Below are 72,089 nucleotides of genomic sequence, written 5' to 3'. Positions count from 1 at the left end.
AAGAAGAAGCAAACTTTGTCAAGAACCTTCAACAGGGTTCCAGAAGATTTAGAGGTAAACTACCTTTCAAATGCTTTGCTTGTGGAAGAGTCAGTCATTATGCTACCAAATGTCCTCATAAAGATAAGTTTGATAAAGGTAAGGAATCTGCAAAATGGAATAGAAAACAAAGTGTAAGTAAGAAGAGCTACTATACACATGAAGATAGCGATGGTTTATCAATTAGTGATGAAGATGAAAATAGTAATGACTATAGACTCCTTATGGCTTTTGAAGATGATGATTTCTTGGATGCTTTAGATGAAGATGACCTTTATGAAGAAATATCTAAACTCAAAATTTGTTTAGAAGAAAAGAATATGATTATAGATAATTTGACATTCCAACTTGCTGAAAGAGAAAAACACAATGAAAAACTAGAATGTGAAATTGTGGGTCTAAGAAAGGATATTGAGACAAAAAAAGTTGTCAATCTTAGATTTGCTAAAGGATCATAAAACTTAAATGAAGTTATCAAAGTGAAATGTTCTCCTCTGATAAAGACAGGTCTTGGATATACTGAAGAAGCATATCAAGCACAAAGTTGTCAACCTCCACTAAAAGATATCTTGATGCAGCAAAGAGCAGTGAACAGTTTGACAATCGTCAGCAAAGGCACAAAGAAAATCACCAGGTAAATCAGGCTCAATTTACTTCAAGGATGAACAGAAGCTACAACCAACCTCAGGTAAATCATACTCAATTTGCTTCAAGAATGAATATCAATAGAAACTACAATCACCAGGTCAGTAGATTCGATAATCGCAGGAAATCCTTTAATGGCCAATGTTTTTCATGTCATAACTTTGGACACAAAGCTGCTTAATGTGTTGCTTACAAGACCATCATGATTAGACAAGTACGAAATCAAAGGAATGTGACAGGGATCATGAAAAGGACCTACAATAACTTTTCTCTTCTTGAGAATGAAATAGAATTCTCTATCTGCAACAACTTCAGTCATGAATAATCTGTATGCAGGAGTAAATTTTTACAAACATCTTAAAAGGAGCAAACTCCATTAAATCCCAAAGTATGGAGAAAGAGAGAACCGCAAACAAAAAGATGTGGTATAGCCTTGTATGCAAAAGGACAATAAAATCAGTGGTACATCGATAGTGGATGCACAAAACACATGAAAGGTGACAAAGAAAAACTTCATTCATATAATGCCTTAGAAAAGGAAAAGAAGGTCTCATTTGGAAATGACACTCCTCCTGTCATAAAAGGTAAAGGCTCTATTCTCTTAAAATAAAAATTTAAAGCTAGGAATGTTATGTATGTTGATGGTCTAAAGCATAACCTATTGAGTGTCATTCAAATGTGTGATCAAGGAAATGAAGTAGTATTTTAATCAAATGGACGTGTTGTTCGTGAGCTTGATACAGGAGAAATCGTGATCAAAGGTATAAGAACTCCAAACAGCTTATACATACTCAAGGGAGGACAACAATAGTGCTATCTAAGCAAAAACGATGAACACTGGCTATGGCACAGAAGATTGGGGCATCTAAGCTTCTCTCAAATAAGAAAAGCATGCAGATTCCAGGTTTTCTGTGATCTTCCTGATATCAGCATTCCAGAAAATAAAATATGCAAATCATGTCAATTTGGTAAGAAAACCAGATCACACTTCCCTAAAAAGGAAGGTTCCTCTAGTAAGCCTCTTGAACTTGTTCATACTGATTTATGTGGACAATCAAGGAAAAAGTCACCTCATGGAGAAGAATACTTTATATTATTCATTGATGATTTTTCCAGAATGTGTTGGATAGGACTTATAAAGCATAAAGATGAAGCATTTGAAAAGTTCAAAGCCTTCAAAGCTTTGGTTGAAAATGAATCAGATCGCAAAATCAAATGCCTCAGATCTAATCGAGGAGGGGAAATTACCTCGGATGAATTCTTTGACTTTTGTGAAGAAAATTGAATAAAAAGGCAATTCTCCACTGCAAGGACTCCTCATTAAAATGAAGTGGTAGAAAGGATGAATAGAACTGTTTAACAAATGGCTCGTGCTATGCTAGGTGAGTTTGGAACTCCTGCAACCTTCTGGGGAGAAGTTGCCTTCATTGTTGTCACTATTCTCAACCAATCAAATGTTCAGGTAAACAGTACTCAAACTCCACATGAACTTTGGTATGGTAAGACTCCTACTGTAAAATACTTCAAAGTTTTTGGAAGCAAATGTTACATCAAAAGGGCTGATGAAAATCTTGGTAAGTTTGAACCCAGAGCAGATGAAGGTATTCTCCTTGGTTACTCTTCCCGAAGTAAAGGATATAAATGTTATAATAAAAGACTTGGGAAAATTATTGAAAGTATTGATGTTGTGGTTGATGAAGCATGCGAAAATCAAAAACAAATAAAAACCGAAGATTATGAAGAAGATGAGGATTATCCTCCCACATCAAATCAGACAAATTCTGAAGAAGAAACCAATGAAGCACCAGAAGGAGAGATAACGCTAGAAGAAAATACGTTGTCCAGGTATGTTCAGAAAAATCATCCAGAGACTCAAATTTTGGGGCAGAAAGAGGTAGGTGTGCAGACAAGAAGAACTACTACAGAAGCTTCAAGCTATCTAGCATTGCTATCCTCCACCAAACCTCAAAATGTAAATGACACATGCAAAGATGAATGTTGCGTCAAGGCCATGAATGAAGAACTTGAGAAAATTGAAAAGAATAATACTTGGGAATTAGTTCCTAGACGTCATGATAAGAATATCATAGGAACTAAATGGATATTCAAAAACAAGCTGAATGAAAATGGAGAAGTTATTAGAAACAAGGCCAAACTTGTTTGTAAAGGATATGCTCAACAAGAAGGTATAGATTATGAAGAAACTTTTGCACCTGTTGCTAGACTTGAAGCCATAAGAATGTTCCTTGCTCTTTCTAGTTTTCAGAAATTCAAAGTATACCAAATGGATGTAAAATCTGCCTGTCTTAATGGAGACTAGGAAGAAGAAGTCTATATTGAGAAACCAGATGGATTCATTCTTGGAAATGATGCAAAACTTGTATGCAGACTCAAAAAAGCTCTCTATGGTCTAAAAAAAGCTCCAAGGGCCTGGTATTACCATCTTGACAAATATCTCCATCAACAAGGTTCTCAAAGGGATCAGCTGATAACAATCTATATACAAATATTGACAATAATAAATTGCTAATACTTGTTGTGTATGTTGATGATATCATTTTTGGTAGCAATGAAGAAGCCATGAGTCAAAATTTTGCTTCAATAATGCAGCAAGAATTTGAAATGTCCCTGCTTGGTGAGCTTACATATTTTCCTTGTCTACAAGTCCAACAATCGAAATATCTCAAACAGATCTTGAAAAATATGGCATGGAAGATTCTAAACCAGTATGTACCCCAATGGTAATAGGATGCAGTCTCAGCTCAAATGATGAATCAGCAGCAGCACATCAACCAACTTACAGATCCATGATTGGCAGTTTGCTTTATCTAATAGGTACCTCACCAGACATCATGCATGCAGTAGGAATAGTTGGAATATTTCAAGCAAATCCAAAGGAATCTCACCTTCAGGCAGTCAAAAGGATTATCAAATATCTTCAAGGAACACAGAATTTTGGTTTATGGTATCCTAGAGAGATAGATCTTACACTTCATGCATATATAGATATAGAATGGGCAGGAAGCGTTGATGACAGAAAAAGCACTAGTGGTGGTGCATTCTATATGGGTTCCAGATTAGTGTCTTGGTTCAGCAAGAAACAAAGTTCAATTGCATTATCTACTATGAAAGCAGAATATGTGGTTGTTGCATCTTGCTGCACACAACTCCTTTGGATGATGCAAACATTGCAAGACATTCAGATCACATGTAATCCACCCATATTCATTCTATGTGATAATACAAGTGCCATCAGTATTTCAAAGAAACCAGTCATGCATTCCAAGACCAAGCACATACCCATCAAATATCATTTTCTACATGAACAAGTGCTTGAACAAAAGGTCAAATTGGAGTATGCTCCATCCAAAGAACATGTTGTTTATATATTCACCAAACCACTGCCTAGAGAGACATTTGAATATCTCAGATAGAAGTTGGGAGTAGTTAATGCATCATCCTGTTGTTAAAACTTATCTGGTTCAAAGAAAGGTGGTTATATGCGAGTTTCATGAAGCGTAGTCACGTACATACACTGATTTCTATGGATACAGTCACATATTTGTTGGTTTGAGGAAAAGCAGTGGGCTAGACTCAGGATGAAAGGAGTCTGATATGGTTAAGTGAATTAACTGATCTGCTTGATGATGGTTACATTCTGTGGATGACATGTGGAAATATGTTGGCTCTCATAAGTTGTTGATAACTTGATGTATATCTTATTGATGTTGATGCCTTGATAACTCTTCTACTATATGAAATTATCAAATCTGATAGTGATCATCTGGCACAGGTTCAGGGGGAGCATATACTTCTAATAATGCATTGTTGGCATTATCTTAGAAGATCTTGGTACAAATTCACACAGTTGTTTTTGATTCAGGTGGAACGGGTGCAGGGGGAGAACATGGTTGTTGGTCTAGATGTTGATTGACAGATGCTGCTGATGAAAGTTGTTGCTTTGGTCTCTGTTATTTATGTCATGTATATCTTTTAATGTAAAGGTCATGAAAAGACCTATTTTGTTACCCCACTATGCATGGGATGGATGATGTAATGTTCTTGTTTTGACATGTATAAACAATTGGTATATCCCCACTTGGTTGGGTGGATGAGTCAAACTTGGTATATCCCCACTTGGTTGGGAGATGGATGTATGTATGAGTCATTGGTGATAGGAAGGTCATTTATGATGTATGTATAGAGTCATGTTCTTCTTTTAGAACATCTTTTTGCAAACCTTTCTTATATTCAGGGGGAGCATGGGATTGATCATGAAGCTCAATCAACACACTTTAGCATATCAGAGAATTCAGCATGTACTTAGGGGGAGCATAACCCTTTTCCCTTGATGACAAAGGGGGAGAGTGACTTGAGGTTGCCATCAAGTCCAAAGAGGGAGATTTTTTGCATTATGACATAGATTTGGCACTATGACACAAGTGTTGTCCTTGATGGCAACTCACTGAGATGATAGATCATTGTTCAAACTCACAGAATGAAGAAAGAGAGGTATACGCAGGTTCCCCACTGACCAAGCCACGTGTACACGCGGGTTAGCAGACCAAAAGGAGAGTATAGTGTACACATGCACTTTCACAGAAGGAAAGGCACATACATGTCAAAAAACTAAGTTTTCGTTCATGGTATTTGGTCCATGGTATTTTGATCCATGGTATTTGTCCAAGATATCTGGTCCGAAATGTTGACCCTAGGTATTTGGTCCAAGGTATTCGTCCTAAGTGGTTTTGGTCCATGGTATTGAGTAAGGCCTAAGACTATAAAAGGAGGAGAAGATCATTAGGCAAATGTACTCAAGTATTGAATATCTGGTGAAGAGCAAGATCTAGTATACAGGTTATTGGGTTATGGTGTAGAGCTGGCTATGAACGAAGGATGAACCTTAGCACTTGATGAAGGATAAGATCTAATGATGGGTCAAGATCTTAAGGCTTGAAGTGAAGTATCTTTGTGTGGTTTTGATCATTTATCTGAATAACTGGCGCATGTTGTAGTCTGTGAATATGATGATCTGGGTATAACTGAAGTCTGGAATTGTTGTAAAGTTTAAATCATCATTTATAGATCTATACGTAGGTTCACGTTAGAAAAGGCGCGTATACACGTTGGTTCTGCATATCAAAGAAGCGTATACATCTTAAATTTGATTTTCAGATCTGTACGCAGGTTCACCTTGAGAAAAGAGCGTATGCCTCATAAAATATGTTTTAGTTGCTTCTGTTTGCTATTGCAATGTTTTGGGTTCTGGATTGGGTTCTAGTTACTGTATTCTAGTGAAAACATTCTGAAAAGTGATTGATTGATTCAGTTGTGGTTGGTTCAAAGGAGATTGGTTGATGTAGATATATTTGATGATTAAATGATGTTATTAATGGATCCAGTATGAAAATTTATGAAATGTGGTCCCTGGAAGAAAAGACAAGGTTGTAGCCTTCTGTAGGTTAGCACCTACGTACTAGTAAACATATCAGCTAGTACAAGAGCTAGGAGGTTGTAGCTCCCTTCCAAGAGAAGTTGGATAATGAGATAAGGTTGTAGCCTTCTGCAGGTAGAAGCCCACGTATTGGTATAAGACTGCACTAGTACAAAAATTGTAAAAAGAAGTTTCTTATTAAAAATAATATAGAGATGATTGCAGCAAGTGGTTTTCACCCACATTGGGTTTCCACCTTATATATCGTGTTCATGTGTGTGATTGTCTGTTCTGTTTTTACTACACCTGGTTACTGTTTATATGGTTCTGATGTATTGATTAAAGATCAACATAAGATGAATTAACTGAATCATAAGTTTGCAGGATATACGCTAGTTGCCTTAAACACAGTTGTGTATACATGCAAGTTCCATTAACTGAAGTAGCGTATATGAATCTGATTATGGAAATGAAAAATTATTGACTTGATAATATTGATTCACCCCCCCTCTCAGTATTATTTCCAACATACATTACACTTATTCTTTTGACATATTATGCAGGCACTGCAAGTTTGGCTAAATTTCTACTAGGTGAATGTTCAATGCACAATTTATCTTCTTAAATTGATTCTCTACCAAGACATTTTTAATGTTTCACTCTTATGGACTTTAAAGTAGAAGAGAATATGCAAGAAAAACTTGCTATTTAATGTCAACTTCCCAACCAAGGTTGCTATAAAATTCATAATGTAGCGAGTTTGTCCTCATGATGTTGCCACTCCCCCTGTGGTTTTGACATTGCTATTTATTTAATTTTTGTCTATGCATATATATGATTTGTTTTCTTCACATTCCCCATGCCAGTATGATTTCATTGATAAATGAACATCTTATCTATAAAATATCCAGCTTTAGTTCTTTTCAAGTACTCCAAATTAGAAAGTAACTTTTTCTCATTATTATTCTAACCCACAAAGAAATCATCTATGTCGTGCTTCATACACAAATTTGATCTCACCATATCCATTATCTTTTCAGGACATTTTATGGGTTTCTCTCCCCCGAGGATGTTGCAACTCTTCTATCATTGACTGGATGGCTGCTTTAATGCTTAGAGAAGCTCCCCCTAAAACCTTGATGACTTCATTATGTCATTTATTTAACAAGTTGCTCTTCTCTCTTCCTCTTCCACACTTTATTAGGTTTCTTTCTATTGTCTACATTTTGTTTTTATTCAAAGTTCAGTATGCTTTGATAGGCTTCCATCATCTATCTAGTGTTCTTTAGGGTATATGGAAGTTTGCATTCTTTGGCTTTGTGCCCAAGGTTATCACACACATAATATTTTGTATGTCCAAGAAATGGAGAAAATGGTGTATTTCTTCGTGATTTAATGTTCTTCTTTGCATACATTTTGCATTCAACAAATTTATGACCAAATTCATTGCAAAAATAAGAGTATCCATAGAAATTATTTGCGTACTTGGTAGCAAGTTGTCTTCTCTGTTTGGTTGCTTAAGGGAAAACTCTTGTTTGCGTCTTCTCCTGATTTATTTTGATTTGATTTATCTTACATTTTGTTGCCACATGGCTCTCGAGGGTTGGTCCTTCTTGTTAGTTTCAGTCAGTTTAGCCTGTCATGAGTGATCAAATATGCTATTACAAGGTGTTGTTAAGGCGTCAAGTCAAATTTTTGTCATTTCAGTGAATCTTCAAATAAAAATATGGTGACTGGTTGTTGTGTCTAGGTCACTGTTGCTCCCTTCACTTACTCATGGTATTCATCACTCATCATGGTCATTGTCTTCTTCGAGGTATCATATTTTCATTTAAGTGTCTTGAGTCATGAAATGGTTAAATTTTAGGTCATGATCTAGGGTTTCACTCCATGTGTCATCATGATACCATATGTCAAAACAAAAACATTTCCATCATGTGATTCAGTGGGTAAACGGAGTTAGTAGCTTAGGGAAAGCAAAATAAAGGTAAAGGTAATGTTTTATTTCAAATAAGACAATGTTGCAGTACACTACCTCGTCTGATCATTTCTCAAAGGGACATATGATGTCATGCCACTACCAAAGAAAAAATGAACTTTCAAGCTACAAAGGACCATCCAAAGCATCAAAAGGGTTTCATTTCATCATTCAAAAGTTTAATCATCTCCTTGGAAATTAAATAAACATCTGGCACCTCTTATGCATCCTTCATTTTGAAGAACCCAATGAAAATCCCTCTCCTAAGGTTTCGTTGTGCTTTTGGTCTCCAAATGCTTTGCTTCATTGCAGTGAGAAAAATCTTGGTTTTTATGTTCCATAACCCCAAAAAATACCTTACATAAAGCTCCCAACCATTTCCCATGCCCATTCCCTTCATTTCCCCTCATTTTCCCTAAACCCTAGCTCAATGCTACATTTTTGCAAATTTCTAGGTTAGGATTGTGTTTTGGACTTTTTCACACCTTTCCCTCACTCTTTTCAAGAAATTACACCTCCTTACACTCCCTAACATCTATCCCTACCACCCAAATTTTTCCCAAGAATTTAGAAATCCCCTAACCCCTTCATTCCCCTCCATCTACAAGACTATCTCAAATCCCCTATTTTCCTAAAACTAAACCCTAATTCTTCCTCCTAGTGAGCTAGGGTTTCACCTTGGAAGAAAAGGCCACACACACTAAAAAGAAGAAGTACAATAATGGAGGACATGTCTGAAGAGTTGAGCCATCTAACATCAAAGAGATCAGTGCCTCACAAACTCATCAAGAGGTCATTTGCAACACATAGGGACGATTTTTCTTCAAAGTGTGTTTCTGACTAAATGGAGATGAAATTTACAACAATGGAAGAGGTTTTTGTCAATCATATACCAAGGGAAAAAAACCTCCTTCATGTTTTAAACAGGTATCATATATTGGTAAATATGAAACTTTCTTGGAGACCTATGTCAAAAAATCAAAACTTTTCAAGTTAATTTCCTGTTTTAGCCATGATTGTTTGGCACGGATTCCGAGCAAATGAAAATGCATTTTCAGAAACTAAGGGAGGTTTGTCGTAAAACCATCCTTATATACAAAAACCTCTCTCAGTTTTCTAAAACTTCTTATGGTTATAGAGATATCACTCCATCGTGGAGCCATATTTGTGCAAAAAAACCCAAAAGTTTGACCCTGCCAAAAGCGCGGGCCTCCTTTTGAGGAAATGTCTACATTTTCAGAAATCTCTTGCCATCCTCTAAAAATGAGTTTTCTAATATTTTGCAGAGGTGGCTTACTTTTGGAGAAAAATGAAAAAAAGTGGCAAAAACTAGCATTATGGACCCTTTTTTGATAGGCGCTGCGCTTCTGGAGCGACCTCGGGCGAATGGATTTTTGAATGCCTTCCCATACTCCAAATTCATATATTTAAATTGTTCAGGAAGCTAGAATTGAAGGGATAGTTGACCGTTCTCTCCATTTTTCATTTTGACCCATGGAAGGCACTTGAAAATCATCTCAAAGCAGGTGCTTCACTTCTACACTTTCTTGTGTTTTAATTTGTAAATTTCACTATGTAAAATTTCTAGTTTCTAGTTTGACTCAGTCAAAGTCAAGATTCTCTATGTAATGGCTCTAATTTCAAGGCTAGGTGATGTATGCATGAATAAATGTACACCATAGGTTGTTTTTTATGTTTATTAGACCTCATAAAAGAAGCAAACTCCTAAACAAACTCTCCATGAAGTGTTTGAGTTTCACCTTCTCACTCTCACCTGTTGGTTGAGAGAATCTTGGAGTCAGTTCCTCCACCAAGGAATTTGACTCCTGAAGGTGGGAAAGGGGTCTAGGATAGTCTATATGTATCATTTATCTTCAGGAGAAGAAGGTTGAACGTTTTGTGAAGGAAGCTTGCATGTAATCATCTTTCGGCTAATATAGATACAGGTTGCAGCAATTTTCAAGGAACTCTAGCCCAGTGAGTTCATGGTGCTTGTACTTCATTCTTTTTGTTTTCTCATGGTCTAAACATATTTATATACATTATATCTCTTTTTTCTATGAATTCCTTGTGACAAAATACTTAGAATTCTTATTTTTCAAGCTCTGTTATATGGTTTTAATAGTTATGTGTTTTGTCTTCCTAAGCTAATGAAATCATGTTTATTTATGCTCCTTAGTTTCTTCCACACTATATCCTATATACTACACTGCAAAAGACTCAAATTACACCATGGATTCTGAATATCTAGCTCCTTATTATGTTTTCTCCTGCATTCCCACAACCTAGACCTACTTGTGGCTCCAAACCCTAAGTTCAGCAAATCCTTAAAAACCAAATTTTCACAAACAAACAAACAAATACTCATATCTAGTCTAAAATCCATTTTCTTTAAAGTAATATCACTAATAAGAGACTTAGAGGGATCCCTCTCATGCTTAGTAGGGCTAGCTACTGAGCTGAAGTGGTTTGAGGTTACCCTTCTCGATTTCCTTTTCAGCCTAGGAGATTGTAAGGACTAACATTTTTGGTGTCGTTTCCTGGGAATGAAAGATCATATTTCCCTGGGAAAGAACGACAAGGATCACATCTGATTGTTGATGGTGAACAGTGATCAAGAAAAAGAAAGGCTTTGCATATTTCACCTGGTGAATCCAATCTCGAAGAATCCAAAGGTTCAGAATTTTCATGGCAACTCCACTGTTCAAAAACCAATAGTTTAAATAAATTCTTGGTGACTTAATTGTTTTCAAAATAGATTCAACTGCTCAAAGGTATGCTCCTATGAATCGACCTCATATTCCTGGTTTTCCGAATCGAATTCCTTGTATAGATTGGCAAACAAGGGTACCAAAGTTTAAATGCCAGGATGGCCAAGATGAGGCTATTATGTATCTAATCAAATTTCATTGGCATATACATAAGCTCAAGATCAGGTTTCATGAGGATTGTTTGATGCAGATGTTTATGGCTACCCTGGAGGGGAAAGAAAGATCATTGCATGAAGGGTTAAAACCAGGTAGCTTATATTCTCTTAAAGATTTCCACAGAGTGTTCTCCGAGCATTATGGGAAATATCTTTTACAAAGTTGTTTTGATTATTGTGAAATTTTTATTGCATATCTTAAAAATATTGATGATATTGAATGTATGGATGATGAAGAGATCATTGGAGCCTTCTATGATTTTTCCTTCCAACAACAACCTGAAGAAGCTAATCACTTTGATACACAAGATCATGCTCAACACACAGTAGAATCCTCATTGATTAATGAAGAAACAGGTGATGAATATTATCAAGATGCTCATAAATATTCCCCATAAGAAACAATTCTAGAAGCAACATAACACACTAATCAGCGAGAGGTGAAGGAAGAAATTCAATAGCCTGAAACTAATCAAGAAAAGGAGAATAATGAAAAAGAACTAGTTATTTTAGATCCTGTGGGTGTATACCTTGGCACTGTGGCTGTTGAACAAAGTTCTCTTTCCAATCATCAGGAAAAAGTAATTAAGCATATCATTGAAGAATCATTTGTTGATTTGCAACAATCATATGATCCACAAGAACATCTCCAACAATTTCTGCAGTCGAAAATGAAACTGATCAGATTGTCAAGGATCAAGAAAAGAGTAGTGAAAGAGAAGAGTTTGTTCTAAAGCATATTGCAGAAGAGAATTATATTCAAGAAAACTTCCAGCAAACAATGTCTTCTTTGGCTGAAGATAATATTGATCTGCAATTATTTGATGAAGGTCACATTCATTCCCTCGAATTATATAAGGTATTCAGTAGTGTTCAAGAGACCAAGACATTGATGAGGAGTGACAATTAGATTTCTCTTCAAATATTTCATTTCTTGAATTTTTATTTCAAGATGAAACTTGTCCATCTATATGTTCAAAATTTTTTGAAGACCAAGAGCACACTCTTCCCAAAATTCATCATGAAGAGTGACTGGTTGCAATAGAAGGATGTTTCTTGATTCCTCCAAATCAGAAACAACCAATTTTTCATGATTTTCAGGATCCTATGGCTAATTCGTTACAGCCAGTAATGAAGGTCAATGTTGCAGCATTCATTGATGAAGGTGATCAGTTTCAGCACATAGACAAATCAACAGTTTGGAATGAGGTTTGCTTTCCTATTTTAAATCATCCAGAAAATCATATGTTGCATTCTTTCCATGATCCTCTAGTGAGTTTATTGCAGTCATCAGTAGAGGAGGAATTTTTCAAGTTTTTCAATACAGGTGTTGACTCCATATGGAAGTTGGAGTTGCCTAGCTTTTGTTTGTTCTGCCTGCTCAAGGAAAGTGTGAGTAGGATTCAAGTAAGTAGCCATTTGCTGGATTGGTTACACTGGAGGGATCATTACACATGATTGTATATACATCTTCAATAGGTGGGCGGTTATCATCAGGATTTGAAGCCCGAGGTGAAGGCCCTAAGATCCCGATGGTTTGCTGCCATAAGTAAGTTCAGTTAGTATGTTTTTTATAGTCAAGTCAGTTAGTTAGTCAGTTAGTTTTCAGTTTGAGTTTAGTCTTTGCATTTTGACTCCATGCCCAATGGATAAGGCTACTTGGTCTACGGTGTTCTTGACACCTCCAAGGAGCTACCATCCCCAGATGGAGCCAATGTTAGTTTCAGTCATTTCAGCTTGTCACCAGTGATAAAATATGCTCTTACAAGGTGTTGTTAAGGTGTCAAGTCAAATTTTTGTCATTTCAGTGAATCTTCAAATAAAAATTTGGTCACTGGTTGTTTTGTCTAGGTCACTGCTGCTCCCTTCACTTACTCATGGTCTTCATCACTCATCATGGTCATTTTCTTCTTCAAGGTATCAGATCTTCATTTAAATGTCTTGGGTCATGAAATGGTTAAATTCCTCATTTTAAGTCATGGTCTAGGGTTTCACTCCATGTGTCATCATGATACTATATGTAAAAAAAAAAACATGTCCATCATGTGATTTAGTGGGTAAAGGGAGTTAGTAGCTTATGGAAAGAAAAATAAAGGTAAAAGTAATGTTTTATTTCAAATAAGACAATGGGTAAAGGGAGTTAGTAGCTTATGGAAAGAAAAATAAAGGTAAAAGTAATGTTTTATTTCAAATAAGACAATGTTACAGTACACTATCTTGTCTGATCATTTCTCATAGGGACATATGATGTCATGCCACTACCAAAGAAAAAATCAACTTTCAAGCTGCAAAGGACCATCCAAAGCATCAAAAGGGTTTCATTTCATCATTCACAAGTTCAATAATTTCCTTGAAAATTAAATAAACATCTGGAACCTCTTATGGATCCTTCATTTTGAAGAGCTCAATGAAAATCCCTCTCCCAGGGTTTCACTATGCTTTTGGTCTCCAAATGCTTTGCTTCATTTTGGTGAGAAAAATCCTCTTTTTTATGTTCCATAACCCCCAAAAATTCCTTTTATAAATCTCCCAACCACTTCCCATACCCATTCCCTTCATTTCCCCTCATTTTCCCTAACCCCTAGCCCAATGTTGGGTTTTTGCAAATTTCTGGGTTAGGACTATGTTTTGGACTTTTTCACACCTTTCCATCACTCTTTTCAAGAAATTACACCTCCTTACACTCCCTAACATGTATCCCTACCACCCAAAATTTACCCAAGAATTTAGAAATCCCCTAACCCCTTCATTCCTCTCCATCTACAAGACTGTCTCAAATCCCCTGTTTTCCTAAAACTAAACCCTAATTCTTCCTCCTGGTGAGCTAGGGTTTCACCTTGGAAAAAGAGGCCACACACACTAACAAGAAGAAGTACAATAATGGAGAACATGTGTTACAGGGAAAAGTGTCTATACAGAACTGCTTATCCCACTAAGGTGTGGTCTACCTTAGAAACAAACAAAGTAAAGCTACTTTCGTTTTTCCTTTATGAAAGATAGATGAGAGAAGAATAGAGGAGACCAACCTCTGTCTTGCGCTTGGCTCCTAGTTCGATTCCTCTCTCTTCTGATAGTCCTTTGCCACTTGCTTCCTTATACACCCAGCTTCACAGAGTACCTGTAGAATCAAAGTAGCATAACACTATACAAGAACATAGATATATTATCATAAACAATCTAGGATCAGATGTAAATTGACCATACAAATGCATAAAACATAAATGACACAAGAGTATGGAGGAAAACTTGAATAGATTTTATTGATAATCAAGAAAGAGCCAAGGGATTTACAACCAGTTGTTCTGACCCAGCATCATACTCTCAGCAAGTAAGCCCTCCTTCACCTCATACAAAGCTTAGATCACCCAACACTATGATGTTGCCTCAAGAACTAATAGCAATTCCTTACAAGATACAAAATTCCAGCCTCTGGATCTCTAGGATGAGGGATCCATATATAGATATCTGTAAGGGAGATGAGTCAGCTTGTGATTTGATTAGTGTCTTCCCTCTGATAGTTCTTGCTTCCACTTGGAGATTGATGATCTCTTACTCATCCTTGGTCGAATTCAGAGAGGCAAGTGTCATAGTAGAAGTTTCTAGAAGATTCCATGCCTCTCCACCTCGCGGATTGACACTGCCATTTGTCACTTCTCGCCCATCGCACCCCATAGAAGGGATTTTTGAAATGCAACGCACCCACAGAGTGTACTTAGGTGAGATGCAACGCACTTTGCCTATGGAGCAGGTGAAATGATCCTGTTTTGACCAGTTCTGAGCAGTTTTTCATGGAGAACTTCTGGGAGAAGCTGTAATCAGTTGACCTTGTTCCTTTAGGGTTAGAACAACACTTTTAGGGACTTAGGAGCCCTTGGTTTATGGATATTTTATGCTTGGGGTTGCAGTGCCCAAAAATGTCTATAACAGTTGCCCCTTAAAGCATGAGGGCGTTAATCTTTTTGATGTCGGGTGAAATGCTTTATCATGAGGATCCAAAGTTCTTTCAAGCTGGGAGGAGACCTGTAATAAGATACAATATAATACATTATCTTCATAATTTTTTCATGATCTAGCTGAGGTGGGCATTCCCATGCTCAGCTTTATAAATTCATTCTCATGTACATAGGACAGACAATCATCTGAGTGTAGACTGATGATTCTGGTAGAGTCATCATCCCTTTGATTGGATGATTATCTGTGCAGCAATGATGTACATTTGATGTCTTTATTTCCCTAAATATATATCGCAGCCCGGATAGATAAAACTAGATCCGGGGTCTTCAATCTCGTTCGATCTTCACTCGAAGTACAAGTCGATCCATGTGAGAGATGTTCTGGAGTCGAACATGGAAAGACATCGCCTGATTACTAGCCAATGATGTAAGCTGTTAACAGGCGCGAGAGGAGTCACCGATAATGATAATGACCCTCAAGGTACTACAGTACAATTCACGTGGTGTGAATAAAGGACTTGGCGTCGAACACCGCGCAAAATCTTTTGGTCGAAGGCCATTGATGTAAACCTGTCGCCGGAAGTGAGAAACTTGCCATTGAGGCATGCAAGCTTCAAAGTACTGAACAAGGTGTTCCTAGATCGACTTCTTGGATAATGAGCTGATGTTGACAAGAAGCGATCCGTCATAGGAGGGCCTTAATGAATCCCATATCAATGACACGGAACGGAGCAAATGATTTTAATGGAGGTGAAAACGATTTGGTGACATAAGGATCAGGGTGGCAGTCATGAAAGAATGGAGCGTAAGTGTATTGCAGCAGGTGAGACACAGGTGAATTCTCTGAATGACTTCTCTTGAACATATCGGCGACACTGACGTGATGGATTGGTAGCATTAACTCCAAATGTGGATGGTGTGATGGGACCATGGTGATGTGACCGGTGAATGAAACAACCCAACCCAACTTCGATGCGGAGTGAAAGTGTCATGTTCAAGAGCGACTTGCTACCAACAAAGTTTCTTCAAGTTTTCTTTACAATTTTTCCCCAGTCATTGCTGACCAGTACCTCTTTATTTTTGTCAAGCTTGAGGAGGATAACATATGCTTGTTCTATAATTTTCCCTTCGGGCAAACCCATCGCTATGTTTTAACGAGCCTGGCGATAGTGAAACTCATTCTTGTCTGCTATGGACAAGTTTGTCGCTATTAGATTTTAACGAGTTTAACGACAAAGATAACTTGGTCCTTTTCAATTTTAGAGAGTCTGAAAAGGGACGTAAAGGAAACTCCAAAATTCCTTTTTCGTCATCTAATCCCTTAAGTCCTAAAAAGTATAAAACATTACAGAAGGGATGAATTTTCGATACTTTTAACGAGCCGAACAAAACAAGCGCTAGATCGTTTTGTGTAATAATCCCTTAGGTCCAAAAATATTAAAACCTAAAGGAGGGATAGCACTTCCGGTCCCTTTAACGAGCTAGAGAGGCCAATGGCTCGGCAATCTTTTCATATTTTATGAGTCAGTTGAAAAGAGCTTAAAGGAGACTCGTTTTTTGAGGAACGAGTGATAAAATTGGGTAGCAGCTGATTCCAGGTAAGGTTTGGAATTTTCCAATCACGGCAGTGTTACAAGGATGGCTAGCGGGATCACTCTTCGCAGCTGTTCCTCAAAAGAGGTAAACAATCAAATGGAGGTGAATGATCGGCCAATAAAAAGTGGAGGTGATGATGAGAACACGACCAAGGCTTTAAAGGCTAAAGTACTACATTCATGATGGTTATTTACCGAGAAATAGTTCATTTTTTAATGAGCTTAAACGTGGGGAGAAACATTTGCTCATGACTTATGTTTATTTTTTAACGAGCTTGAACTATGTGCTAAAACTGCTCGATTAATCCAGTCGTATAATAAGAACGTCTCATATAAAAACGACAATTTTTCAAACCTTTACCCCACATCCTTTCTTTATGCAAGTTAGGAAATGACCAATCAAAAAAACAGATAATTGATCTCTCTTTTCTTGCACACCAAAAGGTTTGCATGCCCCCAAGTATAAAATAAAGTTTCAAGGTCACCTTTCGTTCTACCAACAAAACATTTGTTTTATCAGGAAAGGTCTACCTCTTTCAGGTTACCAAAGATTGTTCTATTCACAGCACAAACAAAACACTTCTTCAGCGATGTCTATCGAAATAGACAAAGGTGAGACAATCCACTCACATAACTTGGACGAGGGAATCTTATTCCAGTCTAACCCCCTTTTCCAATCACGGACGGGAGTACAGACTAGTCATATATCTCTCGCGGAAACTTACCCTATACCCAAAGTTTTCCTGCCGAAGCAGACCAGGGTGCATGCCCCCTGGGTTTCAGTCATGTCCCCTGAATCACTTGCGCTCATCAGGTGGACGGACTAGGGATTGATGAGACATTCCTTGTGTAAAGAGACCATTCAGGGATGGTATATGACTATTTGCTATGTGTGATCCGAGAAATGAAAGCTGGTCTACGAGCTTGACCACTCTTCCTTCGTGCAGAAAACACATTACTCTAAAGAGTGATGAGACAATGGTTCCCATGCAATAGATATAGTCTCGTCCAAGGAGTAGATTATAATCCAAGGGTCCTTGGACCACCATTACGTTCATGTGAACATTTTTCCCTCTCAATGTTATGGGCACATTGGGAAGGATCCCTAACGGTCGACCAGTTCCTTTGTCAAAGCCTGTTAGATTTCTCATCTCAAGCAAAAGTGATGGAAAACTAAGTGCTTTCCAAGAAGTCGAGGAAAGGATACTCACAAAAGCCCCTTCATCTATGATGGTACTAGCCATAACCATTCTATATATTTGAGCAATAATTTGGAATGGTACACTAGCCGGTAAACGGGGTCTGCCTAGTTGATTCCAGTCGAAGGAAACAACTAGGTTGCTTGGAGGTGGGACCGAATAGACAGTCGGGTACGACTCTGACGAACTTCCTTCCTGCGGTAAAGGAATGGGTAAATTTCCCCCATGTCCATCGGAGTCTGTGCTTATGAAAAGAATTTGGACGGTGTCATCCTTATTCTCTTCTGTGACTGTATCATCTGAAGATGGAACCTCTGAAGGAAAGACCGGGTCAGCTGCCACCTCGACCTTTTGACTTTCATCTGGTATGGGTTCAGATGGTTTGTCTTCAATGATAGATGCTTCGGCCGACCACCTGGGTGGGTCAGCCGGATTTTCAACTAGTGACAGACTCGGCAAGAGTTTTTTATATCCAGGAGGAAGTCGTAACGGTGAAACTGGACAATCGTCCAAAACTCTTTTAGCCTTGTCTAAGAAGGGACAACAGTGGATGGCATGATCGCCTTCGCACAGTTTACAAGGAAATCTATATTTTCCTTTCTGTCCTGGGGCTTCACTTTCACTAGTCGACGGTGTGCTTTCAACATGATCATCAGAGGTTGACAACACCGAGTTGTGCAAACGAGGAGACTAGTCCCTTAAGATCCAAGGGATGCAGGGAAAATCTATATGATAGTGGTCTCCTTTGCAAATGACACATGGCGATTTAGGCCTGGTCGGTACAGTGTGTGGATTTTTGCTAGACGATGCTTGGTTGCCCCCTTTCGCTTCTGGCTCCTTCTTCTTCTTCTCTTTATTCTTCTTTTCCTTCTTCTTCTCAGATACTTGATTTTTGGCTTTACCAGCCCCATCAAGCGAAGAGGAAGGAGAAGAGGAAGAATTGGAGGAAGTAGAGGGTTGGGGGGTAACTCTGGATTCGTCTAGTTGCTGACTCGATTGTTCAGGAATTACGGTGTTCTGAACGACAGAGGTTGAGAAGAGCCATACGGGCAAGCCGATTGTCAATCCTGGAAGTGACAATGTGGCCATATGGGGTGCACCAACATCTCCCCAAGAGGAGAAGGGACTAGGATTTCCTCCAAGGGGAATTCCTTGGTTGGTGGATTCCATTTTCTCAACCTAAGATCAACGTAGGAAAGGGTGATGATTATTCCGCTTAAAATAAATTTTAGACGCTTTGACACAACTTGTTTTTTCAATTTTAAAGAGTCGAGAAAAAACAAAAGATGACTCTAGTCGCCTTCAATTTTTAATGAGCCTGAAGTGACAAGTGCTTAGATGGACCTTTTATGTTAAGGAGTCTGAAAAGGAACGAAAGGGACTGCTCTGGAAATCTAGGCAGAGGGATTACCAAACCAATCGCAAAACTGCAGAATACTTTTTACGGTATGGCAGTCAATCTTCCCGAATGCTGTGTTCAGTGTATTGCGATCGATAGGGCGGAAGACACGGCTTCCTATGGATAAATAATTAAGCCTATTGTGGTCTCCCAAAATATACTCGACGGTACGTGGGAGCACAAGTCCGTACTAGCACTTATCATCTCAAAGTGGAGGAATCACCCAACCAACAGTGAGAATAACAGTTACTAGGCTTTACGACGCCGGAATACGTCTCTAGCCTAGACTTATAGATGTTGTGCATTAGGTTCCAAAGCATTGTTAGATTCATTAAATTTATTTTATATTTGATCTTGTTTAAGAAATTTTCCTTTTAGGTTCACCGCGTGATGTAGATGTACAATTCCTAAAATGCAATCTAGGATGATAAACAGTCTTTTATCTTCTTTGTGCAATGAAAATCCTAGCTACTAAGGAAAGAAAGATAGAATTCTTTCAACAAAGAGCAAAGAGCACACACTATATGCATTGTCCTAAATCAAACCAATCAAACAGTCTAAATGCAAATGCACATGCATGTATTTGTTTTCAGCCTTCTTAATATATGAATGATAAAAAGAAAGCTAATGCGCAAATCTGAATTACTTTTCAAGCGACAATTACTAACAAGTTTCTTTTCAAAATAAAACATGAAGACAATCACAACACTTTGCGATTTGGAAATGAATACTTGCTTTCGACACTAGAAAAACTACAAACTCAGAGAAAATACAATAATAACAGGGTAATCGACTATCAAGAGCAATCAGACTCTCTTCTATGACTGAAAACGACACTTGCGACACTTTCAAATCAAGAAACGACAATACAATTAGGTTACTTTTTTGCAAATGAGAACTGAAAATGACTCAACAAATACACAAAAACATTTACAGTTCTTTGCACAATGGAGGTGGAATATCAATAAGGAAAGGGGTTTCAAACAGATGTATACTGATTACAGGCAGCAAAACTCATGAATAGAACTGAAAAGAATGAACAAAAACCAACATTCAAGAACAATGTCTAGTGTGATCAGCGCACCTGTAACATAGTGAATTTGAAATGCAGTGCACCTACTACACTCAGGAAGTGCGTTGAAGTTCAGATTCATAGAACAAAGACTGCGCTGGGCCAGGGACGAGACTTTGTTTGGGTTCCGAGTCACAGTTTGCAGTTCAGTTCAGGGATTTTGGCCGAGCAAGTGGTAATCAGTAAATCAACAACAAGGGTAGATCTAAGGAGGTTACTAGAGCCACCACAAGGGCAATTAGAGAGTTTGTAAATCAGTTGTTTAATTCATAAAAAAAACCCGGAGATTGACTGAAGCGACATTTATCTACTTTTCATTTGCATAGCAAATGCAGTTCGAAAGCTACCTGGCTCGACTTCAGGCTCCATCTGTAAGTTTAAAAAGTAAACAACAAGCTAGATAAACAAACAACCTAGTCGCTCCCCAGCGAGTCGCCATTTTGTTACAGGGAAAAGTGTTTATACATAACTGCTTATCCCACTAAGGTGTGGTAGCTACCTTAGAAACAAACAAAGTAAAGCTACTTTCGTTTTTCCTTTATGAAAGATAGATGAGAGAAGAATAGAGGAGACCAACCTCTGTCTTGCGCTTGGCTCCTAGTTCGATTCCTCTCTCTTCTGATAGTCCTTTGCCACTTGCTTCCTTATACACCCAACTTCACAGAGTACCTGTAGAATCAAAGTAGCATAACACTATACAAGAACATAGATCTATTATCATAAACAATCTAGGATCAGATGTAAATTGACCATACAAATGCATAAAACATAAATGACACAAGAGTATGGAGGAAAACTTGAATAGCTTTTATTGATAATCAAGAAAGAGCCAACGGAGTTACAACCAGTTGTTCTGACCCAGCATCATCCTCTCAGCAAGTAAGCCCTCCTTCACCTCATACAAAGCTTAGATCACCCAACACTATGATGTTGCCTCAAGAAACTAACAACAATTCCTTACAAGATGCAAAATTCCAGCCTCTGGATCTCTGGCATGAGGGATCTATATATAGATATCTGTAAGGGAGATGAGTCAGCTTGTGATTTGATTAGTGTATTCACTATGATAGTTCTTGCTTCCTCTTGGAGATTGATGATCTCTTACTCATCCTTGGTCGAATTAAGAGAGGCAAGTGTCCCTGGAGAAGTTTCTGGAAGATTCCATGCCTCTCCACCTCGCGGATTGACACTGCCATTTGTCACTTCTCGCCCATCGCACCCCATAGAAGGGCTTTTTGAAATGAAACGCACCCACAGAGTGTACTTACGTGAGATGCAATGGACTTTGCCTATGGAGCAGGTGAAATGATCCTGTTTTGACCAGTTCTGAGCAGTTTTTCATGGAGAACTTCTGGGAGAAGCTGTAATCAGTTGACCTTGTTCCTTTAGGGGTTAGAACAACACTTTTAGGGACTTAGGAGCCCTTGGTTTATGGACATTTCATGCTTGGGGTTGCAGAGCCCAAAAATTCCTATAAAAACATGTCTAAAGAGTTGAGCCATCTAACATCAAAGAGATCAGTGCCTCACAAACTCATCAAGAGGTCATTTGCGGCACATAGGGACAATATTTCTTCAAAGTGTGTTTCTAAGAAAATGGAGATGAAATTGACAAAAGTGGAAGAGGTTTTTGTCAATAATATACCAAGGGACAAAAACCTCCTTAATCATTTACACAGGTATCATATATTGGGAAATATGAAACTTTCTTGGAGACCTCTGTCAGAAAATAAAAATAATTCAAGTTAATTTCCTCTTTTAGACATGTTGTTGTAGCACGGATTACGAGCAAATGAAAATGAATTTTCGGAACCTGAGAGAGGTTTGTATTCCAAACATCCTTTGCTACAAAAAAATCTCTTGGGTTTCCAAAACGCATTATGGTTAGAGAGATATCACTCCATCGTTGAGCCATATTTGTGCAGAAAAACCCAAAATTTTGACCCTGCAAGGCGCTGCGCTTTTTCCTCAGGCCTCCATTTGAGGAAAGGTATACATTTTGCAAAGATCTTGCCATCCTATAAAAACCCATTTTCTCATATTTTGCAGAGGTGGCTTAGTTTTGGAGAAAAATGTAAAAAAGTGGCAAAAAACTAGCATTATGGACCCTTTTTTGACAGGCACTATGCTTCTGGAGTGACCTCGAGAGAATGGATGTTTGAAGGCATTCCCATTGTTCACATTAAGAAATTCAAACTATTATGGAAACTAGACTTGAAGGGCTAGTTTACTGTTCTATCAGTTGTTTATTTTGACCTCTGTATGTCACCTGCAAAATAGCTCAAAGTCGGCACTGCGCTTCTGCACTTTCCTGTGTTTTAATTTGTAAATTAACTGTGTAAAATTTCTAGTTTCTAGTTTGACTCAGTCAAAGTCAAGATTCTCTATGTAATGGCACTAGTTTTGAGGCTAGGTGATTTAGGCATGAATAAATGTACATCTTAATTTGTTTTTGATGTTTATTAGGCCTCGTAAAAGAAGAAAACTCCTAAACAAACTTTCCATGAAGTGTTTGAGTTTCGTCTTCTCATTCTCACATGTTGGTTGAGAGAATCTTGGAGTCAGTTCCTCAACCAAGGAATTCAACTCCTGAAGGTGGGAAATTCGTCTAAGAGAGTCTATATGTATCATTCCTCTTCAGGAGAAGAAGGTTGAACTTTTTGTGAAGGAAGCTTGCATGTAATCATCTTTCAACTAATACAGAGACAGGTTGCCGCTATTTTCAAGGAACTCTAGCCCAGTGAGTCCATGGTGCTTGTACTTCATTCTTTTTTTTTTCTCATGGTATAAACATACTTATATACATTATATGTCTTCTTTCTATGAATGCCTTGTGATAAAATACTCAGAATTCTTGTTTTTCAAGCTTTGTTATCTGGTTTTCATGGTTATGTGTTTTGTCTTCCTAAGCTAATGAAATCATGTTTATTTAGGCTCATTAGTTTCTTCCACACTATATCCTCTATACTACACTGAAAAATACTCAAATTACACCATGGATTCTGATATCTAGCTCCTTCTTATGTTTGCTCCTGCATTCCCACAACCTAGACCTACTTGTGGCTCCAAACCCTAAGTTCAACAAATCTTTAAAAATCAAATTCTCACAAACAAACAAACAAATACTCATATCTAGTCTAAAATCCATTTTATTTAAAGTCATATCACTGAGATGAGACTTAGAGAGATCCCTCTCTTGCTTAGTAGGGCTAGCTACTAAGCTTAAGTGGTTTGAGGTTACCCTTCTCGATTTCCTTTTCAGCCTAGGAGATTGCAAGGACTAACACTTCTCACCTACAAACATAGGCCACATGGAGGCATCTAGACGATGACATGTGGCACCTCTTGGATGGTTCCACAAGGCCTCTTTTAGTGATTCCATGTGGCACTATCAGTTCCCTTTTTCTTGCCCATTTCTATGAAACTTCAGAAGTCATATCTTCTTCATACAAAATCCTTTTAAGGTTTCATTCATGCCGTAGTAAATCTCTCACCAATCTCTACAACATGGTGCCATTTTTGCTATTATTTGAGGACTTTGAATTTTGAACCTTTTTTTACCGTCATATATCAATCCTTCAAACTAAAGGACTTTTGGACCCCAAAAGTTTACATATAGAGATCAGGTATGTATCTTTTATTTAAAACATAACCTATACGCTTTGTTATCCAACAAAAGGCCAAAAATTATCACTATGTTGCATACTTAGTTGATGTTATACATTTCATCACTTTTACAAAAAAAATCTCCCATTTGTGGGGATTCGAAATAAACATGTTATTTACAATGGTGGCCACTCAAATACTTAAAAAGGCTACCCATATCTTACCTAACCAAGATAATGGGATCTCTTTCTGTAGTTTTATTTCTTCCTATGTGGTTTCTTGAAGGGTTACAATGTGCTCCACTTTCTCATCTATTGGTTCTTGCAAAAGGGTTACTTTCTTCATAGGTGCTTTCATAAGCTTCTGGACCTTATTTCAACGTAGCTCTAGATTGATCTTCCAACATGTGGCTTTCTAATGTCCACCCTTGTTTTAATGGTTTCAATGGTTTTTCTTCATCCAACCTTTCTTTCCCTTTTTTTTTCTCTTGTTATGGAGAATGGTCTTCATGTCTTGGTTTCTTCCAGTTGGAAACAAATTTCCTTAAATGGTTGTCTTTGGTGGAACTCTAGTGAGGATAAATTTCCTTAGCTCATCCTGTAAAATTGTCACCTCCCTTTGGAGATGACCTACAATCACAATTGTTGGAATGGTGTGATGTGCTCTTAGCCTACACTAATTCAGACTCATTGCTAGAAGACTCTCTTGGTTTTATGGCTTTGGAGTCTCTTTCATTGATGGTCTTGAAATGTGCTCCATATTCCTCTTTGATATAGCCCAATCCTGCTTATCGAGGCAATTCTACCACTTGGATGTGATTCACAATGCCTTGGCCATTAACTCTAAGACATTTTCCTACATATCCCATTTTCTTCATTAATTTCAAGACAAAGTTTGTGGTGTGATTTTCAAAAGCACCAAATTTATCATCATAATGAGGAGGACATAAAATTGAAAAGTAAATGAGACTATTTAGCTCAGTTGTCAATTTTGGATCAAGTGAGGATGTTGTTGTAGCAGCTACAACCACCCTCCAAAATTTTGCCTTAGCTTCATTTTGGAGCCTCCTTGCCAACCTTTCACAACAACATGTCTTGCTTCATCAAGTACACAAGCTTCATTGTTTTTATTGCAGGATGACAACTTGTCCATTAGAGCTTGTTGCATTCCCCTCACAGGTTGTTCTTCCAGACTTGGTCCAGCTACAGGCTGAGCAACTCCATAATTGTGCAAATCTTCCAATCAAGCTTCATTGAAAAAATTGTGCAATTCTTCCTAGCTACTCGGCCTAGGAATTGTGCAATCCTCGGCAGCAGTCAGCTACTCTACCCATAAATTGCGCAAATCTCCTGGGCAAACAACCCATCTCCCTCCCAGAAATGCGCATTTTCTCCCAACAGTTGAGCAAGCTCTTGCATGTGTAGTTGAGTTGACCGGCTCCCTCTGGGACCTAGAAAAACTGATTTGCATGCATGGGCCTCTCCTCCCAAGGTAGCATGCAAAGGCATCCCTTTATTTAGGGATCTATTTTTAGTAGCTGGAGGCTACATGCAAGGATCATCTCAGAAACCTCTCGCCAAGTGTCGCTTTTCCTAGATTTGTGGCATGTGTGTCACAACCTCAATCTTATCAAAACTCATCAACTGGACATTGTAGAGCTCATTCCTCACATTGACCTTGCTTCTTTGGCATCCCACATTACATCTAGGAGTCATCAACACATTCAGCTCAATTTTCTTGAGGTAAGCTTGTTGTTCATGACTTGCGTTGTGTTTCTGTTGCTTTTGTGTTTCACTTTGTGTGGTTGATGTCTACTCAATTTCAATGAGTGCTTGTTATTGTTTACATGCATACTAGCTTTTACTAACACCGTTTTAGTTTTCGTTTTCATCTCAGTATTGTCGCATGCATGGAATTGTTTTTGCATGGACGGTCATCGTTGCGGTGACTCGCTTCACACACTTGCATGCTTTCCCATTTCCTGAATCCTACATTTGTTGTTTGCATGAATGATCATTCACTCTTGTTTACACTCATCTCCTCATGCATTCACACTTCTCATATTTTCAGTCACCCGTTGGCTAGATTGGGCTGCCTTGGCCCGGACCATGACTTGCCCAGCTAGTACTGCACATTTCCAAAAGCGAAGGTTCTACCTTACCTCCATAAATTGCACAAGTCTAGCCAAGAACTGACCTCCTGGCTTGCATTTTGCAATTCTTGGAGGCAGTGTCTTGTTGGCCCTAGAAACTGCGCAATGTAGTTTGCTGGGTGCATGTCACTGCTGACTGAAATTGCGCATTGTGCAGTTTCAGTCCCTAGCAGGCCAGGTTAGACTGTGCATTGCACAGTTCTAGAGGTCAGTTAGCCTCCTGATAGCCCAGATTGTGCCTTGCACAGTCTAGGAAGTCAGTCTTCTGACCTCCCAGTGGAAATTGTACAACCTTCATGATCAATCACACATGTATGTTGCAAGTAAGTTCTTAAGTTCATTTTGGTTTTCAACTGACAGATTGCTTGCCATGAGTGTTGCCATATCTCCAGGTATCATAGGTGTTCATCTTCCTCTCAGCTGCATAGGTACAATGGTTTCAAGGAGAGTAGAGTCGAAGACACCATTCAGAGTATGCTTGGGGATGGATTCGATCAAATATCTATGAACTTTCCTACCCACGAAGACATAAAGTTTTTTGTAGGAAAGGACATCAAGATATGATGCCAGCAACATCACAACAATCAACACCATCAACATAAGTTGAAGGCAACATACTAGATGCGATGAACGCAAGAGGAATGTTGTTGAAAAGACAAAGGCAGAATGAAGTTGCAAGCTCAAGCAGATCCACCTTGTGGTGAAGTAAAAGTATGAGTGCAGACACAAAAAATTCCTCTAGCCTGATAATGGGTCTAGCCACAACTGATACATTATATGGAAGATTTCCTTAGGTTAGAACCAATTAAGAGGGCCTACCTCTTAGTACGCTTATCCCGTTTGATGATGTCCTTGCTTGCTCGCTCCAGTTATCTCTTGTTTCCTTCTTCAAACACCTGAAACAAGTAAACAACAACAAACAAAAACTGTAATAATAGACAAATTGTAATTCAACCTACTTTACAAGTCAGGAAACATTAAGCCATGAACATTTAAGATGACACATCATGTAGGAAATCAATCAATAGATGCATATATATTGAATCAATAAGAGATTACAACCATTGTCTTGACGTTGTCGTTCTCCTCCGACAAAACCAGGATCCCACACACTTTTGCTAGCATTCCGTGATGGCCTCAACAATAATAGTTTTAAGGCTCTTCCCTTTAGGCTTCACACTAAACCAAATTCACACTTCTCCCTCACACAACTAGAGAGCCACAACTATGAATAGCTTGTTGTTTACTCCAAACTTAATTAGCATTAGCACACCAACATTAACACTACCTTATGTTTAGGAAAAAGGGAGGTTTATATAGCGCGAATGGATGGGAGATGGATCATCTTCTCATGGGAGAAGGTCTTATCTCTTCAGGTAGTTCCATCATTATAGGGTAAAGGAGCCTGAACTGACATCCTTGACCCCATCTGGCTAAACCATTTAACAGACTTTCGTTACGAAGCTTCTAGAGCTGGAAGCTTTGGCTCTTTATTTAAAAAACTTTCCATAAGAGGATTGGCATGACTAGAACAAAGCTCAGTCGATGCTAGGGACAATGTTAATCCCTACATATTGGCATGAGGAGGACAAGGGCCATTAACATCGGTCTTGTAAACTAGGAAAAACAGAAGACTTTGGGAAAATGGTGCAAAAGGGAATTGTTTTGCTCATGAAGAGGGACATAATGGGAATTTCTTCATGAAGGGAAAGCATGTAAGGTTCACTATAGAGGTCCTCTAGGATTAAGGAATGGGGAGTACAGGGAGAGTGACAAAATGTTGTGTAATATATGCCCCCTAAATCGTGAAGGCTGAACTAGAGTGAGGGATGAAATTCTTTATGAATCAGTGCAGGGAACCGTAGTCTTCCATCAGATAACCTGCAAGCAAGTAAAAATACATATACTTAACTAAGAAATCTATCAAATAATACATGAATCGGGGCATGGATGAAACCATCCAGAGAATGATCATGTAAATGGATCCAGGTATGGGCGTAGCCATCCGTTAAAGAGGAACATAATGAAACCAAGTGATGGTCACAGCCATCCAATAATGAGAAGGATCACATATGATAACTCATGGTATGGTCGCAACCATCCATCTAAAAGAGACATGTATATCAACATAACCATGTTACATCACTTCGTAACCTGGACTTTTTTTATCTGAGCCAAGGGTCTTGCGCTCCAACATGACCTGATCAAAGTACAAAGCCTAACATGTGAATAGATGTGTTGACGTCAAACATGCTAGAAACTCACTTGATTGCCAGTCAATGATGCAAATCGTTAACAAGCGCTAAAGAAGCCACAAATAATAACAATGATCTTCAAGGTACTATCAGCACAATCCATGGAAAGTGAATAGAGGAACTGAAGTAGAACACCTGTGAAATCACCCAATCGAAAGCCAATGATGTGAACTTGTCATCGAGTGCGAAGAACTTGCCATTAGGGCATGCAAGCTCTAAGGTACTGGAAGGGAGTCTCTCAGTCAACTTCTCGAATAATGAGTTAAATTCGATGGGAAGTGACCATGTTGAAGGAGGGCCATAATGTATCCCACATCATCGACGCGAGATAAAAGGATGAAACATGATTTTGGATGATACAAAGAATTAGAGGTAAATGTAATGGCAGAAGGACAACTCTTGAACATATCGACGACACAACTAGAAGTTTGGCAGCTTTTGGATCCATAAGATCAGTGGTCATGATGATGTGGCAAAGATAAAATGGAAGGCAAAAATGAATGCCCCAACCCAGTAAGGTCAACAATAGAAAGGAGGATATCCCAACCTGACATGAAGCATAAAGCATCATGTTAAGGAGTGAACTGCCGACACAACTGATTAGATTTCCAAATTTCCCCCCACCATTTCTGGCAGGTACCCCAATTATTTTTTAATCGCAAGCTTGAAGGCGATAGCATATGCTTGTACTATAAGTTCATCCTTCGGACGAATATGACCTAGTAAGTTTAATGAGCCCTAGGAAGGAGAAGCTCATGTTCATCATGGTGATGAATCCGATGTTGTTTAATATTTTAACGAGTCTGAAAAAGGTGTAACTCGGTACCTTTTTCATGTTTAGAGAGTTTGAAAAAGACATGGAAAATAAAACTCCACATGGTCCCTTTTCATACATTTGTGTCTCCCGAGCTCGAAAAGGTCAAAAATAATACTTGAGAAAATCACTTGACCATTTCAGTCAAGGAGTACCTTTTTTGTAAATAATGCATCCTAGCCCAAAAAAGGGGTAAGCTTATACTGGGCACACAATATTTCTCATCTGTTAATAAGTTCAAAAAAACAAGAGCTCAACAATCTTTCTAGGTTTTAACCCCGTACAAAAATTACCTGCATACGAATTCTAAAACACAAAAAATAAGCAATGCGAGACCATAACACATAAAACACATATACACAGAGATTTTCCCTTGGATCCAAAAACTGGGACTACCATCTTGATTTTTCATTATGTTCCTTTAAATGTTACAACACATATTTATACATGCCGAAGAATCTAATACCATGGACCAAAAACCATTGCGTCCAAAACCATGGACCAAAAAACAACGCATCCAAAACCATGTGCAAAAAACCATGCAAAAAACCATAGGTAGGTCTGCCCAACCTAATATAGGGTCCAAAAACAAAATTTTCTGGGTCACTACCCCAGACCCCATAGAGTGGGGTTACCTACACACCTCAAACCCCCTGTGACCCCCCTGCTATGCAATTGGTGCAACAAAGGGGGGGGGGGGGGGGGGCGGCTCCGCCTCCCTTCTAACCCCTCAGTTAACTACATGGGCTAGTCGAGGAAAGAATAGAACGCAACCCAACATTCTCCCACTTGTTGTTTTCTGTCCACAGGGGGCCAAAAGAGAGCTTAGTCATTTATCCAACCCTGCAATGGCCACTATTTCTCTACACCAAGAGAACTTCTTAGAGCTCGCAGATTTTGTCAATGCATCTACAGTATTCTTCAAAGTGTTCACCTTTACCAGCGACACCTTTTTTTCTTCTATCATATACCTCACAAAGTGATACTGAACATCAATGTGCTTTGTCTTTGAATGATATGCAGGGTTCTTTTCCAAGAAAATTGCACTTTGGCTGTCACAGTCTATCCTTATAGCTCCCTGTACTAACCCCATACTTGAACACAATCTCTGCAACCAAACTGCTTCCTTGCTTGGATGAGTGGCTTCCATGTATTCTGCCTCTGTAGTTGATAGTGCCACTACAGATTGTTTCTTACTCATCCAACTGATTGCACCTCCAAATAGGTTAAACAGATACCCACTTGTAGATCTTCTCTGATCTAGATCTCCAGTCTAGTCTACATCAACAAAGCCACGAATATCCAACACTCTATCCAATCCTAGTCTTCCTTGGTAGCACGAACCATAATCACTACTACCATGCAAATACCTGAATGCTCGCTTCACTGTTGTCCAGTGCTCCTTCCCTGGTTCTGACATAAACCTGCTCAATACTCCCACTGCATGTGCTATGTATGGTCTAGTACAGACCATCCCATACATCAGGCTACTGACTACACTTGCATATGGAACATGGGACATGTCCTCTTCCTCTTCTTGTGTCTTGGGACACTATTCAATAGATAACTTTACACCTACAGGAATATGAACCTTCACCGGTTTATTATCCTGCATATTAAACCTATGCAATATTGTCTCCACATACTTCCTCTGGTTTAACCATAGCTTTCTCTTTGTCCAGTCTCTTTTAATTTCCATGCCCAAAATATAGTTTATAGCTCCAAGATATTTCATGTCGAATTTGGACGACAAATGGGTCTTCAAATCCTAGATAATTTCTTTGTCATTTCCAACCAGCAACATATCATCCACATACAAGACCAGATAAATAACACGATCACCAATTAATTTAAAATACACACAGTGATCTGCTTTGCTTCTAATTGTAGAAATTCCCACTTTATATAACCTGATAATGTAATATACTAAAGCAAAATACTTGATCTACTTCTATAAACAATTATGCGGAAGCTTAATCAAATATGAGCAAGATCAATAAAACACATATAACTGATAAGAATAAATCAATCACACATAACACAAAAGAAATAACTAGGGGAAAGCCTTAGCCTAAAACCCCAAATTTGTATTATGATAAAAGTGGAAATCTTGTTCAAGTTACAAAAAGAATCAGCTCTCAAGCTATCCTGCTCCAAGGTTAATTTTAGGGGCGAATAATCGCCCAAAAGCGAAATTTAAGGATTTTTATATTTTAATGGGGCGAATTTTTAATTAAAATAATATTTTTTTTTATATAATTAGCCCATATTTTATTTAAAAATTAATTTATTTTTTTATTTTAGCCCAGGGCAGATAAACTAACTGAATTGTATTTGATCAAAATAGCCCCATTTTGATATTTGCGGAATGGTATTTGATCAAAATCGCCCCCATTTTGATTTACAGTTTGGATTTTCGGGTTTGGGAGTGGTTTGTGAGGGTCGATTTGGTCCCGGGAGTGGTTTGTGAGGGTCGATTTGGTCATGGGATGTTAGATTTATTTTGAAATGGAGGGGGGAGCGAGGGCGGCTCCCTGTTTTGAGGGATTCAGCCCGCTGTTTTGGTGTATATGGCTCCCTGGGTTTTTGTATAAAAATGGTTTTGAAATAGGTTTTTTCATCCTAGTTCACAAATCTAGCAGCAGCAGTTTCGGTGGGATATTCTTGCATTTTCAGATTTCAATCCGCTTATTCTTCTTTGGTTTCGGTATCCATTGTTTCTTGGATTTGAATGGCTCATGCCACTGCAGCAGCAACAACAACAGTCGGTACGGAAAGTTATCAGTACTTACCCTAAATATTACAGCATTTGGATGTTTGCAGTCTGCCAGTATCCCAAGATGAATATTGTGATGGAGAAGGCAACTTCCTGCTTCTGATTCCCATGTATTGTTCGTGTTGGTTTAAATAATATTTCTGCACCATTTTTGCAGTAACTTTCTGGTCATTGTTGTTTTATCTATTGCTTATATCACGCCTATTTCGTTAAATGTCTGTTTCTTTTTCCTTTGGTTTTCCCTTTCATTCTGTTAGCTTTCTTATAGCTGTAGATTGTGCTCATTTTTGTGCAATCCAGATGTGTTCTTGGGTGTTTTTGGTCAAAATACGCGGTCATTTTTATTTTCAGGGTTATTTTATCAGATGATAGGTTAATTTCAAATTTCAATTCGCTGAATATGTTGTGCTTCTTTGGCACAGTACGTCATATTGTTTATTGCGGTGATAAGGGCCAGAGCAGTTGGTGCCGGTGACTTGAGTTTTGTTTGGTTCTTGTTCGTTGGGTGATGATAACAAATGTAATATTCATTTGTATTTGTTGATTTTATTCTCATGGAACTTGTTTCTTATTGTACTCAGTTCTTTTGATGCAAGAAAGAACAACAGACTAGTTTGAGCTTGAGGTACTTGAAGCGGCAGCAGCTCTCTTCTCAAGCGGTATGTGTTCTAGTTCTCAAGTGTAATATGAGTAAATTTAGAATGTACTGCCGTTTGACAATACTTGTAAGCACTTTGAAGCAAATGGGCCTGAATGCTGGAAGGAAGCAAATTATCTTGCCTAGTAAATAACTTGCTTCCTTGATCATAAACATGATTGGGACCAGGATATTTTCCACGATCAAAGGTTGTTGGAACCTTCAACATAGGAAATCGCAAACATATGCATCGAGTGGCCTTGTCACATAATTTTGGTGTATCATATTGTGAGCTCAAGTTAATATGCAATGATATTTCTGTCCCTAATAATCTCTGATGGAAGAAATTCTACAGCGTACTATACTACTATTGTGGTTCTTCTGTTGATAAATCTCCTTTGCCCATTGAAATAACTACTTCAGCTAATTCTTGGTAACGATGGTCACACAATGCCCTATGAATAGTATAATTTCCTTAAGAATCTGCAGTCCAATGAAAGAAAGTCCATCCATGTGCATATCGAAAGTTAATCCCAGTACCATCATCGATTGCACACTCAATTTGTTCCCACTGCTCTTCGCTTGTTGCTTTCAAACACAAAATAATATCTTTGACTATAACATCTTCATACATAGTATGATCAAAATTTGAACTTGGTTTTATTCCAGAGTGAAGCATGTGAGCAGATTGAGCATGCAACAAAATTTCCTCATAGCCTTGCTTGGCATCGATAGACTCTAGAAGCGTTTCCATTCCCAATATTAGATTTCTCCTTATTATCCACAAAATTACCCTTACAGAATCAATTAAGACAATGTCATCTTTGTTGTTCGGGTCAGATTCACTAGAAGTATTTGAATATGGAAATTTTCCCATCTTTACAGAAGTATCTATATCCCACAATAATGCACAAGTCTCATCAAACCCTGAGGCATCAATGTTATCCAAGGAAAAATCCATAGCTTCTTTTATCTGATTTCTTTCCAGGGTGAAGGCTTTCAATGTGTCTTCAAATCCGCCTTTTTCTTTGTCAATGGAGGAGCGCTCTAGATCAACCCACCCACTCTTTCCAGCAGTATAAGTTGCACTACAACCTTTCTCCTTTTCTAGACTTCTCATGCCTTCCTGTTGGGATAAAAGTGGTGGTATCCATTCTCCACTTTCAGTTACCATGGTGAAAAGCCTTGTCTACGGTGTTTGAAGTAGTTTTTCTTGAGAAAATGAATAGGTCGGAAAAATGTAGTATGTATGCTCCTTTAATCTAAGGTCAACTAAGAAATTCATCAATTGAAGGTCACGTCCCCTTCCCATTATTTCTTGCTTATAAGCACAACTACAATCAACCACACACATTGCCATGGTGTCGATCATGTTCATTTGATGCTCATCGTCTTGGAAAGGAAGTGTAACCAGTTCACCCTAGCTAAACTCTTGCATTTCATCCTCGGCTGCCTTATCATCTGCTTTGGTCATGAAAACAATGAAACTGATGTTCCATTGCCTTATTCGTTCTTCTTCCATTCTCGGCTGCCTCATTCTATTAATGGCATTAGGACTAGGCCAATCTAATGTCAGTGAAAGACAATTCTCATCCACCTGGCGCACTAGACTTTTTATATAAAGATTAGTTGTCTGAAGATCTTCATTATCAAGTATACTAATTGGCCTTCTACTTGAATTAATCTCATTGGCTAGTTCATCGAACCAACCTACCAGTTGTGAGACTACCTCAAAACTCAGATTTGCAAAATCCAGCTCTATGTCTGAAGATTCTTTTTGCACGATTGTTAACTTTGGATGTGAAATGACCAAGCTATGTTCCCTTGGAGTAGTATCTATAAGCACAGAATAGCTGGTGGAAATGAGTTCAACCATGGACTTGGTAGGACCTCCATTATCCCAAGGCAATTTTCTACTCCGACAACAACAGATAATTGTGGTATTTTCTCAAACAAATGTGTAGCCTACTTTTGCAGGAGTCTTTCAATTCTCTCTTGCCTCATTAAGAATACAACAATGTCACCAAAATCCTATCTTATAAAATTATGGAAGACAGTTACCAATGTTGTTTTAATATAATATGGTTCTACGTTGTCAATATGTAGAATTTATACAACATATCGTTGTTCATTAGCCATGAAGTTTGCCAAAACATTCAGTGTATCTACATCTGGAGCTATAAGAAGTTATCCTTTTGTTCTATTCTCAAGTGACTGCTTGTTATTGGAAAGCTTAATCCCATGACAATGTTCTTTGAAAACCATATGTGTGAACATGGATTCAAAATCCACATATTGGTTTTGTTCTTCAGAAATGCATGTACCTGCAATAGACCTCAATTTAGCCTCTGCAACATTTTTGAGCATGACCATGGCAATTCCCACCTCGTTTATTGTTTTCTTATCATTTGGAAAATTGAAGGAAACTGTTTGAGAACCTTTGACATCCCCTTCATTATATATCAGTTGGATCCCACAAAAAGGAGCAGCAACCAAATTTACCATATTCCATTCCATATAAATACCCCCAGAATTTGTCAGAGCCTGAGGATGATTTTCCTAAATTTGAAGGTAGTTCTGGTAACAAGCAATTTCTTCATCCACTTTCCCCATAAATTTTCAATGCATCACCCAAGTTATTCTATACCTCCAAAAAGATGGAGTCCAGGATGATAGAATATTTCTAGAGTGGTAATGCCAACTCTTGTTCATAAAAAGCGTTGGATAAATACCCGAAGGCAAACAGATAGTCAATACACAATTGGATTGTTGGTTGGTAGTGCAAAATTACATCTTGAAGCTCTCTCATAGCCTTTAATACATTTCCTTGGCTCAATTGAACATCCAAAGATAGGCTTCAACCTGATTGCCCCCTTATAATAAACAAGGGCCTTCTGTAAACCCCCTGCTTCCATTAATAGCCCAGCCAAGCACAAATACTCCAGTCCTAATGATGATGATGCTACGGGTCCCTCAAAAAGTATAAAAACTTCATTCACTAGGCAATGCAATTATTGCATAGTTCTAACTGGGGAAAAGGAAGCAAATTATCTTGCCTAGTAAATAACTCGCTTCCTTGATCATAAACATGATTGGGACCAGAATATTTTCCACGATCAAAGGTTATTGGAACCTTCAACATAGGAAATCGCAAACATATGCATCGAGTGGCCTTGTCACATAATTTTGGTGTATCATATTGTGAGCTCAAGTTAATATGCAATGATATTTCTATCCCTAATAATCTCTGATGGAAGAAATTCTACAGCGTACTATACTACTATTGTGGTTCTTTCAGAATTGTGGTTCTTTGTCATAGTAGTATAGTAGGTTGTTCCTGAGATTACCTTTGGTTCTGTTCTGAGATCTGTAGAGAATTGTTGAGCAAGGGGGAGGATAGCTTCATCTTAAAGCATCCCTCTACCCAACGTTAAGCTTGATGGGAATAATTATCCTATCTTCAAGTGAAGGGTGCTAAACATATAATTGAAGAATTGATTGTTAAGACTTGTGGAGGGTGTTATCACTTAGAACTACAGTCCATGTACTACAGTCCATGTACATAATGTTTTCCCAAACAAAAAAAGTTTCATTGTCAAAAAATGTGTGTCAAATGGTTATCGTCCTATGTGTGTTACTTAGGGATCATGTTTTTAAAAGGTATTGATGTGAATCATTTTCAAAAACCGTTAGTCATCCTCCATCATAATTGTTTAAGGCATGTCTTGTCTTGTTTGTGTCATTGGTCCTTTGCGCAGTTTCACAGCGCAGTCTGATTGGCCAATTTGGTAGCGCAATGATGTTTCCGCCTTTTCGTAGCGTGTCATCTACCAGCCATTTCGTAGCGAATTTTGTCTATTTATAGCTATTTGCGCTACGGAATCGGGGATTCAGGGTTTCTGCAGCGCGTTTTCTTGAAATGTCAAGTCTGGGGGGATGAGTCATTAGGTCCGTCCATATATTGTCAGTTGATGTCCTCTCCAGGTCATTATGGGTCATCATTCCGCCATGAGGTTCAAAACCACGCACATAAACATCATTCAAAGTGATTTTATGATGTATGGTAGTGTCATGATATTTGTTATTAGTGCGTAAACTGACTTGCTTGTATGACAAGATTATTGAAGCGAAAAGGAGCCCGAGTTTTCATTTAAAAGGACCTGATTGCAAGCGAGCCTGCATTCCAAAGTTTGAAGTTGCCTTCTGAGTTGAAGCTGTTGTTAGTTCTCTGTCCGAAAGTTTTCAAAGTAAAATGGAGAAAAGGGAACATCGATCCGGTAGGTGCCAAAGAACAGAACCGGAGGGGCTTGATATTACGTTAAAGGATGAAGGTGTAGCAAGAGCTTTTAAAAGTGCTGGTTGCTGGAGGTTTTGTGAGAAGTTGCAGGGAGGGCACGCAGAGGTAACAAAAGCTTTTGCATTGAATTTTACCGGTTTAAACTCTAAAGTGTCAATGCTAGAATTCCCTGTATCCCCAGAAGCCATTTCTAATGTGACTGAGATTCCTAGAGGTGGACATGAATGGTTCAAAAATTTCAAATTCGACATGAGCCCCTGTAAGGAATTCTTGAAGGAGCCTTATGTAAATGAGGATCTCACAAAGGCTGTGCCAAGGAGTTACGTGAAGGAACATTTTGCCCTGCTCCTCACATGCATCCAAAAATATTTAACATGCGAAGGGAGGTATAACAAAGTTTATTCCTATCATTTTAAACTTTTGTTACATTTCACAGGCAAAGCATCAATAGATATCCCTTTCTACTTGTTCAGAAGCCTCAGTAAAATGTGTGATAAAATTCAGCTGAAAAAAGATGACTGTGAAACATCACTATTTCACCATGGTTTGGTGAAGTTGTTAGTGTTAGATGGTTTGCAGAAGATTGGTAAAGATTGGAACTCCTTTATTTTTATGGCTGGCTTTCAGAGCAAGACAGGCCTTACTCCATTGCCTGTTAGGGAAAGAGAAAAAACAATTGAAGAACCTACTCTTGCTGAGCTTAGAAAGGAGGTGAAAGATCAGAAGAAGTCCAAAACCAAGTTGAAGAAACCAGTGAAGCCTTTGGTGATCAAGGAGACACCTCAATCATCATCAAAAGAGAAGGTCAAACAGAAGAAGGATGCACCTGCACCAAGTGAAGTTGAAAAGGTATCAAGAGTAAAAACCAGAGGTCAGTTAAGCAAGGAAAAGGGCAAGTCAATTGCTGTTGAAGAAAGTCCTATGTCAAAAGCTAGTTTAACTGATTTACTTGAGGCAATTGAACTTGAACAAGATCAGTCAGTGCAGATTGAGCCAATAGAGTTTGAGCAGGACCAGCCAGTGCAACCAATGCACATTGACTTAACCCAATCCTCACCAGAGAGCATGAAGAAATCAAAGGCTTCGAAAAGGTTACGGTTTGAGGAGCCTAGTGAAGAATATGTGTTCAAGCCACGGAGGCCAATTACAAGAAGACAAATGAAAGAGGCCGAGAAAGTGCATAAAGAGGAGGCAGCTGTAAAAATGCCTAGTACAGAGTTTCTTGAAGTTTTGACTAAAACAGTGCATGCAGCCAGGAGTAAAGACAAGAGTAAAAAGGTTATTATTAGCCAAGGAGGAAATGTCATAGCTATCAAGAACCAGGCAGGAACAACCCAGGAAGAAGTGGCTCAGATAAAGAGTTTTTCTAGAGAACGTGCAGTGAGATATGCTAGTTATAGAAGGGTTGTATTAAAAGGCAGCACAAGTCTACTGGGGCAAGCTGACTCAAGGTCTGATGTATTTTCGTGGATGTTACCAGCATTTAAGCAAGAAAAACTCATAAGGAAGCTGAACATGAGCCTGAGATCAGAAAATAAGGTTTTGAAGAAAGAGGTTAGCAGTTTGAAGAAGAAGCTAGGTAAACTAGCTCACTGATTTAAGAGGAAAGGTGCTTTTCAAGTTTTGATAAATTTTGGTTCAAGTTCCATCATTTTGAAACTATTTAAGGTCCCTAACACCTGTACAAAATGTCTGAAAGAGCTTCAAGATAAATATGTTTTGTTTTGACAAAAACAGCAGTTTCGTAGCGCGCTACGAAACTGCTGTAGACGCTGTTTTATAAGAAAACAATGAATTTGATGATGAGGTCAGCAAATTTTGAAAGGAATGCCTCGAGGACAGGAGGGAGATCATACAAGGCTATATTAGCAATTCAAACAGTGACAGGTGTAAGTTTTGAAGAAAAGGTGAAATATTTTGTTTTTTGCTAAAGTTTTCTTAAAGGCACTTTATGACCAAATTACTAGGGTTCTGGTAGGATTACCGGGATTTTTGGTTTGTACACCTGTTCAGTCCACAAGGCATCCAGATCATGAGGCATATGGTGTTATGCGTTGTTATTGAAGGATTAAAGAGCTTGGAGCGTGGTCTTTAAATAGTAAAGAAGAATGGAAGACAGGGACCGTGAAAATAGGGTACTCATCTTTACTAATTAATGAGCCATCTACACAGCTAGCACCCGAGGCCAGCTCGTTCAGTGAATGTTCCTCCAACATATCTCAGCCACAACAGAAAATGTACAGGTGTCAAAGCTCAAGAAAGGCATCATGCATACGACGAGATAGAGTTGGACTCTCAATGTAATTAGGACTCTATGTATTTACAGCACAATACCTTATGTATTTAATAAGTTTGTTTAAAAATAGATAAGGTTAGTTAATGATAGATCATCGAGCTCCCCTCATGCTTGAGGAGGAGACTCAAGGTAGTTTTAGTTTTGTTTTCCTATATATAGTGAAAACTCTGATGTAAGTAGGGTTGGAGATTTATGAAAAAAACAGAGTTTTTATATTGGCTAATGTAAAAGACTTTTGACAGTAATAGAAAGATTACTTTTTCTTCCCAAGATTCATCTTGTGTTCAAAGGCTCAGAATATATGTGGTTTTGTCTTTATCCTTTCTGTTTTACATCTCAATAGATATGCAATCACTCTGAATTCACCTAGTGCTCAGACTTCCTGTGTATGTTTATGAGTTGAGGTTCTTTTTGAGAAATGTTCTGAGTGTTTAAACATTATATGCCTTGGCTTCCATGATTGAGTAGTTAATAGTTCACTGCAGAGGTGTTTGACTCCATGAGCCCAATGGAAGAAGTGTTATTTTGTTGTTCCAACCAGCTTATTTTCATGTACTGTTTGAAGAGTTAGCCATCTTTTCTTGTTATTAATTCATATCAAAAATCTGTGAGAGAGCCCTCTCTGACTAAGGAGGCTAAGCCTTAGTCTAAAGCCTGGTTTGAAATAGTTGCATGAGATCTTGCTAAGTAGCAGCCCTTAGTACACGATTTTGTGATAACAGAGGGTAAGAAGACAAATTGCATTGTTGCTAAAGAATTAGTAAAGCTATAAGACAAATTGCACTGTTATATAGAGTGTCTATACAACAGTCTATATATTACAACTAAGTACAATGAGTCTCTCTTTGTGGTTAATTGTACTATACCTTGGGTGCCAACATTCATAATTCTTGTTGTTGAACCAAGCTCTCCAGTTGCAGCAATAAGCTCGACACCTTTGTCTTATTGATTGCATTCTTTGAACAATGTTACTCAAGCCAATCCTTACACCTTGGATTGATCAACTGATCTCTAAAGAACATTGCATCATGATGTTGTTCATCCCCTCTTCTACAATTTCTCTCTTATAGATGCATTCTTTGATTGTTCAAGGCCTCCTCCTTAATGACATTTGAGGGATAATTTTGCCTCCTTCCTTGTCTTAACATAAACTTGGTTTTGTTATCCATCTTTCACATGGCTGCTAGGATCCATGGTCACTTCTGAAAATTGCTTGCAAGGTTATCTTGGCTTCATTATGCATTGTTTTTTCCTTTTGGAAACTCATCCTTCCTTGAGGATTATCTAGCATCTACTACCTCAATTTGGATTTCTTGGATCAATTTAGTGCTCTCGTTCTCCTTTTGGACCAGTTGTCCATTCTCCTCACATGCAAAGCATGCATTTACATAAAATTCACCAATTTTAAAAATAAAAGGTTACCTGGCCTCTTCTGATGCCTCCAACATCAAATTTTGTCTTCCTTCCATGCTTTAGGAAGGTACTCCTTCTCTTTCTTCTATTCTTATGACAACTATGAATGATTGTCCCTCTTGAAAATCCTTATCATCTGCATCTATACACATAGCATCAGTATCATAATCACCAAGCTCTTTAGCCCCATATGGTATATATGTTACGAGCACTTCTAGCTAACCTCCCATGAGACTTTCATTTATTGTCTCATCGACATCCTCTTTGTGTAGCTCCCTCTACTGTTATGATGCTTTTTCCACCATATCTTCTATCAACAAATCCATGTTGATTTGAACTCTTTATGCAGTCCATGAGACTCTCTGATAGTCTCTCTTCAACATCTTCCTCATCATCAAGGACTATTCCCTGCTCTGGTTCAAAATAGTGAACTAATTCAACTTTAGGCTCAACAGGTGCTTCATATTCCTCCCTAGCTTTCTAGCTTTAGGGGTCTTCCTCTTAAAATCTTTTTTCTGACAAGTAATTTGGCCTTCTTCCTTAGGTCCCATCTCTACCTTTGGTATTCTCTTTCAAGCCTCATTTTGACTATGTTGAATCTCTCCTTCAACTCATAAATCTCCTTTTCAATTTCTTGTTTACTCATGCCATTTTCCTTGGCATGCTTCTCCCTTTTGTTATGGCATCCATGAGAACTGGTTAGTAGTGGGTAGTTCTTAACCAAAAGGTTCCCAAAAGGGCGACTTCGGGACTGATTACAGAGAAAGGAGAATCAGTACCTGGATGGCCCCTCTTACGTGGAGCCGATTCACTGACCAAGCTTCCTACTCCACAGTCTACATCAAAACAAACATCTGTAGTTGAATGGGCACTACAGTTGCCAAATAGGCTTACACAGGCAACTGGAGAGCTTCATTTGAAAGGACAGATTATGCAGAAGGTTTGCAACTATGAACATGAAGCTCGGTATTCAAATGAGGTAGCACCAATTGAAGCATGCTCTAAAGAAGAAGGGTTTCCTTGCAGTCAGCAAAATGATTCTGATCGAGAAGAAAATTGTTTGGCAAGGAGATTAGAGTTCCTTTGTCTAAGTAAAACCTGCAGGCATTTTACATATCAGGAGTTGCAATCTGCTACTTCTGGTTTTTCAACAGGTTGCATTTGTAGTTTTCCTCATGGAGTTTTTCATTTCTGTGCTTCTGTTTTGAATGGGAAATTTCCCTTGAAATGTATATTAACCTTGTGAACTCAATTCAATTATGTAACATCCTTATTCTTGCAGGGAATTTTATAGGAAGAGGAGGCTGCAGTAAGGTGTACAGAGGATTTCTTCCTGATGGACAATCGGTGGTAGTGAAAATCTTGAATTCATCATCCAAAACAGAGCAAGAGCTTCTTTCTGAAGTTGAGATTCTTACTCTATTGAAGCACAACCATGTCATTACACTTATCGGTTACTGTGCAGAAGGCCTTAACCGCCTTCTGGTGTATAATTTTGTATCCAGAGGAAACCTTGAAGAGAATCTCCATGGTATATACTCAAAGTATTGCATTTTAAGAATCATGAAATCGTGTAGAAATATTAAGCAGTAGTACGTTTTAAGCATCATAGTGTTATGTATTGTATGGCAGGGTCTTTCATTTTCTCTTTTCTGAGATTTGATTATAGTCCTAGCTATTGACTATGTATATATTTTTCAGGAGGAGAGGAAAAGCCAATACTTCCTTGGAAAGTGCGATTAAAAGTGGCTATAGGAGTTGCTGAAGCATTAGATTACTTGCATAATGGCTTTTCTCAATCTGTCATTCATGGAGAGGTAAAGTCTTCCAATATCTTGCTTTCTGAAGAGTTTGAACCACAGGTATAAATCTTTTTACTGCAAGAAGAATCAAGACTAAATTGCACAATTCAGTATTTAAAGAGATCTTAGTGATCTAGACTTGTAAACTGAAACTTGGAATTCTGCACTAATGAAAAATTTCAACAGAATTAATGTGCGTGTTATTATAATAGTTGTCAGATTTTGGGCTAGCAAGGTGGGCACCAACATCTTCATATATCACTTGCAGCGATGTTTTAGGAACATTTGGGTATGTAAGCATCTTCCCAGTTTCGATTGGCCATTTTCAGATTAAAGCTATCCAATTTGTAAATTCACTAATTGTGATTGTAGTTTGACAGGTATCTTGCTCCAGAATACTTTGTTTATGGAAAGGTTAATGAGAAGACGGATCTGTATGCATTTGGTGTGGTCCTTCTTGAGCTAATAACTGGAAGGAAGCCAATTGATACAGCAAGTCCCAAGGGTCAAGAAAGCCTGATTATGTGGGTAAGTCCTGGTTTTTACAGTTGACTCTCTTCTTCATGTTTATTTATATTGATTATCCTTATTAGGGGCTCATGTTTAACCTTCTGTAAATGTTGAAACCAGGCAAGACGACTCTTACAGGATGGGAATATCGAAAGTCTTGCTGACAAATGTTTGCAAAATGTTTATGATACAAATGAAATGCATAGAATGATGCTTGCTGCTACGCTTTGTCTAAAGGAAACATCTCATTACCGTCCTTGCATGAGCCGAGTAATTTATCTTCCTCTATTCATTTCTATATGCTTCAGGGGCTTGTTTTTACTACCTCGTGTGTTTTTTGAGGGTATTCTTTACCTGCAAAAATTACTTTAGGGTGCAATTTCTCTTACATTTTCTTTTAGCTGTAAAACACTCTATGTTAACCACATCTGTTCATCTCTGCTTACTCTTTAATACCAAGATATGATTAATGGCAGATTTTAAAACTACTACAAGGAGAAGATGAGAGGACTGACTGGGCGTGGTGCCAGAATACAATGATCAAGGATATGGATACTTCAGATGAGGATGACATTGTAGAAAATCAGGGGGGGCATGATATACAAACCCATCTCACCCTTGCCATGCTTGGGGTGGATGATGATACGGTATCACTTAGTAGCACAGATCATAGTGTGGGCATTTTGCCAACAAACAATTCTTTGGAAGATTACGGACTGCGCCGATGTAGCAATTCATCAAGCTTTTAATTCAAGATTAAAAGAAGTGAGTTTTGTTGCCAGCAATACATTTGTTTATGGTTGCTTTATAAGTTTCCCATGGCCACAGTGGTTTCATATTCTTATATGGCCAGGAATGTGACGTATTATGCTAGACCTCAAAGAATAGCTAAGGATTGTATGAAAACTAGGGGATTGAACAATAACATTGAATGGGTGTTTGCAGTTATATTGTTCCTCTGCCAAGAACTCTGCTCTTTTGGACCTCAATTCCCCTCAAATAAAAATGTTTTGTTTAATTGGAACTTATTTACATCCTAACATGCAGGTCGATTTCTCCAAGAGAATGTACCTGGGCAACAAATGATATCCAAGTTGAAATCTTAACAATGGAATTAACTAATTATTTTCAATCGATTTCCTTCATTGTTGCTAGTTGATTTTTCCTGGGATTATCGACATCTCATTTATTGGGTTCACCTCACCCTGATTTGAACTTCTTTCATTTGAATCAACTTCATCTCTGGTTAGAACATTTTTTGATTGATTTCATTTTCCAACAAATGTGGTATTTAAGTTACTTTCTTCTTGCAAGTCGATTTTACCGTTATTAGTACACAGCTAGTAGATTTGTTTGACATGATCATTTTCTTCAATTTCAGGGTCGACTAGCTTAATGATAGTGTCCTTTTGCTTCAGCTCATGTTCATTCATCAGTTCTCAATTGATTCTCTCTATGTTCAAAATGGATTCAAGTAGCTTAGGAATTACATCGATTTCCATGTTCATTCATCAGTTCTCAACTGATTCTCTCTGTGTTCAATGGATTCAAGTAGCTTGGAAATCACATCAATTTCCTTTTATATTGTATTAAAATGTACAGGAATGTCATAGTGGAATTGCTTTCCACAACAATACTTCTTTGTAACTATGGACTTTATCTCAACTCAACTGGATTTGATTTCTAACAAGAGATTTCCTTAATAAATTCCTCTTGACAAATTTTTCTGTTATAAAACTTTGCAAAAGCATACCCTTGGTATAGCTCACTACACAAGAAAATTCATTTTTGAAGCATAATTCTTATACTTGCAACTTTCATTTCTCTGTATAGACTTTCTAGAAAATAAATTGCGTGTAAAGAGTCTATATTCCACTCTTGGATTCATTTTGTTGGAGAGTTATGTGAAGGACTAATAGTTATGTGAAGGACTAACGAACCTAGTAGTCACAGGACGAAAAAAACCCTGAGGCAGTAAAAATTTGTACATGGGTCCACATTTGCTCCCGTTATGGTCCTTACAGAGAGTGCACTGAAGGTAGGCATGTTGCAGTTGGTAGAATATGACGAATGTGCTCCCTTCATGTTCTCTAAGATGACAACTTACAATTATTTGACAATTTCCTCATCCAAATGATTTTGAATGAGTAATTTCATCTAAATTTAACTGATTTTCAAACTGGGATTTAGTCTTCTTAATTTAACTGATTTTCAAACTGATATTTAGTCAGTGTTATTGAGGAGTGAAATAGAAACTGATTTTCTCTTGCAGAGAATAACAAGGATTGGTGTGAGCTTATACTCTGCCTTATAGACCTTCAAATACAAATAAGCTCTTGTATCCCTATTTCAATCACATAATTTAAATGAATATAATGTCATTTTATTAGAAAAATGCAATGAGTATGAAATAGATCATCAGAATGGCCACTGTAGCCCAGGCTGGTGAGAACTTGAGTATTTTATATCTGACTAAACACATGCACATGAAAAGAAACATCACCTGACACAGACATGAACAAGATAGAATCTAGATATTAGAATTTTGGGGAAAAACAATTGCGCCTTAACAGAGAGCTTCTTATCCTACACCACACATTTCACTCTTTCAAGGTGGAGTTACAAACTGAACATGCAATGACTGAGCTGCATGGTCACCAAAGTTGTAACACACCCAAAAAAACAATGCTTCATATCGGCATCTCAATTATGTGTGTTTAACATTAGTGATATAGTCTCTTCTGAACTTTTATTTCAAGTAGAAATTTGATTAAATTTCAAAAGTGCAAGAAATCACAGAAAACCCTCCGGCAGTAAATTGATAGGAGAAATCTTCAAAAAAACCTGGAAGCTGTCCTGTTCATATTGTCCTGGACTTTTCAGCCAAGTTAATATGTCTGTAAAGAATACTATTTTATCCTAAGAAAAGATTGACACTTTGTTTATCACCAGATGAAAATAAATTAGAAGCAAAACATCAGGTTGGTGACAAATCCAAAACAAGTTGCAAGACTGTAACCCAATCTGCAAAACATCAAAAAACTGATTGTCCCAGAGTGGGATGCACTATGGGAAGCTGTGCTGTCCCATCTTTTACTAGTGTCAGCTTCATAGCACCTGCTTCCATTTCCAGCAGCTCTGTCTTTAAGAGAGCATCGGCCTCTATCTTGATAGTGTTTTCATCAAGAGATTTGTAGCTGATTTCCATTTTTAATCTTTATGGCAGCTGTTTATAGTCCTGTAGGACTGAAAGTATGGATGTTGCAAAGCTTCATTAGCTGTTATTCTTTTGTTTCCATCCACTTGTAACATTTGTTTCAGCAAATCCACACCTTCTAGACACCCAACATTTTTAACAAATCTTGTGAGGGATGGGAAAGGCTTTCCCGGATTTGGAAATATGATATCCAACTGCTCCTTTACAGATTGCCCACGAAATAGTGGCTCACCGATGAACAATTCTACCGACATGTTATTTGTTGCTTTTTTCTAGACTAGCTCTCACAAAGCATTTGAGTTGTTCCTGTTCCTGGTTGGTTTTTTTATAATTTTATAGACAAGTTCCATGTCGTGGAAATGTGAAAAAAGATAGTGATATTGCCACCATGTGGCTCTTATCATATATGGTTTTATACTTCTTCAAAAAATTCTCTAAGAGTTCACAATGCTAAAATTCACTAGGACTTTACAAAGTTTTATTATTTAGTGAAAGACTTGCCAAGTTCTTACAAGATTTTATAATTGAGTAAAATATTCGCCATGCCTGGTGAGAGATTCGCCAGAAAATTATATATACATATTATATTATTGATAAAATCGCCTTCCATTTTTCCTATATACCATGGAGATTCGCCCAATTATTATATTTATAAATTTGGGGGGGGTTCTTAAAATTTTCCCTGTCCTGCTCTCTCTGCAATCAAACAATACAGCTCACAGACTAAATAGACATAGTATATATCCTCCTCAAGTCCTCCAAGCCTCCTATTTCCTTGCGCATTTTTTCTTGGGGTCCAGTGAAGCCACATGTGTGAATTGACCTCATCACACTCACTAAACAGGAAGAAGTAACTGCGCAATCCTTAAGGAAATAATTCCTTCTACATGCAAGGAATATTCACAATGGAATATTCTAGAAACTAATAGTACATTGTCCCTCCATCTGATCTCAACTGGATCTCTATCTGAACTGACATGCATGAGTTATTCATGAGAGAATATTCATTTATCTAAAGTGCAGCAGTTATATGCAAGCATGCATTAACTAACTGAACTCACATTAATTCAACAAACTGTTTGAATTAATCTAACTGGATTTGACTCAATTAACTAAGCCAACTAATTACAACTGAATATTGAACTCATCCTTATCTCTTTAAATGATGAATAAATTCCTCAATCAATGGAGAAACTATTGCATGTCCTCAAATAGATTTCATGTTTTACTTTTCACAACTAATTAACTCATGGTGAATTAATTAATTATTTTTCAAACATCTGTTAAGATCAAATTCGAATTTTACTTCACTATTTTAGTTTAGGGACTGACTAAAATAGGAAGGTATCCCAAAATACTCTTTATTGAATGTTATTTTTAGTATTTCTTGTTTCTATTTTCAACACTCCCTCTCAACAAGAAAGGGATTATCAGTAACCCCAATCCTGTCTCTATGGAACTCGAACTTGCATTTTGACAATGCCTTCGTCAAAATATCTGAATCTCGTTCCTCAGTCGAAACATGCAGCAACAACATGATCCTCTTAACCACACAATCTCGAAGATGGTGATACTAGATATCTATGTGCTTGGACCTGTTTTGAAAAACTAGATTCTTAAAGAGTTTGATGCAACTCTGATTATCACAGTAGATCACTGTAGGATCCATCCTCTAACCAAAAAATCCCACTAGAATCTTCTACATCCAAATGGTGTCACATGTAGCCTCACTAACAACCATGTATTCAGCCTCCGCTGAGCTAAGTGCAACTGATCTCTGTTTCCTGTTGTACCAGGAAACTGCAACTTAACCAAGGTTGAAGATTCCTCTAGAAGTGCTCTTTCGATCTAATGGACTCCCTACCCAATCTGCATTTGTGAAGCCCTAAAGCTTCACTCCGTCTGTCTGTCTGCACCACAATCCAAACTGAGATGTGCCTCTGAGGTATCTTAGCACATGCTTCGTTGCCTTCCAAAACAACTTGGTAGGCTGAACCATAGCTTAACTCAGCTGGTTCACCGCAAAGCATAAGTCGGGTCATGTGTTCACTAGATACATAAGTAAACCCACCAGCTTCCGATAAACAGTAACAGCTACTACCTCACATGAAGTAGCATCCTCCTCCTTCCAGTTCCCAGTTAGAGGAGTCTGCATGGGCTTGCACTTCTCCATGTGAAAGCACCTGAGTATCTCATTGGCATACTTTCCTTGAGACACAAATACTTCACCATATTTCTGCCACACCTCCATGCCTAGAAAGTAGTGCATAAGACCCATGTCTTTCATTCTGAACTCTCTTGCAAGGTACTCCTTGCAAGACTGTATTAGGTGATCATCACCTGTCAAAATTAGATCATCGACATAAAGAACAATGATCAATGGCTTACCTTCTACCATGATGTGGTAATGGTTCGCATCTGGTTCACTCTTGGTGAAGCCCAACCCGGTGAAATCACTGTCAATCCTAGTGTACCAAGCATGGGGTGCTTGCTTCAACCCATATAGAGCGCTCTTGAATTTTCACACATGCGACTCACTATCGAAGGTTTCGAAACCTTCTGGCTGCTAAATGCACACCTCCTCCTCAATCTTCCCATTAAGGAATTCTGTCTTCACATCCATCTGGTGGATCTTCCACCCCATCTGACCTGATAGTGCCAACATTGATCTAATCAACGATTACCTTGCTACAGGAGCAAAATTCTCATTGTAGACAATCCTCTCAACCTGTGAGAAACCTCGGGCAACAAACCTTGCCTTGTGTTTCTCAACACTGCCATCAGCTACCTGCTTTAGCTTGTAGAGCCATCTAGAGCTCACCATTGACTTGTCCTGAGGTCTTGGGACAGCATGCCACACACAGCTCCACATGATGGAGTCATACTCCTCCACCATTGCATCAACCCAGACTGGTTGCTGCACTACCTCCTCGAATGAAGAAGGCTTGGAATCTACAGACTCCCCAACAAGGGCCAGGTAACAAACAATTATGCGGAAGCTTAATCGAATATGAGCAAGATCAAAAGAACACGTATAACTGATAAGAAGAAATCAATCACACATAACATAGAAGAAATAACCAGGGGAAAGACACAGCCTAAAACCCCAACTCTGTATTATCACACAAGTGGAAATCTTGTTCAAGTTACAAAAAGAATCAACTCTCAAGCTATCTTGCTCTCTCTGTAATCAAACAATATAGCTCACAGAGTGAACAGACATAGTATATATCCTCCTTAGCCTTGGAGAGTATATATCCTCCTCAAGCCCTCCAAGTCTCCTATTTCCTTGCGCAATTTTTCTTGGGGTCCAGTGAAGCCACATGTGTGAATTGCCCTCATCATGCTCACTAAACAGGAAGAAGTTACTACGCAATCCTTAAGGAAAGAATTCCTTCCACATGTAAGGAATATTCACAATGGAATATTCTAGCAACTGATAGTACACTGTCCCTCCATCTGATCTCAATTGGGTCTCTATCTGAACTGACATGCATGATTTATTCATGAGAGAATATTCAGTTATCTGAAGTGCAACAATTATATGCAAGCATGCATTAACTAACTGAACTTACATTAATTCAACAAACTGTTTGAATTAATCTAAATGGACTTGACTCAGTTAACTGAGCCAACAAATTACAACTCAATATTAGAACTCATCCTTATCTCTTTAACTGGTGGATAAATTCCTCAATCAATGGAGAAACTGTTGCATGTCCTCACATAGACTTCATGTTTGATTTTCCACAGCAAATTAACTCATGGTGAATTAATTAATTATTTTTCAAACAACTGTTAAGATCAAATTCGAATTTTGCTTTACTATTTTAGTTTAGGGACTGACTAAAATAGGAAGGTATCCCGAAATGCTATTTATAGAATGCTAGTTTTAGCACTTTCATTTTTCCATCCCTTGTTGCTAAGTTCAACACTGGTTGAACTGCTATTTATAGTAGTGTTATTTATAGTAGTGCTATTTTTAGCAATTCTATTTTTAGCATTTCTTGTTGTTATTTTCAACACTAGTGAAGCCAATTCCCCGTATAAATGTATCAAATTTCTGATACCACATCCTTGGTGACTATTTTAACCCATACAGAGACTTCTTTGACTTGCATACCAATTCTTTCTTACCCTTCACTGCAAAACCTTCAGGTTGCTTCATGTAGATCTCCTCTTCTAGATCCCCATGAAGAAATGTTGTCTTCACATCCATCTGTTCTACCTCAAAATCAAAAGTAGAAGCAACATATAAAAGTAATCTAATAGAAGTTACCTTGGCAACAGGAGAAAAAATATCACCAAAATTAATTCCCAGCACCTGGGAATAACCTTTTGCTACCAACCAAGCTTTGTATTTCTACACCTTTCCTTCTACATTTGTCTTGTTCTTGAACACCCATTCGTTGCCAATGGGTTTCCTTCTAGCCGGAAACTCCACCAGATCCCAAGCCTCATTTTTGTACAAAGATGTCATTTCATCAACCATGGCCTCTTTCTAGAGTTTTTCATCCTCTGAATCTACTGCTTCATTTATAGTTCTGGGATCATCATCAGTAATAGATAAAGAAAAATTTGAATAGAAAGCAGATGGACTATACCTTTCTGGTTTCATTCTTTCTCAAACTTATCTTCTCACACCCAGAGTTTGTGGCTCTTCATCTTCTAATTCCTCCTCTACTGTAGAGTCTAATTCTTCCTCCTTTAGCTCAAACTCTATCTTCTCAGGTTCCTTTCGTTGGACTTCATGTTTAATAACATCTTTCACCTCTCTAAACACCACATCTCAGTTGTACACAACCTTCCTTGTCACTGGGTTCCAAAGCTTATAACCCTTTAAACCATCCTTATACCCAATGAAGATGCACTTTTCAGATTTACTATCCAATTTGGTTCTTTTCTCCTTTGAAACATGTACATATGCATAACATCCAAATACCCTCAGATGTGAAAGAGAAGGTTTCTTACCAGTCCATACCTCTTGTGGAGTCTTATCTTCCAATGCTGATGAAGGTGATCTGTTGACCAGGTAACATGTTGTCTCCACTGCGTCTACCCAGAATTCTTGTCCTAACCCAGCAGCACTGAGCATGCTTCTTGCCCTTTCCATCAATGTCTTGTTCATTCTTTTTGCAACTCCATTTTTCTCAGGTGTGTATGGAGTAGTCTTCTTCCGTGCTATACCACACTTCTTACAGAATTCTTCAAATTCCTTGCTGCAAAACTCTCCACTGTTATCTATCCTCAACACCTTTATCTTCTTCTCTGTCTGGTTTCCACCGGAGCCTTAAATTCTTTAAACTTGTCAAAGACTTCATATTTCTTCTTAAGGAAATATGTCCATGTATTCCTTGAGAATTTGTCTATAAATGATACATAGTACATAGACTTACCCAGTGATGGAACCTTCACAGGTCCAAGCACATCACTATGCACGAGTTCTAATATATGTTTCGCCCTTTTACCATGAGAGGGGAAACTCACTCGATTCTGCTTTCCATATACACAATTTTCATAGAAATCAAAATCTAGAGAGCTATTACTCATACCTTCTACCATACCTTTACCATGAAGTATTCGAAGGCCCTTCTCTCCAATATGTCCAAGCCTTTGATGCCACAGCATGGTCTTCTCTCCAGAGACCACTAGATTTTCTGCTCCACTATCAGGAACCACAGAACTGTTGCACCCATCAACAATAGTGATACCTTGTAGCTTGTATAGAGTTCTAATTTGAACTCCCCACATCAATACTAGTGCCCCCCAAACCATCTTGTAGGTATCCTTCTCGAACATTGTTTTTACACATGCATCATCCATCTTGCTTACATAAATCAAATTTCTGGCTAATGTAGGAATATGTAGAACACCCAGAAGTTTTCTAACCCTTCCTTTCTCCATTTCGAGCACACCACCTTTACAGGTTTTCCTGGAGATTTAGATCTCCCTCTAGATTTAGACATCCCACTCGATGACTTATTTTTGTTTCTATTCTGGGACTGTCGTCGTACAGACAAGGCATCACCATTCTGGCTCTCCATATTTTTCCATCTCATTTCCTTTGTCAACAAGGATGAGACTATTTCATAAAACTGCAAGGCAGTGTCATTGCTACCTATTGCAATAACCAGACTATCCCACGAATCTGGTAGAGAACACAACAAACTAATGCACTTATCTTCATCTGAAATTTTAATATCAACAGATAATAACTGACTTACCATAGTATTAAATGCATTCAGATGCTCTATCACCGAGTCTCTACCTTTCATCCTTAGGTTATACAGCTTTTTCCGCAGGAACAGTTTATTCACCAGAGACTTAGATTGGTACAAAGTCCCTACCTTGTCCCACAAAGCCTTCGTCGTAGCTTCCCCTGATACATTCAACAATACTGAATCTGAGACATAGAATCGTATTGTGCTGTTTGTCTTCCGATCCAACTTCTTCCATTCTTCATCGAACACTCCCGTTGGTTTAGTACCCGGATCTACCGTGATCCACCGATATTTATCCACCAATAGATCCTCCATCTTGAGTTTCCATAACTCAAAACTCTGACCATTAAATTTCTCGATCTTTATCTTTCCACTGCTCACAATCTTCTTTCACCACTACAATTGATCTCGCATATCTCCCACTGAATAGGGTTTACCACAAGCCCAAGCGAAACCCTCAGCAACAAAGGCATCCCCTTGAAGCCAAAACAGCTTTAATACCAAATGTAGGTTTTAACCCCATACAGAAATTACCTGCATACAAATTCTAAAACACATAAAATAAACAATGCGAGAGCATAACACATAAAACACATATACACAGAGATTTTCCCTTAGATCCCAAAACCGGGACTACCAACTTGATTTTTCATTATGTTCCTTTCAATGTTACAATACATATTTATACATGTCGAAGCATTCAATACCATGGACCAAAAATCATTGCGTCCAAAACCATGGACCGAAAACCATCGCATCCAAAACCATGTGCGAAAAGCATGCACAAAACCATAGGTAGGTCCGCGCAACCTAATATAGGGTCCAAAAACAAAATTTTCCAGAGCACTGCCCCAAACCCCATAGATTGGGGTTACCTACACCTCTCCAACCCCCTATGACCCCCTCGCTATGCAATTGGTGCAACGAAGGGGGGGCTCCGCCCCCCCTCAAACCCCTCGGTTAACTACATGGGCTAGTCGTGGAAAGAATATAACACAACCCAACAATCTTTTCTTGTTTAGAGGGTTGGAAAAGAGCTCGAAAGAGGATGCCCCATTTTATTCTCTTTTATGATTCAAAAGGGAAAAATTCTCGACAATATTTTCATATGAGTTTTACATGTCGAGAAAAGAGCTGAAACGTGACTTGGCATCATTGTCGAACATCCATCACATGTCGCTAGGCAAAAAGGTAAAGTGCATTATCTAATTATTGAGGAAAAATATGTCAAAATAGTTATAAAACCTAATATTTTCATGCAAAATAAATAAAAAGGAGGAAAAGTAAATATTTTTTACCATTTACCATTTTATCTTGATGTGAAAGACTTTTTACTCACTTTTTCCCTAATTGTTCCGGAGTAGATTGTGGGAGATCTGGGAGGTCATTCGATGAGCTGCTAGTTACAGGTAAGAGCCAAGGCCCTGAGCTTCATTTTCATGCCTTTTATTCCTGTTTTTAACCATTTTTAGGATTTTTGAGGGAAGATTTATCAAAATCTTTTCTCCCTCGGTCAGCGCGACTTCTAGGCATGGAATCACGCCGATTGAGGGTAATTAACATGGCCTATCACGTTGTCGGTGCAACTGTTTTTAAAACAGGCATGTCGGCACTGTGAATAGGGAAAAACCCTATTTCCTCATAAAACTACCATTGAAACTTGAAATTTATGGGCCAAAAATGATTGTTGACTCAAATATATGGCTTTTTCAGGAAAGAATCGTTGAAAATGGTAGACTGGAAAGAACGAGAGCACGAGGATGTAGACACCTAGGCACTAAATGATCCAAATTTCCTGGAAGCTTTTAGGCCCTATGGGCTCCTAAAATTATTTCTCACGCCAGGGATGCGGGCCTAACCTGAGTTGCTTCAGTACCTGATTAGTCTCTGGGACATAAATCAGGAAATATTCATCATTGGTGACCAGGAGCTAGAGTTAGAAACTTCAACATATATTTCATCACAGGACTGTCCAGAAGAGGGGAACCAGTCAACTTATATAGGCCAAGACCGATTGGGGCAAGCATATCCAAGTTGCGCATCGAACCTTGCCCTGAAGCCCTCAAATCCAAGAGTGGAAAGATTGATATTTCCACTGTTCAAGATCTGACACTGAGAGTGCTACTATTGACTATCAACAGAGTGGCGGGGTCCCAGGCAATGCATGAGACTAACAAGTTGAAGTTCCTGCATGCTATCGATTGCACAACACCGATAATATTCAACTGGGTGGAGGCCATGAAGATCAACATAAAACACCAGCTGACCAAAGCTAAGGTGGGGAAACTAAAGCAATTTTTCTTCAGATCCTTACTAGTGACCTTTTTCTTAGAATGCATGCCACTATTCCATTACCAGTTGACTGTGGTAGATCCTCCCATGCCACACAACCTGGGGATGGCCTGCTAGAGTCGTTTGATGCCCAGGATCACTGGGGGCCAACACATTTCGTACAAACCTACATTCTTTTCATGGCTACGATGACAGAAGATCGTCGTGGAGGATGGGCCATACAGTGGCACCGACTTCTGTGGAGATCCGAACATGCTGCTACCAGATGGAGATGATTTTGATGATGAAGTTAAAAAATATATTTTTTTATTTTTTTATTTTTAATGGTTTTGGGTATATATGTGTTTATAAAATTTTTCTTTGTTAATGTAGATGTTGGACTAGAGCATCTTATAGGGATGTCCCCAATAGGTAGGTGCGTCGCCCGCCCAATTGATGCTATCGCTTCTTATCAGGAGGGGAGTGACCACGAGGAGGAGATCGCGAGGAATCTTGAGGGGTTGACTCATGGTATCCCAGAGTATGCTCGGGTGGGAGACATTCCTCGCCAATACCAGAGACACACGATGGGAGTATCAGATCAGATCCATCAATTGCTGACTCGTGTTGCACGAGCCATGTCATGCTACCACGATCACCATGCTGATTAGTTCCTAGGTCCAGCACTTACATTTTTTGAGGCCTGCGAGGTGCCGATGTCATTTTGGACACAGATATTATTTTTTTGGGTTTAGACGTATCAAACATTATCACCATATATATATATCTATATATATATGTGTGTGTGTGTGTGTGTGTGTTGTATTTTCTTGCTTACTATGGTACAAATTATTTGTTTTATCTTTTCACATGTTTTGTAAATGTCTGTCCAACACATAATTAGCTAATGCATCTGTCAATGTATTCATGTGTCTGGGAATATGATGATATGTAATGTAATCAAAATGTCTTTTCATTAGATGAATATGGAGATACATTCTCAATATTTCAGGGTTTCTGACGGAATATTTCCCGTAGAGTTGAAGGACGACAAGTTGTGAATCCAGGTTGACAACCAACTCTCGAATGTCAAGAGCAATGGCTTCTGATAACAGTTCAATGACCGCACTGTATTTAGCAATGTTGTTAGTTGTACGACCTAAATAGATACCTTGAAGGTCAATCAACTCACCGTGAGGGTCATATATATCCCATGCCACGAATGATAAGTTCTGGGTACTACGGCAAGCACCATCATCAAAACCGATGTGAGGAGTCATAGACATTTGCAAAGCTAGGAAAACATAATAAATAGGAAAGTTGTTTGAAAACTAACACACCAAACCACACTGCACAAAAATGAATGACACACTAATGTACACAAGTAACCATGCAAGATGACCTAAGCATAGTAATTCTTGAGAGAGTCCATGCTTGGACTTGGGTAATCAATCAACACAGATGAACACTAAAGTTTTATCATTTTCATGATGAGTAAGCATTGAATCGGCCAAATAGAGTAGAACTCATATAAGTCTTTGCCCCCATGCCCCCTGGACGAGGGAGGGTTACAAGTCAGATGACAAACCCATTGCAATAATGGGTAATCAGTAAAAACTTGGGGAGGGAGAAAAATCTTGAATCCATGAAGGGATAAAGGTGCCCTCAGTTGAAAGAGCTTGACAATGGTAGGTGAAACTAACATGTCAATAGGCATCTGAGAAGAGAACTGCTCAAAACACAAAGACATGACCACTAGGTGAGGCAAGAACGAGGAATGATGATGAGTGTCATTCCAAGGTGGTTCCTCGAGAGACATTACTTTCATGATAGTTTCATTAGCAATAAAAGTCTTGGCAAAGGGATCAGAAGATTCCAAAGCGCCAAGCCATGGGGATTGAGAATACATATCGAGAGAAATCCTCGAAACAAGAGAATCAGGTGATATAAAACTCAAGGCCGAAAAAATCTCCACGTAATTGATTTCATCAGGGCTAAGTGGCATAAGCTCGTCCCAGGTATCAACAAGATCCAGTGAAGGTCAAATTTGATTGAGATCGTGTTGAAAGAGGCAACATGAGGAGGTGGGAGTGGAAAAATTCCCTTTAAGGAAGAATATTTGAAAATACCTACCCCCACACTCTCATAGGGAGCACCAGTGTGCTTGAAGTATGGAACATTGCCATCCGAGGAGGAAGAGGCAAAGAAGGACAGTTGGTCGAAAATGAAAATCATCCCTTTATGGGGAAAACGAATCATGAAAAATAGGGAGGAGGCTACAACATGCATAGCTCGGGTCCAGCTCCGACCGAGTAGAAAATTGTAATTGAGATTAGCGTCAACAATCTCGACCTCGACTTGTACTATCTTTCCCTCTAGAGTAATGGCAATGTTAGGTAAGACACCAAAGGGTTGCGAATTGTGCCCATCGAAAGCTTCCAAAGTTTTCGGGGATTGTTTCAAAGCAGGAGAACCAATAGCCTTCCAGCATGCGATTGACATGATGTAGGTGGAAGCACCTTCATCGATAACAGTCCTATGGATGATCTTCTCATTGATGATTACCTGAAGGAGGAAGGCAATCTAGTGAGCGAGACATGGAACATGGTTCTCTAGATCAAAACATATCAAATTGGAATCGGTGGGATCAATACCCTTGATAGTTGACAACAAATATTTCAGCTACGATGGGCAGTTTTGGAGCACCTCGAGAGACGACATAGCTAACGGTGCCTCAGCAAAATCTCCAACAATATTATAATGCTGAGTAGTTCGAGAGTTGGGATTGTACATGGATTTCCACAACACACCTCAAGAGGGTGGTTGTATAGCAGAGTCAGGGTTAGGGCACTTGATATGAAGAGGGTCAGAACTCGGGGCAGAAGAAGAAGGGGTGGCTTCTTTCTCTTTCCTAGCTGTCAGAGCAGGAGTTTGGCAATCTTTCAATCTACTAGCCACACTAATAGGCATACTCATCATGAACACTTGAGACCCTGAGGAAGCAGATGATTGAGGTTGGTTTACCATTTGGGTTTGCTAAGATGGAAATGGCTCTTTGAGGACGACTGGGGTCCCTTTGAGGAAATGACTAACTTCAAATCATCAGGGACAATCCTTGGTGTAGTGATCCTCATCGCAAATGTGGTAGGGATAGTTAGGTTTACGTTGTGAAGATTCACCAGCAGACGATTTGGGAGGACCCTACTTTTGGGCATCGGCTTTACCCTTGCCTTTTCCCTTCTTCTTACCTTTCGAGGATTTGTCTATTGCGGTAGACTGGACAACAAGGACCTATGAGGTTTTACCAGGGCCAGGTGGATTCTAGGAAGAACTATTGGGAATAGCATTTGAGACTGAATTCTTTTTGGAAGAAGATTTAGCAGGGGCCTGAGATACTGAACCAATAACTCCATCGACAGGAGGTGCAGCCTACAACTTTGATGCTGTGGGATCAGACGATGGTCGTGGAGCATCGGGTAATAACTCATACAAAGTGTGAGACTGAGAGTAAACTAGATCTAAGTATTGGGCACGAGCAATGGCTTGTTCTTCAGTAACGCATCCACCCATAGCTATATCATGAGCAATTGGGGCCATGAACAATTTAGTGAACCATTCGGTGAGCAATCGATCAGCAATCTCGAATTTGATCAGGTGACATCTACGTCTCCATTCATGGATGTGATTGGAGATGTGTGTCACAGTATCTTGCTTAAGTGATGTAATAAAATAGGTGCGAGTTTCATAGCAAATCGGTAGCTGGAAATGCATGAGGAAAGCCATGGCTAAAGAGTTAAAGTCATGATAAGTACTTCGAGGAAGCTTGATGTACCACTTGGCTGCAACACCTATGAGCATCCGTTAGAAAAGATGAAGATAAATGGAATTGTCAATGTAAGAGTTCGAAGAGCACCAGAGGTGATATGTCATCACACGGGCTTGAGGATATTCTTTTGCTTTCCCATCAAACTTTGGACAATCGCTCGGTATCTTGGACGACACCGGAGGCTAGTATGGCGAATGAAGAATTGGATCATTCGTAAGGCGAGGCACATCTGGCAACTCTAGTGTGACCAAGAATGGCAATTGAGTATTAAAAGGCATTGGAGGTTAATAAGCGGGTCCAAGTGGAGGAGCCCATCCCTACTGGTAAGGATTTTGGCCCCATAGTGGGGGGATTTGGCCATATGGCATTTGATGTTGCCCCCATTGTGGGTTACCTTGGCCATAGGGAGGATTTTGACCTTGAATACCTTGGAACTGTCCAGTCATAGGTTGTTGATATGCAGTGTACGGGTTAAAAGGCTGTTGAGCCTGTTGACCTTGGACATATGGATATTGTACTTGTTGTCCCTGAACATATGGGTGGTGAACCTATTGTCCTTGAATAAGAGGATTTTTGACCTGGTGTCCTTGATCGTAAGGATGATACACTTGTTGCCCTTGGACATATGGATTTTGTACCTATTGTCCTTGACCAAAAGGATTATGTACCTGTTGACCTAGAACATTAGGGTTTTGTACCTGTTGCCCTTGGCCAGAAGGATTTTGGACTTGTTGACCTAGAACATTAGGATTTTGGGCCTGCTACTGCAGGACTTGACTCTAGCCTTGCCCTTGCAGGGGTTGACCCTGCTGATATGTATACAAGGGTTGCTGCTGCCTGGGTTGGTTTTGCTACTACAAGGGTTGGCCTTGTGGCTACAAAATTTGTCCCTGGGACTGCAAAGGTTGGCCCTGCGAGGACATGGGCTGGGAGGTTTGTAGAGCATAATGCATATATTGTTGCACGGTTTGCTACAACTGTTGCAAGGGTTTCCCTTGCGGTTATTGCAGTTGACCTTGCTGCGGGATCATTTTCCCTTGTTGTTGCACGGATAACCCTTGCTGCAACAAAGGTTTCCCTTGCGGTAACAAAGGTTGCCCTTGTTGTTGTAGAGGTTGTCCTTGCTGTTGCAAGGGTACTTGAATAGTGCCTGGAAAATTCCTGAATTGAATCTGGCCATAGAAACCATGGAAAGTGGATGAGCCAGGCTGAACGTACTATCGAGACTGAAGGGTGTAAGGTTGATTAACCATTCCTTGAGAACCATATGGAACGTAAGGAGTTTGATATTGGACCTGAGCCTCATAGGGCTATTGATACTGGACATTTCTTGACCCAGACAAACCAACAGGATTTTGAACCTGTTGGTACTGGACATTGCTTGATCCAGTAGGATCAGCAGGGTTGTGAATAACGCCAGAAGAAGGTTGGTTCATACCAAGCATGTGAGCCTGTGAGCCACTCTGTTGAGCATGGGATACCCCCAGGGCATGGTTTGGGGCTTAAAGCCCAAGTTTTGACTAAGTCTATTGTAAAGACTCTGTGATTTGTGGGCATAGTGTGCGAAGCTATAATAGAGTGTTGGGTAGAGGATCCCCGCGTAAGGGTTTTGGGCATAAAGTCCGAAATTTTGGGTACAAGTAGGGTAAAGGCTCCACGAAGTGCATGGAGCACGATAGGCAATGGGTTGAGTCAAAGGGTTTTCCGCCCAAAAATAATGTAAAATAATAGAAGTTGAGTCAGTCTGACCATGAGTCGCGGACCATGGAAATGTATAAATAGAGCAAGGCTCTAAGGGTAGAAGTCAGTCTTATTTTGGATCTTGAATGTATGGGTTATTGGAAGCAAGAGAAATTTTGAGTTTATAAGTCTGAGCTTGGGTTGGTGATAGGAGATAGAGGCTCCACAGCTATGTTCTCAAAGGCCTAGTAGAGTCCATAGCTGTGTGCGCAGACCCCTACAGCTGTGTGTGTAGGGCAGAAGTGGAATGTACTGGATTGACCATATTAATAAAGATAAGCGATTCTAGAATATTGTGATTTGTGCTCATTCTGTTTTATGCATCTATTCTGATCTCTGTGTTATGATTATTAAAACGAATCTATAATCTATCTGGGTATGCACACTGGTTAATATTGCTGAATGTTTGCTTAAAGACCCTAAGAACTAAATCTGATCTGTAAGAAACACATTAATCGGTCAAAAGAATGCTCTGTTCCGAATCTACGTAAGGGTCAAAGAGCAGTACAGAGCGATGCGAAGCCATAGGGTTAATCGCAAACCTTCTAAATTCTCGTCATGACATCCCACCGGTGTGGAAACCTGGTTCCGACACCCCCCCTTGTACCTAGGGTGAGACCTCAGTCCGCGCTCTGCAGACTGTTGCTGAAAGGGTCGGTAGCGTGGGTTTTGTTTGGCTAAATAACTCTTTCGAACCTGGGTCAAACCCCGATAAGATAACAAATGGTTTTGTTGCCCGGATCGGGATCTGCCTAAGGGATGTTTGATGTCTAAACACTGGAACCCTAGGAAGAAATAACTTGAAGATTGGTTGGATCAAAAGTTGCACGAGTTTGTGGTGTAGGAAAATAGAAACCTATGGATATTAGAAGAGAGGTGGTTAGATCATTACATATACATGGATATCCACGAGAGCTTTTTCGCGTCTTTCTCGACAGAGCTGTACGATTGGATCGTGAGACTAGCTGACAGTGTGGGAAGGTGCAGACATAATCAACCTATAGTGTGGACCCCAGAGGTCGTGCACAGGCTAGAAGCATCCGAGGACAAGATTGCGAGGGCAGTAGATCACTGGCTGGATCGGATCATAGGAGAATTCATCACTGAGTTTGCGATAGATACCACTGTAAGCTATAGCGAAGCGGAGAGACACTTTCTCCAAGGGCCGCGGGGTAAGTACATCAAATCGTTGAATACTTGAATTAAAATGTTGTTATGCAAAAAGCAGCTTATGCGAATCCATTGATGTCTGGGGTAACATGAAGTGGAAGAGGCTACCAAGGGATTGAAGGATTAGGAAATAGTCCCCTGATCTCATTGTCGCGAGAAAGCGAAGCGGAGCTTGCTGGGTTTTCCCTGGGGAGAGCGGTTCGGTTGATAAACCAGCACATCCCCCAGTCACCACGTCCAACCACGCCATCCCCCACTTCATCGACATCAACCCTGCCATCACCAACCACATCGCCTTCCGTTCCACCATCCACACCTCCATGAGTCGGAATGGCGGAAGCAATCAAGCTACTAGTATTTAGGGGCGTAGGAAATGAGGCAACGGATCAATTCTGGTTTGTAGCAAAGGAAGTATGGGAAGCCAAAGGCATTATGGATGAGAACCTTAAAAAGGCCATGCTAGTAAGCGCGCTACAGGATCGTGCGTTGACGTGGTATATAAAGCACATTAACGATCATCCTACCGATGGATTAGTGGAGATCGAGCATGCCTTGAACAAAGAGTTTAGTCGACCAAAGTCAAAGACCCAGTCGATCATTGGGTTCAAAGAAATTACGATGCTGCCGGGAGAAACTCCATGGGACCTAGACCAGAGGTTGAAAAGTACCATCCGAGAAGCTAACATGACACTAACAGATGCTCAGCACTACGCGTGGTTTGTGGCGTCTCTGACACCACACCTGAGGACAGTGCTCTCGCAGTAGAAGGTCTCAACCCAGGTGGAAGCATTAGAAACAGCGATGTGGTTGCATGAGAGTCCTATACAAGATCCTGGGTTGGGAGTTCAGAAAATCCATGCATAGCTACAAAACCTGTACTTAGAAATGCAAAACTTGAAACAGGAAAAGGCACCCCAGGTAGAGGCGCGCACAGAGGTATGGTGCGTCAAATGTAAGGGACAAGGTCATGATAGGGATCACTGCCCCGTATTTACGAATTTCCTGCCAGGAGGAGGGGCGGTGCCATTAAGACTGGAAGTGCAGATAGGACCAAGTGCGGCACCCGCCCTCTGGTGCGCGATTTGTCAAATAGGAGGCAAGCACGCAACCAACAACTGTCACCTGTTACAGAAATATACCTAAACACCACAGTAGTTATATTGCAATTTCTGTAGATCAGTTGGGCACGATGAATGAACATGTCGAAGCTATGACTTAATGATGGAGAGAACCCTAGCCTATCGAGTGTAGATTGAGACATAGGGTTTCGACACGGCCGCAGGGCCACGCAGCGGATTTCTAGGTTGGGGACAAGGGGGAGGAGGTATGGGGCCGAGGTGAGGCTGCGGCCAGCTGATCTGTTATAATTGTGGAGGGCCAGGGCACTACGCGCGGGAATGCACCAACCCTACAAGGGTATCTTGTCCATACTGTGAACAATTTGACCATGAAATGGTAGACTGCCCAACATTGATTGCCCAAATGCGTGAAATGGGGGTGTTGCAACTGTCACTGACTCAAAACATCCAAATGATGAAATCTGAACCTCGAGAGGAAGAACCTATGGTAAGCATGGTATTAAGAAGCAGCGCGACCCCGAGGGAAGACATGATCAATCAGCTTGAGGAAGGTTCGCAGGGTCGCGAAGTGTTAATAAGGGAATCGAGAGCGGAAAAGAAATAGGTGAAGGAAGCTGGCAAGGAAGAGAAGGAGGGCTTCACGGTGGTCTCTACTCCAGGTAGTATGGCCCAACTTGAGCTAGAAATGGACCCGTTTATGCTTACTACCTTTTTAGAGACATGTACAAAGCTATTACACGACACCAAGGTAGTGAAGAGACTACAAGAGTTAATTGATAGGTGCTCAGGGTTAGAAGAACCACGAGTAATTCAGAAGCTGGGAAAGTACGCACTGTGTACCGGGCGGGAGATGCGGCTAACAACACAAATTGGAGACTATGAGATGGATCAGGTTGTCTTGGACTTGGGGTCAAACATGAATGTATTACCCAAACAAACGTGGGAGCGTATGGGTAGGCCATCACTGTAGTGGTCCCCGATTCAATTGCGGATGGCCAACAAACAAAAGATCTTGCCCAAGGGATAACTGCAACGGGTGACCATCAACATTGAAGGTGTTAGTACACAAACCGACTTTGAGGTGATAGAAATTGTGGACAACAGTAACCCGTACCCTGCAATGCTAGGTATAGACTGGGCAATGAGCATGAACGGGGTTATCAACTTGAAAAAATGCAAAATGATATTCGAGAAAAAGCCACTACGGGTAGTAGTTCCATTGGATCCCGCCGAAGGTGCACGCTACACTGAGCCAGTGCGCGAAGACGACAATGAAGATGAACTAAACTGCATCTACCAGATCACAGCACGAGACCTGGTGAAGCTGACAGCAGATGAAAACACCTCCTGGGAGCGCGACAGTTCATGCACAGTAGATTCTGAGGAAGAGATGGAATGATGGCAGAACTGACTACAGGAGGTATCAACACTAAGTTGTAATCTGATGACTATGTCACTGCGACGCGTGACTTCCGAAGCAAGGGAGGTGCCGACACCTGAGGACGCAGTGCGCATGGCAGTAGATACAGATCGCTGGAGAAAGAAGAGACTGGCACGAAACAGGCATGGTGCACGTCCGACAGTGGGGCGAGCAACCATCAAGAAAGATAAAGGATGGCTACCACAAGTGGGGAGAAATATGGTGCGAACGCCCTCCCGACTAGGCCATTGGAGGCTGAATCTACTGCGACAGTCGGAATGATGACGCATTCTAGCTACCCACGGCCAAGTAATCGAGGTACTTGGAGGAAGCATGCCTAGCGTTTGCACACATAGACAGGGTACTAAGAGCCCACACATTCTGAAGGATCGAAGAAGTCACCCACCCGACCGCCCGCGATCAAGGATGACAGAGAGGCAATGAGATGGAACTACGGGGACTTCCATTGCAGATGCCAGGGATGAGGAAATATGGCGATTACTTGAAACCATCTGCCATGGCAGCCAAAGGCTGTGCAAAATCAATGAAGAATGCACACAGTTGGAAAGAAGAAGTGCGGAGCTGGAAAAGGAAATGAGTCAAATACAAAAGGAAGTTACGCAGAAGGGCCAAGCGAAGTTAAGGGAACCAGATCTGGCCGTCCCACCTACAATACTGGAACATTCTATAACCTTGCTATCATGGTTGCCCTCGCACCCTCCTAAATGCACAGAACGCGTGGTGTGACTCAATTCCAGGATTGGCGAGGGGTGCACGCAGCCCGGGCTAGCAGGGAAGCGGAAGGCGCGCACGAGGCGGGCGCCCACCTGACAATCCGTAGGGGGCCAAGTATCAGCATCCCACGCAATTGAAAGAGGGCGCGAGACTCAAAAGAAGTCTGCAGGTAGGCTGCGCACACCGGTGGTAACGCGGAGGGCCAAGAGGGAGCAGAACTCGTGTCTGCGTACCAGGAACTGCGCTACCGCGAGGTGGAGATGTAAGATGACTGTTGCAGATACTGTTCATGATATGATGTCCCATTTATGACACCAAGGAGCGGACGGTGGGCCATCATGTCATAGTAAGAATGGAAGTTACCGCCAAATTCGCATTAATGAGCCATGAATGGAGGGAACGGTCGAGTTTCAATTTGAAAATGCATATAAAGCGTGGATCCAAACCACCTTTCATCTTACGCCATATTGGTATCACACCGCCAGCAAGACGATGGACGAGTCACTCATGAGAAATAGCCTGTGGTTTAAGAAGTTGCCAAAAGCTATGTAGGAAAGCCTACTTAGGGCACAAGAAGAGGCCGAAGAGGTGCCGCAAGACCCTCCGCCATAGGAAGAAGCTACCATTGAGATACCTAAATCGCCTCAGACACCACAGACCAGGAAGAACACACAGGAGGCAGGACCAGTCTGCACATCTCCACGAAATCCACGCAGAGGAAAGTTATCAATGGAAGAAAAAGGCAAGGCTGTTACGATTGATAGCGATGACGAGGAAGAGATCCCCGTGACCATAATTGAAGAAATCGAACCTGCGAAAGAAAGGGAAGGGGTCTGGACACCAGTAAAGCAGCTGAAGTATGTTCCCCCAAGGAAAGGGAAGACTCCTGCCCCTAAGGATGTAGATGTTGTGGATGACAAGCTCTTCACCCCGACACTCCCTCTAGGGGTCCCGTTCGAAGGATCGGTGACTGACCGCATCCTGACCATCAAATTTGAAGACTGGGACCTGGCCGATACTGAAAAATTCCCCCACTTAGCAAACAGTAAACTCATGGAGCAACGTATGGAGGGGGCGGTTACGACACTCTAGCTGTACAAGTGGCTGTGGGAAGTAGAGGCAGCTGGTTTACTTGGCCTTCTGTCAATTCCGCATTTCCTTAGGCCCCCCATCACAATTATCGTCATTAAACAGTTACTATGTTTGGTACACAATGAATGCCTATGGATCAATACACCCGTCCCTATCACAAATGGGTGTTGACACAACTCCAGCCATAGCATAAATCCAAGGCCTTCCCAGTAGGATATTGTAATCGAGGTTTTCATCGATAACTTCGACATCAATTTCTATTGTCTTGCCGCCCAGTTCAACTTGCAAGCTACTTAATATCTCCTATGGGGTGCATGTTCATCCTTCGAATGTCTTTAACGTCATTGACGATCGTGACAAGGGTGGTGAGCCTAAATTTTTCTAGCAACTCATTGACATAATGCATGTAGATTCCCCCTCATCAATAATTGTTCGATGAACAGTTTTGTTGAGGGCTTTCACCTGAATGAGGAAAGTGAGTTGAAATGGTAACTGAGGTTCATATCCTTTATGATTAAAGGCCACAAAATTGGAATCTGTTGGGTCAATCCCACCTATTGCTGATAATAGAGCCTGATTTTAGGAGGGGCAATTTTGCAATACTTCAAGTGTTGACATAGCGAATCACGATTGGGCCAGATACTCCACTATATTATAATTTTGTGCTGCTCTGGCACAAGAATTAAATGTCGATTTGTGTACTACTCCCTTTGGCGGCTTTATCGTTAGCTCAAGAATGATGGGTGACAAAACTTCTGTCAAAGTTTTTGTCGAACTACTAGGTTGATTAGTAGCCTTTTTTTTCGACAACTGTGGATTCCTATAATCTTTAATCCTTGTCGATATCAAAGCATCATTTTGTTGTTTTGAAATGGACAACATAAGTACTTGGGATGGGGAAGCATTGTCGCTAGCAACCAGATTGGTTTTTGGGTTTGGAAACGGATCAGTTAATACTGCTGAGGTTTTTGAACTCTTAAATAACTTCTTAATCTCAGCTTCATGTGGACAATCTCTCATCCAATGATCCTCATCGCATATAAAACATGGATGACCAAGTTTCTTTTGCCCAGAAGGGTTTTCATAATATTTTTCAGGAGACAAATCATCTTGTTTCTTCTTTTTTCTTTTCCCTTTCTTCTTGCCCCCTAGTTTCTTTGGTTCTTTGCCTTTGTCAGTCGACACGGCATTAACCTCCAAGGAAGGAAGTTTGTCATTTGCCTTTTTACTAGAAACTGCAAGGGCTTTGCCAGATGAGGCATTTGCAGTTTGCGCACTGGTAGTACCAATCATGCCATCGCCAGCATGAGATTCCATGTTCAATTTAGGAGGAGGAATGGAAAACTCCGGTCTAGGAGCATCAAGAATTTTTTCGTAGAGCATGCCACACTGAGTATAGATCAAGTCTAGATATTGTGCACGAGCAATGACTTGCTCTTCAGTGACAACTCCTCCCTTGGCCACATCTTCTGTAATAGAGGGTAACAGTGACTTAATAAACCATTCAGCTAATAGTTGATCAGGAACATATGTCTTTACCATTCTATGATGACATTTCCACTCATGAATATGATCACATATGTGAGTGGTTGTCGTCTGCTTAAAATTGGTAGGAAGCTCCGTCCCTTTTTCGTACCTTATGGGTAACTGAAAATGGGTTAAAAAGGTTGTGGCAAGGACGCTAAAGTTATCAAATGAAGCCCTAGGCAATTCGATGTACCATTTTTCTACCGGACCAGTTAACGTTCGCTGAAAAAGGCGAATCCTAATCGAATCATCATTGAGAGTGTTGGAAAAACACCATAGATGAAAGTTCATCACGTGATTCGACAGATCTTCACCTAGATTTCCATTGAATTTAGGAATATCTTACGGAAGCTTATGAGGAATTGCCAGCCACCATGGGTCATAGGCAATTGGACCATTCGTTAACCGATTCAGATCTGGTAATTCTAAAGTTGCTATGAAAGGAAACTGTTGATTCAGGTTTGGCGAAGCATACCCAGGATAAGATGGGATCGCCTGAGCCGTGGGTCTTTGCATACTAGCATAATGTATTTGATGCTGATAACTTTGATAGGGTTGATGGGCGTAACCATTGTAATATGATTGTTGGTAACCGTTTTGAATATACGGCTGCCCATTACCTGCAAAGCTTTGTTGCTTAGGTCCTCAGTAAGCTTGTTGGAATTGCAGTTGTTGATATTGCACCAGCCATGGCTGCGAGACCATTTGTTGTTGTCCAATACTAGATGTTTGACTAAGATGAGGGGTCATAGTACCCGTTTGAGCCTCAGTCACTTTAGTTAAGGAACCACTAATCGGCGGTTGTGATTGAGTCGTGGAGACAAGAGGCTATTGTATTACAACCTGAGAGACTGGAGGTTGACATAAAATAGGCAGCGCTTGTACTTGCGACACCGCCACAATAGCAGGTGTAGTGGGAATGTTTGACACAGGTTGATTTTGTTGTATTGAATATACAACTATCGGCTATTGAGGCATTATTGGTACCCAACCACTAGATATGATTCCAGCTTGACCCGAATTCTGTTGTGCACTCTCATATGGTTGTTCTCCTGGAGGGAACAATGAAAAGGCATACTGCCCCCCATATGGCGGTAATCCAGTGTTCAAAGGGAAAATTGGCCTTTGGAGACTAGACTGCCCAAATTGATACTGATGTGAAGGATCAATTTGCTGAGACTCAACATAAGAAATTCTAGATAAGGTTCCAGATGAACAAATAGGAACATACCATACTGTCGAAATAGTCCCTGGGTGGACTCCATCTAGTGTTTGAGAACTAGTTGGGACAGATGGTACACCAGTGAACATTGTCAGAGTGGCGATGAGAGGTTCTGCTGCTGCTGTATCAGATGACATAGTCCTAGAGGTCGATGGTTGTTTAGACATATCGAGTCTATCCAAAATATTTCCTATCGATTCTACAGGAACTTGCGATGAAGGGTGACTAACTTCTGTAGTAGAAGGATATAGGTGGATCCCAGTTCCAAAATGCAATGGAGTACTGAATGGAAGATCCTCCACAATCTCTTATATAGCAATCAACCCAGGTGGAAGAGGTAGACAGTCAAGTCCATAAAATATTTTTGGTGCCAAAGAAGGTATAGACTCTGCAGCGACAGACGGTGGAGGGGTGACAACTTCTGAATCAGCCCTAGATGGAGCTGGTTCAGAAATAGAAGTGTTTTCCGCTACACTAGGATCAGCTCTAGTGTCCTCTTGTAACTGCAGAAATTCTTCTGTAGAGGCAGGGATACTAGAAATAGTTTGAGTAACTGGAGTCTCTGAGGATGTTGAAACACAAGTTTCAAATAAACCAGAGACTTTGACCCAGTTAAACAAGATCGCTTGGCCCATAATGGTTTTGTTTCCGAATTCAAAGACGGTTGACTCGTTAGTCTTCGCAAACGGCGGGGTTTTGATTGACTTTCTTCCACAATTGCGGATTACTTGATCAACTCAAAATAAAAAGGGGAAAATGTTATTCCGAATTAAATGAATTTTATGACGCTTTGACACAACTTGCTTTTTCAATTTTAAAGAGTCGAGAAAAAGCTAAAGATGACTCTAGTCGCCTTCGATTTTTAATGAGCCTGAAGTAACAAATGCTCAAATGGACCTTTTCTTTTAAGGAGTTTGAAAAGGAACAAAAGTGACTACTCTGGAAACCTAGACAGAGGGATTACTAAAACAATCACAAAACTGTAGAATACTTTTTATGTATGGCAGTCAATCTTCCTGAATGTTGTGTTCAGTGCATTGTGATTGATAGGGCAGTAGACATAGCTTCCTAAGGATAAAGGATATAGCCTATTGTGGTCTCCCAATATATACTCGATGGTACGTGGGAGCACAAGTCCGTACTGGCACTTGTCATATCAAAGAGGAGGAATAACCCAACCTACAATGAAAACGATAGTTACTAGGCTTTACGACACCAGAATACGTCTCTAGCCTAGACTTATAAATATTGTGAATTAGGTTCCAAAATGTTTTTATGTTCATTGAGGTTTATTTTACAGTTGATCTTTTTTAAGAAGTTTTCCTTTAAGGTTCACCGCGTGATGTAGATATAAAATTCCTAAATATGCAATCTAAGATGATAAACATTCGTTTACTTTCTTTTAGCAATGAAAATCCTAGCTACTAAGGAAAGAGAAATAATTCTTTCAGCATAGAGCAAAGAGCACACACTAAAATGCACTGTCCTAAATCAATTTCCGCATGCAGTCTAAATGCAAATGATATGCATGTATTTGTTTTTTAGTTTCCTTAATGTGTGAATGACAAAAAGAAAACTAAGTACAGATCTCATTTACTTTTCTTCAAAGCGACACTTTAGCAATTTCTTTTCAAAAACAAAAGGAAGAGTAAGACGACATTTTCAATTTTGACTTGAAAACTTCTTTCGACACTTCAAAGAATTGATAATTCAAATCAAATACAATAGCAAAAGTGTAATCGACTATCTACAAGAGGAAGACTTTACGACACCCTTTTCTTTGACTAAAAATGACACTTGCGACACTTTCAAATCAAAAGACGACAATTCGATTAAGCTATTGTTTGTAAAGGAGTACTGTAAATGATGAAAAATACATAAAAAACATTCACAATTATTTATCAATGGAGGCTGAATAATGAAAAGGAAGGGTGTTTCAACAGTGATATACTAATCACAGACAACAAAACTACTGAATAAAGCTGAAGACAATGAAAAGAAAACCAAAATTTGGAAAAAAATAGTCTCACCTAATCATCACACCAGTAACACAGGGAAACAGGGATGCATCTCACTGACAGCACATGGGAGGTGCGATGCATCCAGATTGCCAATGAGAGATAGTGCTATGGTCCAGGGACAATACTGAGCTTAGTTTTTTGCTCACAGTTTGTAGCTTAGTTTAGGGAATTAGGTTGAGCTAATGATAGACAGTAAACACAAAGTATAGTGGCTGATTTAATGAGGTTGTTTGAGCTACCACCAGGGCACTTAGGATGTTTGCAAGTCAGTTTTTGAATTCATAAACAAACCCAGAGATTGACTGAGGAAGCATTGATCTACTTTGCACTTTCATAGCAAATGCAGTTCAAAGGCTAGCTGGCTTAACTTCAAGCTCTGTCTGTAGTTTATAAAGTAAACAAATAGAAACAAACAAACAAACTATTCGCTCCCCAGTGGAGTCTCCATTTTGTTATCGGGAAAACTAGTGTCCATTCAGAGCTGCTAGTCCCACTAAGACGGGTAGCTATCTTAGAAACAAACAAACTAAAGTTGCTTGTGTTTTCCTTTATGAGAGATAGATGAGAGAGAAGCAGAGAGTACCAACCTCAGTCTTTCTCTTGGCTCCTTGTTTGTTTCCTCCCTCCTTTGATAGAGCTTTGCCACTCCTTCCTCACTTGTCTCACTCCAAAGAAACACCTGTAGAGTCAAAGCAGCATAATACCATCAAAGCATAGAGATCTATAACCATAAACAATATAGGATCAGATATATATTAACCATACAAATTCATATATTAATCCAAGATTCAGAAATATATAAGAATATGGAGGAAAACTCAAATAGCTTTATTGATAGAAGTAGTAGAAGAGAGGATTACAACCCATTGGTCTAACCTAGCACCATTCTCCCATCATGAAAGCCCTCTTCACCTCATGAAAATCTAGATCACTCAACACTATGATGTTTCACAGAGAAACCAACAACACTTCCTTACAAAATACAAAATTCTAGCCTTTTGATCTCTAGGATGAGGGATCCATATATAGATATTTGCAGGTGGGTGAGTCAGCTTCTGGGATTTTGATTAGTGTCATTTCACTAATAGTTTTTGGTTCCACTTGGAGATTTCATGATCTCTTACTCATCCCTGGGTGAATTCAGAGAGGCAAGTGTCACAGGGGAAGTTTCTAGAAGATTCCCTTGGTTTCCACTTAGCAAACTTCCTCTGCCATTTGTCTACTCTCGCTCATCGCACCCTACAGAAGGGCTTTTCAGTATGCATCACACCTTTTGTGTGCTGCAAGTGAGATGCATCACACCCTTAGCATGGAGTAGTCTGTATGGTCCAGTTTTGACCAGTTCTGAGCAGTTTTTCAGGGAGAACTTCTGGGAAATGATGTAATCAGATGACCTTGTTCCTTTAGGGTATGAAACAACATTTTTAAGGGTTTAGAAGCCTTTGGTTTATGGACATATGTGATTGGGGTTGCAATGCACAAATATGTCTATAACACATCTGTTCCCTGTTCCATCTGTCTGTGCAACTCTCCAGGTGTTGTTGGGGATCATAGTTCCCCCTGTATTATACAATCTCTCACAGTGGGTCCCCTTTTGGCTTGAACCTTTTGCTCATGGCCCACTTGATCTTATGACAATCACGAAGGGTTTTGTGGTGTGCTCCCCACCAGTTTGTTGGGATTGCTTGCATTGGAATGTCTAGTAATGGTACCTTGTGGCTTTCCCTTATGGTTTTATCAAACTTATTTAG

The 72,089-nt window shown here is 39.6% G+C and overlaps 2 long non-coding RNA genes across 2 annotated transcripts; both read left to right on the top strand.

Annotated features, from left to right (window-relative positions):
- The first annotated feature begins 41,518 nt into the window (after window positions 1-41,518).
- LOC149173819 (uncharacterized) lies at window positions 41,519-42,290 on the top strand. Its single transcript, XR_016259706.1, has 3 exons — window positions 41,519-41,639; window positions 41,768-42,016; window positions 42,187-42,290. It is a non-coding gene; the product is annotated as an uncharacterized LOC149173819 (long non-coding RNA).
- Window positions 42,291-42,939: 649 nt separating this feature from the next.
- Window positions 42,940-43,437, top strand: LOC149173818 (uncharacterized). The gene is made up of 2 exons (XR_016259705.1): window positions 42,940-43,067; window positions 43,274-43,437. It is a non-coding gene; the product is annotated as an uncharacterized LOC149173818 (long non-coding RNA).
- The last annotated feature ends 28,652 nt before the right edge of the window (window positions 43,438-72,089 follow it).

Source organism: Pinus tabuliformis, chromosome 4_2 (genome assembly GCF_031772625.1).
Source record: "Pinus tabuliformis cultivar Carrire ecotype Pingquan chromosome 4_2, CPIR1, whole genome shotgun sequence".
NCBI lineage: Eukaryota > Viridiplantae > Streptophyta > Pinopsida > Pinales > Pinaceae > Pinus > Pinus tabuliformis.
This window is presented reverse-complemented; position numbering and strand designations above follow the sequence as displayed.